The sequence below is a fragment of the Vitis riparia genome, chromosome 1, assembly GCF_004353265.1.
Source record: "Vitis riparia cultivar Riparia Gloire de Montpellier isolate 1030 chromosome 1, EGFV_Vit.rip_1.0, whole genome shotgun sequence".
In the NCBI taxonomy this organism is placed as follows: Eukaryota; Viridiplantae; Streptophyta; class Magnoliopsida; order Vitales; family Vitaceae; genus Vitis; species Vitis riparia.
Window position 1 is genome coordinate 8,110,421 of NC_048431.1, and position 68,972 is coordinate 8,179,392.

General features: G+C 36.3%; 9 protein-coding genes across 14 annotated transcripts; 6 read left to right on the forward strand and 3 right to left on the reverse strand.

The window, feature by feature from the left end:
* The first annotated feature begins 16,699 nt into the window (after positions 1-16,699).
* On the forward strand, positions 16,700-19,186 carry LOC117916479 (axial regulator YABBY 4). The gene is made up of 7 exons (XM_034832579.1): positions 16,700-16,780; positions 16,919-17,053; positions 17,243-17,369; positions 17,459-17,507; positions 17,593-17,668; positions 17,781-17,839; positions 18,988-19,186. Exons 1-7 carry the CDS (start codon positions 16,700-16,702, stop codon positions 18,995-18,997), a joined length of 537 nt encoding a protein of 178 aa, XP_034688470.1. The 3' UTR covers positions 18,998-19,186.
* A 213-nt stretch (positions 19,187-19,399) lies between these two features.
* LOC117916562 lies at positions 19,400-20,736 on the reverse strand. 3 transcript variants are annotated; one of them, XM_034832774.1, is made up of 4 exons: positions 20,548-20,736; positions 20,301-20,406; positions 20,038-20,131; positions 19,400-19,829 (listed from the first exon to the last, which is right to left on the reverse strand). In XM_034832774.1, exons 1-3 carry the CDS (start codon positions 20,620-20,622, stop codon positions 20,043-20,045), a joined length of 270 nt encoding a protein of 89 aa, XP_034688665.1. In that variant the 5' UTR covers positions 20,623-20,736; the 3' UTR covers positions 19,400-19,829; positions 20,038-20,042. The 3 variants fall into 3 exon arrangements, with proteins under 3 accessions (XP_034688665.1, XP_034688589.1, XP_034688739.1); XM_034832698.1 differs by having other exon boundaries at positions 20,054-20,131; positions 20,548-20,734; XM_034832848.1 differs by lacking the exon at positions 20,038-20,131.
* A 4,192-nt stretch (positions 20,737-24,928) lies between these two features.
* Positions 24,929-27,219, reverse strand: LOC117916758 (DNA-directed RNA polymerases I, II, and III subunit RPABC5). Its single transcript, XM_034832961.1, has 4 exons — positions 27,111-27,219; positions 26,906-26,964; positions 25,394-25,488; positions 24,929-25,306 (listed from the first exon to the last, which is right to left on the reverse strand). Exons 1-4 carry the CDS (start codon positions 27,144-27,146, stop codon positions 25,281-25,283), a joined length of 216 nt encoding a protein of 71 aa, XP_034688852.1. The 5' UTR covers positions 27,147-27,219; the 3' UTR covers positions 24,929-25,280.
* A 6,679-nt stretch (positions 27,220-33,898) lies between these two features.
* On the forward strand, positions 33,899-38,795 carry LOC117917087 (E3 ubiquitin-protein ligase BOI-like). Of its 2 annotated transcripts, XM_034833324.1 has the most exons (5): positions 33,899-34,218; positions 35,504-35,656; positions 37,462-37,868; positions 38,034-38,623; positions 38,662-38,795. In XM_034833324.1, the coding sequence occupies exons 2-4, from the start codon at positions 35,551-35,553 to the stop codon at positions 38,580-38,582; spliced, it is 1,062 nt and encodes a 353-aa protein (XP_034689215.1). In that variant the 5' UTR covers positions 33,899-34,218; positions 35,504-35,550; the 3' UTR covers positions 38,583-38,623; positions 38,662-38,795. The 2 variants fall into 2 exon arrangements, with proteins under 2 accessions (XP_034689215.1, XP_034689208.1); XM_034833317.1 differs by having other exon boundaries at positions 38,034-38,745.
* A 308-nt stretch (positions 38,796-39,103) lies between these two features.
* On the reverse strand, positions 39,104-46,880 carry LOC117917102 (RNA-binding protein 48). Of its 2 annotated transcripts, none has more exons than XR_004651624.1 (9): positions 46,558-46,879; positions 46,369-46,452; positions 46,102-46,182; positions 45,825-45,964; positions 45,590-45,704; positions 45,416-45,485; positions 39,748-39,810; positions 39,507-39,668; positions 39,104-39,396 (listed from the first exon to the last, which is right to left on the reverse strand). XR_004651624.1 is itself a non-coding variant. In XM_034833333.1 (9 exons), the coding sequence occupies exons 1-8, from the start codon at positions 46,617-46,619 to the stop codon at positions 39,591-39,593; spliced, it is 693 nt and encodes a 230-aa protein (XP_034689224.1). In that variant the 5' UTR covers positions 46,620-46,880; the 3' UTR covers positions 39,104-39,396; positions 39,575-39,590. The 2 variants fall into 2 exon arrangements, 1 of the variants encoding a protein (XP_034689224.1); XM_034833333.1 differs by having other exon boundaries at positions 39,575-39,668; positions 46,558-46,880.
* A 284-nt stretch (positions 46,881-47,164) lies between these two features.
* On the forward strand, positions 47,165-51,116 carry LOC117916417 (pyrrolidone-carboxylate peptidase). The gene is made up of 5 exons (XM_034832452.1): positions 47,165-47,268; positions 48,106-48,415; positions 50,016-50,120; positions 50,480-50,527; positions 50,688-51,116. The coding sequence occupies exons 2-5, from the start codon at positions 48,155-48,157 to the stop codon at positions 50,925-50,927; spliced, it is 654 nt and encodes a 217-aa protein (XP_034688343.1). The 5' UTR covers positions 47,165-47,268; positions 48,106-48,154; the 3' UTR covers positions 50,928-51,116.
* Positions 51,117-52,456: 1,340 nt separating this feature from the next.
* On the forward strand, positions 52,457-55,011 carry LOC117908723 (pentatricopeptide repeat-containing protein At1g74600, chloroplastic). Of its 2 annotated transcripts, XM_034822527.1 has the most exons (2): positions 52,457-54,062; positions 54,303-55,011. In XM_034822527.1, exons 1-2 carry the CDS (start codon positions 52,721-52,723, stop codon positions 54,722-54,724), a joined length of 1,764 nt encoding a protein of 587 aa, XP_034678418.1. In that variant the 5' UTR covers positions 52,457-52,720; the 3' UTR covers positions 54,725-55,011. The 2 variants fall into 2 exon arrangements, with proteins under 2 accessions (XP_034678418.1, XP_034678341.1); XM_034822450.1 differs by having other exon boundaries at positions 52,457-55,011.
* Positions 55,012-55,165: 154 nt separating this feature from the next.
* LOC117908831 (probable polygalacturonase At1g80170) lies at positions 55,166-58,654 on the forward strand. Its single transcript, XM_034822645.1, has 9 exons — positions 55,166-55,543; positions 55,860-55,988; positions 56,131-56,301; positions 56,416-56,436; positions 56,550-56,757; positions 57,080-57,161; positions 57,364-57,472; positions 57,830-57,946; positions 58,103-58,654. The coding sequence occupies exons 1-9, from the start codon at positions 55,304-55,306 to the stop codon at positions 58,412-58,414; spliced, it is 1,389 nt and encodes a 462-aa protein (XP_034678536.1). The 5' UTR covers positions 55,166-55,303; the 3' UTR covers positions 58,415-58,654.
* A 6,140-nt stretch (positions 58,655-64,794) lies between these two features.
* Positions 64,795-68,923, forward strand: LOC117925626 (polygalacturonase At1g48100). Its single transcript, XM_034844695.1, has 7 exons — positions 64,795-65,227; positions 66,138-66,269; positions 66,390-66,617; positions 66,710-66,754; positions 66,844-67,051; positions 67,679-67,869; positions 68,225-68,923. Exons 1-7 carry the CDS (start codon positions 64,907-64,909, stop codon positions 68,615-68,617), a joined length of 1,518 nt encoding a protein of 505 aa, XP_034700586.1. The 5' UTR covers positions 64,795-64,906; the 3' UTR covers positions 68,618-68,923.
* Positions 68,924-68,972: the final 49 nt, after the last annotated feature.

The window sequence follows — 68,972 nt, forward strand, 5'->3', positions numbered from 1 at the left end:
ATACAATAAAAATTATAATGCTAGAGAAATTATGAAATTTTTTTGAAACTATTTCATCAAGAAATGGCAATTTTCTAAAATATACATATAAAGGAGTGAAATATAAATTGAATTAATATTTATTTCTATAATTTGATATAAAAAATTAAGAAAAGATTAAATAATTATGTATAAAACATTTCAATAATATATTAATGATATTTCGTGATTTTCTCTCAAAAAGCAATTATTAGAAAATAATTACTTTCATATGTTTAAAATATTTTCATAATATAATAATGATCGGTTACAATTTTTCTTTCAAAATGAAGTATTAGAAAAGGACTACAAAGTGCTAGAATGTTTGATATATTACTATTAATAAAAGGCATTATGTGATATGGTATAAGATTAAAAGAAATTATGAAAATTCTAAAAATATTTTAAATTATATTTATGAACCGATATATTTATGCAAAATTAAAAGTAATTATTTTTGTAATCAAATATGTTGGTAGATATATTTATTGTTGTAGTGGTTATTGGCAAAAAGTTGTGTACTTACAATAAGAAATTTTATTTGCAACAGATTAATTATGTTAAAAGTTTTTTGGTAGGATTGGATTTAATTTCAATTGTCTAATTAGTTTTCTCTAATCTAACCTAAAGTAATTTCAAATGTGATGGAATTTCATTATTTTAGAAGTAATATAGTTTTAATTTTTAATTATGAGATTTTACTATTCTAGAAACAATATGATACTTTTAATCTAAATTTTTTACTTTACCTAAATTTTATTATTCTAGAATAATGTCATATTTTTTGCATGATAAACAATTTTTGCATTACTGCATGTTACCATTTTGTTTTTTTTAACTATATATATCTTGTGAAATTCACATTTCTTGTTACAACTTAATATGGAGCATATTGAGTTTCTTAATCCTAATAATATGTACAAATGTCTAACATGTGGTGATGAATTTCAAAACTCTAATGGCATTAAGCACCACAATTCCGACCGGCATCGGAAATGGCACCATGTTTGTTCTAAATGCTATAATGCATTTGCAAGAAAGATTAACTTGCTAGAGCATCGTTCCAAAAATATTCATGGTATCAATAATATTCATGGAATCAATGTTGCTGATGAGGAGGAGAAGGAGGAAGCGGAAGAGGAAGATGATGAGGGTGGTAATGAGGTTGAGGATGATGATGGCAATGAGGGTGGTAATGAGGTTGAGGTTGAGGATGATTCTGATGTTGATGAAGGTGGTGAAAATGCTGAGCATGGTGATGAGTGATAAGGATATACAATCAAGTTGAGAAAGTCAAGGGAGAAAATCAAGGGATTTCCACGTTTGAATATCTGCAGTTATACCATTTATTTAGATAGTTACTCAATTTGTTTTGTTTCCTATTTCTTTGTAATCAGTTTCCTATTTTCGTGTTCATGCAATCTGTATATATGCTAACCATATCAATGAGAATCATATGCAATAATTCTTCAATCTCTCTCTTCCAAAATCCTTTATGGTATCAGAGCAATGGCTACTGAGAATACTCAAATCATCATCCCTAATGCCCAGGAACCCACAAAACCACTAACCATGATTACTATCCATAATTCCATTAAACTCACACCCACCAACTATCTTTCTTGGAAAACCCAAATGGAAGCCATTCTTATCGGCTATGATCTACAACAATTCATTGATGGATCCCACCCTGCTCCTCCGACCACCATCACCACCAATAATGTTGTCTCTACTAACCCTACATACCAAACATGGCTACGTCAAGACAAACTATTATTTGGAGCCCTTGTCAGCACTCTCTCACCTACTCTAGTTCCTCTCATCACCCAATCAAAAACCTCTTATGAAGCCTGGCAAATATTGGCCAACACCTATGCTCGCCCATCTCGTGGCCATATCAAGCAACTCAAAGACCATCTTAAAAACATCACCAAAGGTTCTCAGTCCATTACAGACTACATGCAGTCCATTAAAACCCGGGCCGATGAACTTGCTGCTCTTGGTAAGCCTCTTGACCAAGAAGATCTGATTGAAAAAGTACTTGAAGGCCTTGATGAAAATTATCAGTCCATCATTGATGTTGTCAACGGTCGTGATTCCACCATCTCTTTTGATGAACTCCATGAAAAACTCATCAACAAAGAATTGTCTCTCCGCAATAAGATAAGTCCCTCACCCCTACCGGCATCTGCTCATGCCACCAATGTTCACTCCACTCCATGGTCTGTCACCAATCGCACTCCTCGGCTCCCTGGGTCCACATCCACACCCACTCAAGGTATCATAAGAAATTCTCCCACCAACACCTGCGACAACCGTTCTCCTGCTCGTCCATTCCTTGGTCGCTGCCAATGGTGCAGTACTCAAGGTCATGTAGTCTCCCGTTGTCCTCTTTTCCGACAACAGTTTCCGCAGGTGCAACCACCTCCTCGTCCCGGCAATTCATCACAATCTCGACCACCAGCTCCCTGGCAAGCTCAAGCACATGTTGCAACCACCATTCCCCCCAACACCACATGGCTACTTGATAGTGGAGCCTCACATCATGTCACCACTGACCTACACAATCTTGCTCTCCACAGTCCTTTTGATGGCACAGATGAAATTATGATCGGTGATGGCTCTGGTCTCCCCATATCTCACACTAGTTCCACCTCTCTTACCACTCCCTCTCACTCCTTTACTCTATCTAATGTTTTATGTGTTCCCACCATGAAACGTAATCTTATTTCTATTTCTCAATTTTGCAAGTCTAACAATACTTCCATTGAGTTCTTACCCTCTTCTTTTCATGTGAAGGATCTTCGCACGGGGGCAATCCTTTTGCAGGGTCGAACTAAGGATGGTGTGTATGAATGACCACTCTCCACTACCTAGTCACATCCTTTAATTGCGTTTTCTAGTGTCAATACCACTTTGTCCGAGTGGCATCATAGGCTAGGTCATCCTTCTTTGTCAATCTTCAAAAATATTATGTCTTCGTTTCATTTAGATGTCTCTCGTCCGTCCAATTTCAATTTTAATTGTAATTCGTGTCAATGCAAAAAAAGTCATAAATTACCTTTTTCTACTTCTACTCTCTCTACCTCTTCCCCTCTTGAAGTTATATTTACTGATATATGGACATCACCAGTCTACTCTACTGATAACTTCAAATACTATGTCATCTTTGTCGACCATTTTACAAAATATATCTGGTTTTATCCCCTCAAACGCAAATCCGACACGCATGATGTCTTTGTGCGCTTTAAGGCCCTAGTCGAAAAATTCTTTAACCGTCCAATTATAACTCTCTACTCTGACAATGGGGGGGAATTGATTACTACTCAAAAAGTGCTATTTGATAGCTTCTAATTAATCCTTTTTAACACTTTTGAGTAGTAGTTAGTGCCTTTTAACCCAATTAGCATGTTAAGGCCCCTTTCAATCAATTCTAATCAAAATGTGTAAGTTTTGGTGTTTTTGTTAGTATTTTGATCACCAAAGCATTAGGAGGTTGAGGAGAGTTATATGGAATCCTTGGTAAGCAATGGGAAGCTTAGAGGAATGAAGAATCAAAGCCTTGAAGCTCTTTTGCCATAAGCAAAGTGAAATGAAAAGGGGAAGCAAAGAGAAATCAGCCATGGAGCACTCTTGATGACAGTCACTGCAGCCACTTTTGGAGCACTTCCTGATGTCCAAATTATGTATACAATATGTCATTTGAAATCTTAGGAAGTCAACAATCCAATGCTTCAAACCGTGTGCAATTTGGAGCTGAAATGAGGAAGTTACAGCCTTTGGAAGATAACTGCTCCAAGCTGAAGGAAGGAAGGCTTCAGAAAAGTGCTGCGAAATCACCATTTTTGTTGCAAAGTGATTTCGCAGCCTTTTTGCACAGTGCTATGGAGTTCCCCTGAAGCTTCACGCCGCGATGGAAACCAAGCACCACAAGATGGAAGTCAACTTTGTGAAGGTGTTGAAGCAGTTGGTTGCTATGAAGAAATTTCGCAGCCCTTCTTGTGCACCTGCGAAATTTCGCAGACCTCACTTGACACCTGCGAAGTGGTCTTTAGTGCTTCCCGATATTTGTAACCGACACTTGGAGATATTTTTCATTAGATTTTTGTTGCCTAAATGCCTAAATTCTCCTTGTAAGTCACCAATGATAGATTTCCTTAGCTTTTAAGTTAGGAATTTGGCAAAATATCATAAAAGAGCTGTAATTGTATTTTTGGTTTAAAGGGAGCCCGAGGAGCCTGTTCTGAGGGTGTTCTGGTTGTTGAACCTTTTGTAAGTTTCAAAAGAAAGAAATACAGAGAGCTTTAGCTCTTTTCTACCTTACCTTCTCACTTTGTATTTTAATATTTTTACCAAGTTATGCACTCTCTGAGGAGCTTTCCCCAGAGAATGAGTAACTAAGCTTTTTAGTTCCTTGGAGTTAAGGTTGCCGGGAAAGGTTCCAAGTGCTTCAATCAGAAGCTTTGTGGTTTCAGCTATGAATGAAGAGTAAGTGTGTCCCGTGAATGGTTTCTAATGTTTTTAGTTAACTTAAAACACCTTGGAGTCACCTGGGCCAACACTTGGTAAGGCAAGTGATCTCTAACCGTGGAGATGCACTAGTTTACCCCTTGCGAGCCTCTGGTAGGTGACTTGAAGGTAGGATTTTCTAGAATAGCCAACACTTGGTAAGCTTTTGGACTCTTAGGAGACATCCATTAGTTATCTCTTGCGAGCTTTTGACGGGTAATCCAAGGTTAAAGATCACCTTGAATGGTAAAGGCTAAGTGAGAGACTTGAACCATTGCAAGTTGCATCAGTGAGAGAATTAAAGCTGAAATCCAATTGAGGGATGCATTTGTGCAGCACCTGTTAGAGAATTGACTTTAAGTTAACTCTCTAATGTGAGGAAATGAACCAACTGACCGGAGCTATGCTTTTGCATGAGGAACCTCCCCTGTATACCTGAATCTCCAAGGAATGCTTTTTCTTCTTAAGTTATTTTCATCACTTGTTGTGTTGTTAATCTAAGTCCAAACCTTTTTCAACCAAAGTTTGTGTTTTATTTCTTAAGCTAACCTTGAAATGAAACAACACCAATTCACTTTGAATTGGTATCATTTTCAACTTGAGTACCCTTCCCAGTGGAACGATCCTAGAGCCACTATGCTATAGTAGCTTTGTATTTGCTACCCTAGTTCATGGTGTTATAGGTTATAAATATTGTTGATTACTCTCGCCATCAAGGAGCACCAGCTGGACATGAACCAGCTGAGACACCAATTAGGCATGAATCAGGAATATCAAGCTCTCTCCTCATTCTTAACAATCAACGGGGTCTCACATCTTACTTCTCCACCTCACACTCCTGAACACAATGGGTACTCTGAACGTCGTCATCGTCACATTGTCGAAACAGGTCTTTCTCTACTTACCCATGCATCCATGCCTCTATCATATTGGCCTTTTGCCTTTTCTACTGCCTTCTACCTCATCAATCGTCTTCCTACACCAACTCTAAACCACCTCTCACCATATTTCAAACTCTTTGGCACATTCCCTAACTACTCCAAACTTCGAAGCTTTGGATGTCTCTGCTATCCTTGGCTTCGCCCATACACATCCCACAAACTCGAGTCTCGTTCCTCCCCTTGCATCTTTGTCGGGTACTCTCCCACTCAAAGTGCCTATCTATGTCTTGACACATCCACCGCTCGTCTATACACTTCCCATCATGTCCGCTTTGTTGAGTCAATCTTTCCCTTTGTCACTTCTCATACTTCTCTTCCTCGCGCCATTTCATCCACCATCTCTGAATGGTGCTCTATGACTTTACCAGTCGTGGCCACACCATCCGTGAATGTCAGCTCTGCTCCCCCATCAAGTCTGCCCACTCCTACCGCCCCAAGCCAATCCCAAGACCCAAGCCAAAATAATACCACCTGTGCCACACCTACACCAGAGCCCAATAGCCATTCCAGTGCGCCCGTACCAGAAACCAAGTGCGACTGTGCCAATAACCTACCCCTCCCGCCTACTCAAAATGACCCTAATCAACCACCCGACCTCTCACCCTCACCTCATGTCATAGTCACTCGCTCCAAACGCAACATCCATAAACCAATTCAAAAGCTTAACCTCACAGCCCAACTCCAACAACCTACCCTTGAACCCACCACTGTTACCCAAGCCCTCAAGGACCCTAAGTGGCGACAAGCTATGTCTGCAAAGTTTGATGCTTTACTACGTAATGGGACATGGGACCTAGTGCCATCTCATCCCACTCAAAATTTGGTTGGTTGTAAGTGGATCTTTCGCACTAAATATTTACCTAATGGCTCCATAGATGGGTACAAAGCTCGATTAGTTGCTAAAGGCTTCCACCAACGCCCTGGTGTTGACTACTCTGAAACCTTCAGTCCAACCATCAAACCTACCACTGTCCGCCTTGTTCTCAGCCTTGCGGTCAGCCAGGGTTGGTCACTAAGACAACTTGATGTCAACAATGCCTTTCTTCAGGGCACTCTCACTGAGGATGTGTTTATGTCTCAACCACCGGGCTTCATTGATCACGATCATCCTCATCATGTCTGTAAGCTACGCAAGGCTATCTATGGCCTTAAACAAGCCCCACGTGCCTGGTATCATGAGTTGCGCCAATTTCTTCTCCAATTTGGCTTCATCAATTCCATTGCCGATACCTCCTTGTTCATCTTCAATAACCGTGGCACCATTCTTTATCTTTTAGTCTATGTCGACGATATCATTATCATTGGGAATAATGTTAAAGCAGCGCAGACTTTCATTCAACAACTTTCTTAGCGCTTCTCTCTCAAGGACCTTGGCCCCTTGACATACTTCCTTGGAGTGGAAGTTACCTCCCACACCAATGGTCTTTTCCTTAGTCAACGCAAATACATTGCCGATCTACTTAACAGAACTCACATGACTGAAGCCAAGCCTGCTCCTACACCACTAGCAACTAGTCCGATTCTCACTTTACAATCAGGAACCCCACTATCTGACCCGACCGAGTATCGAACAGTGGTTGGTAGCCTCCAGTATCTCTCCCTCACTCGGCCGGACATTGCCTATACGGTGAACAAACTCTCTCAGTTTATGCATCAACCGACAAGTGACCACTGGAATGCAGTCAAGCGTCTGCTGCGGTATCTCTGTGGCACCTTAGACCACGACATCACACTTCGTCGGACCTCCCCACTAGCACTTCATGCCTTTTCTGACTCTGATTGGGCAGGTAACAAAAATGATTTCACCTCCACCAGTGCATACATAATCTATTTGGGTCACAATCCTATTTCTTGGAGCTCTAAGAAACAGTGAACTGTGGCTCACTCTTCCACTGAGGCTGAATACCGATCGGTGGCCTCTACTACTGCGGAAATTCGTTGGATTTGCTCTCTCCTCACCGAACTCGGTGTCACTCTTTCCCAACAACCAGTTATTTATTGTGATAATGTTGGTGCAACAAATCTCTGTTCCAATCCGGTCTTTCACTCACGCATGAAACATGTTGCCCTCGACTATCACTTTATCCGAGAACAAGTTCAAAATGGTTTGCTACGAGTGTCACACATTTCTGCCTCTGATCAACTCGCCGATGCTCTTACCAAACCTCTTGCTCGTCCTCAGTTTGACTCACTCAAGGCCAAGATTGGACTTGCTCCACGGCCGTCCATCTTGCGGGGGCATGATAAGGATATACAATCAAGTTGAGAAAGTCAAGGGAGAAAATCAAAGGATTTCCACGTTTGAATATCTGCAGTTATACCATTTATTTAGATAGTTACTCAATTTGTTTTGTTTCCTATTTCTTTGTAATCAGTTTCCTATTTTCGTGCTCATGCAATCTGTATATATGCTAACCATATCAATGAGAATCATATGCAATAATTCTTCAATCTCTCTCTTCCAAAATCCTTTAATAAGGAGGAGGCCGACGGTGGTGAAAATGGAGAGAATGGTGATGGCAATGAAGTTGGGTATCCTGCTTAGGTTGGGCTGCTGGTGGTTTTTTTTGTTTCCGTGTAGTGTTATCTAATCAGTGTTTTGCAGTGAGTAGTGTAATGTTTTACAGTGGTTGTGTTTGGAAACATGTGTTGGTGTGTTGATGCATCGCATGCTCCTATAGGCATGTATTTGGTGTTTTAGTCATAGTCATATATTTTGCGTTTAATTATTAATAATTTCTAGAAAAAATATAATATAATATATATAATTATTTAATTAAAGAGTTAAGTCCAATCCGAATTCAATTTGTTAATTGCTTTTTCCCCAAATCCAACCCAAATTGCAAAAAGGAATGTTCAAGTCTATCCAGAATGGGGTTGGACTGAAATTTTGCCCAAATTGAACACTAATGGTACTCATCAAAGTATGGGACATTTCCTTTATTTCCTTTCATCATTAAACTTTTATCCAAATTTATACAATACGAATACAATTATACAAGGAATCAATTAGTCAAATAAATTTGCATTTCTTACCCCTAAACTTCACCATTTCTTAATTAATCATCTTCCAGACTCTACGGTACACTTGTTATGGTAATAATGAGGAACAAGAGATCCCAAGCCAACCGCACCACATCTTTCTCTTCACCTTCATTCCTCACCAAACTGCTTAGCTAACAGATCAACAGGTAAGGAACTCAGTGGAACTGGTGATTCCATCTCTTCCAATGACTCATTCACCAAGTATTCATCATCATCATCATCATTGTACATCTCATCTTCACTATAATCCTCACTATTATAACCTTCATACTCTGCATTTGTACCACCAGTTCCATCTTCACTTGACATCACTAAAGCTGGATAGGAGTGCTCGGTGGCCTGTGAAATGCCTTCGAATTCCTCTACTACCTTCAAGCTGTGGCTTCCCCTATTCTCCACATTTGTTCCCTCAAATTAATTGATTAGGCCTGATCACCTGGATAATCCCAAAAAAAATATTGCCCACTTCCTTTATTTTGGGAAAAAATGTGGTTTGTCCCACTGTTGCTTCCAATATCTCCTCTCTAGCCTTGTGTCTTAATGGAGAACAATCCTTCCAAAATGGCCTTTGAAACAGGATAAACTCTTGGGCTTTCTGTTTGGAACTTTGAAAGAACAATCAATAGGGAAGATTCTTTGTTCATCTTGTGACAATCAACAGGGAAGATTTTTTGTTCATCGTGTCCTTCCTGCTATCCAAGTGGAGCCTTTAAGTTGTGGATGTCCATCTTTTTTACCATCTTGTTGATTTTGGCTGTATCCACTATGGATGTAGGAATAATAGACTTGGAACCCACAATGGTCCTCTACTCCAGTATCTTCTTGTAAAGGTAGCTTTCCTGCTAAGGAGCTCTTCTTCTGTTTAAAGAGTTTCTTCTCTTGTTACCCCCAAGTATTAAGGAAGATTGCCAAAATCAAGATCAAGTCAAACCTTCATGATTTCAGCCTACAATCAAGCCATTTGAATAAAGTCTTTGATTTGTTTCTATTTATGTGATTATTAGCCGAGATTGGTTGTAGTTAATCTGTCATAGTAATTGCTGTAAATATTTCCTAAAAGAGTTCTCTGTGATGTTGTATATATTTACGTACAGATCAATTGAATAGAATATGAGGAAATAGTTTATTTAATCTAGCAGTATATTTCTCTATATGGTATCAGAGCAGCCCTTCTCCAACGAGTCGATCCCTCCCATTTCCCCAATGTCTTCCTCACCCGAACAACCTCAAATTCATCTCAACACCCACCCCATTTCCTCCACTGAAACCACTCTTGTTGCTCTCAATATCACTGCCCAGATTAATGAAAAATTGACTCCTTCTACTTTTCCTCAATGGCGTGCTCAATTTGAAGCCTTACTCATAGGATATGATTTGCTTGATTATGTCACCGGCATCTCTCAATGTCCCTCTCCGAGTGATCTCTCTGTTTCTGCCCTACACAAAACTCATTGGGTTCGGCAAGACAAACTTATACTCAGTGCCCTTCTTGCTTCCACTTCCCCTACCATCACCCCACTCCTTGCCACAGCAAAAACGTCCCATGAGGCTTGGCAAAAATTGAACACCCTCTATGCTAGCAAATCACGAACTCGGGCTATGCAATTAAAAGAGGAACTCACCTTAATACAGCGTGGAAATCGGCCTATCTCTGATTATCTACATGCTGTGAAGTCTCTGGCAGATGCAATTGCCATTATTGACCACCCCATTTCTGATGATGACCTAACCCTCTATGTGCTTAATGGCTTAGGTTCTGATTTCAGGGAAATTGCAGCACCAATCCGAGCTCGCGAAAAGTCTCTTGCCTTTGAGGAGCTCCACGATCTTTTGGTCGGCCACGAACATTATTTACGCCGCCTTGAAACTGCTACTCAGCAACTGGTAGCCGCTGCAAACTATACAACCAGGAAGTCTGGTTCTTCGGGAGGTCAACAACGCAGCTATAGCAAGCCGAATGGGCCTCAGCGTCAGTCTGGGCAAGCTCCAGCCCGAAGTGGAAATCGTGATGGTCGACGTCCCAATGGTTCCAATCGGCCCAGCAACAACCAGCGGCCTTATAGGCCCAAATGCCAATTCTGTGATGAGTTGGGCCATACGGCCAAAAATTGTCTTCAACTGAAGCCCAGTGAAATTACTGCAAACAGTGCAACAACTTCTACCATGAAAGAGCAAAAATGGCTCCTTGATTCCGCTGCCTCCCACAACATCACTGGTGATCTTCAGAATTTATCTATTCACTCCGAATATGACGGCACCGATGAAGTGGTTCTGGGTGATGGTTCAGGTTTGGCTATTTCACATGTTGGTTCTTTAGCTATACACTCACCCAATCGAACTTTTATCTTGCGTGATACACTCTGTGTTCTGAATCTTAAAAAAAAATTGATTTCTGTTCATCATTTTACCTCACAAAATAATGTATATGTTGAGTTTCACCCATCTTATTTTCTTGTGAAGGAACCGATCACGGGGGCGATCCTACTAAGAGGTTCATGTGAGAACGGCATTTACATTTTTCCGGAATCACTTGTGGGAAATTTTTCACAAAAGGTTGCTAATGTGCATGAACGGACGTCGCTTGATGGGTGGCACAAGCGTCTTGGTCATCCTTCCTATCCCATTGTTAAAAATCTTGTTTCTACTTTTTCTCTTCCTACCACTACAAATAAAATGTCCATGTTATGTCGTTCTTGTTCTATTAATAAATCTCATCAACAACCTTTTCGCACAACTAGTCTTTCGAGTACTGGTCCACTTGAAATTATTTATACGGATGTTTGGGGTCCCGCACACTCAACGGGTCTTGATGGTTCTCGTTATTATCTTCTTTTTGTGGACCACTACACGAAATACATGTGGTTTTATCCCATGGCTACCAAATCGAGTGTGTCAACTATTTTTCCACAATTTAAAATTTTTGTTGAAACTCGGTTTCAAGCCAAAATTAAAACCCTTTACTCCGATAATGGTGGTGAATTTATTTCTCTCAAACCTTTTTTAAATCTTCACGGCATTAGTCACTATACTACTGCTCCTTACACCCCGCAACAAAATGGAGTCTCTGAACGCCGTCATCGACATTTTGTTGAAACTGGCCTCACCTTACTTTCGGATGCTTCCTTGCCTCTTTCATATTGGCCTCATGCTTTTCGAACTGCCACCTATCTCATAAATAGGCAACCGACTCCTCTTCTCACCAACAAGTCCCCCTTTGAGGCTCTTTTTGGACAGAAACCAAATTATCTTAAATTAAAAAAATTTGGTTCGCTTTGCTATCCTCTTACACGTCCATATAATAATCACAAGATGCAACCTAAGTCCATTCCATGTCTTTTTTTGGGCTATTCTCAAACTCAAAATGCCTATATTTGTTTGGATCTTAAGACCCACAAAACTTATGTGTCTCGGCATGTGTTGTTTGATGAGACCCAACTGCCTTTTCAATCCGAGCAAGCCCAGAGCCCAGCCCAACCCGAGTCTTCTTTTCATCTATGCCCTACTTCCTTTATTCCATTTTCTTCTCAGCCCGTGCGAGTTCCTCCTCAAGTGATTCCGTCCGTGCACTCCTCTGATTCGGCACCACCACATGTGCTTCCGGCCGATGTTTCTGCTGCATCTCCATCACCTCCAGGTAACCCCCCTCTCTCTTCTCCTAATTTTCCTTTGACTGATGTTCTTAGAAATTCCGGTTCTCATTCGGATGTTCCCATCTCGCATGACCCTGTTCTTCCTTCCTCCCTTCATCCGACTCACACACACACGGTTACTGATCTTACTTTATCTCAGTCCCATTCCATTCCCCCTTCGTGTGTTCAAACTGGGAACCCTCGTTTTCACAAAATGACAACCCGTTCCATGAACAACATCTTTAAACCCAAGCAACTTCATTTGGTTTCCAAACATCCCATTCCTCTAGCAATTGAGCCAACTTGTGTGACTCAAGCCGTGAACCATCCTCAGTGGCGTGATGCTATGTCCATTGAGCTCACTGCCTTGATGAAACATGGAACCTGGGATTTGGTTCCACCCCCCCTAAACTGTACACCCGTGGGTTGTAAATGGGTGTTTAGAGTAAAACGCAAAGCTGATGGCTCGGTGGACAAATTTAAGGCCAGGCTTGTGGCCAAAGGCTATACTCAAAGACCGGGCCTAGATTACAAGGAAACCTTCAGTCCTGTTGTTAGGCCAGCCACTATTCGATGTGTTTTGACTATAGCCGTGATGAATGGGTGGCCTTTACGACAAATGGACATCAACAATGCTTTTTTACATGGAACCCTCACAGAAACTGTTTATATGATGCAATCTCCAGGGTTTAAAGATACCAGTAAGCCTGATCATGTGTGTCGATTGAGAAAAGCCATTTATGGGCTTCGACAGGCTCCTCGAGCTTGGTACACAGCTCTGAGAACTGCTCTTTTTCAGCTTGGGTTCACAAATTCCAAAGCTGATTCTTCTCTGTTTATTTATACACATGGTTCTATCATTTGCTATTTTTTGGTTTACGTTGATGATCTTGTAATTACTGGCAATGATATTCAGTTTGTGGATCACATAATTCAGAAATTGGGTGAAAAGTTTTCCCTAAAAGATATGGGAAACCTTAGCTTCTTTCTGGGAGTAGAGGTTATTCCTACTCGTGCTGGTCTGTTCTTGTCACAGCATCAATACATTCGTGACTTATTGTCCACAACGAATATGCTTGGTGCTAAGGATGTGTCCACTCCTTTATCCACAACTGCTTCTCTGAAATTGTTTGATGGCACAACACCTGTTGACAGCACTGACTTTCGGCGTGTCATTGGTAGTCTTCAGTATCTTTCACTGACCCGACCGGACATTTCGTTTGCTGTGAATAAGCTCTCTCAATTCATGCATAAGCCAACTACAGCCCACTGGACAGCCACGAAGAGACTGCTTCGTTACTTGAAACAAACCATTTTTCATGGTATTCAGCTTACTAGAAACACAACTTCAGTTTTAACCACGTTCTCTGATGCTGACTGGGCAGGGAATGTGGATGACAGAACCTCTACTTCGGCTTATATTAGTTTTCTTGGCACAAATCCCATTTCTTGGAGCTCCAAGAAACAACGAGCTGTTGCTCGCTCATCGACGGAAGCTGAATACCGTGCTCTTGCCAATGCTGCGTCTGAAACTGTGTGGCTGAACTCCTTACTTCATGAACTCGGTTTTCCACTCAAGGTGCCTCCCTTGTTGCTATGTGACAATCTTGGCGCCACACATCTGAGTTTTAATCCAGTTAATCATTCTCGCATGAAGCATATTCAGATTGATTTACACTTTGTCCGAGAGCTTGTTCAAAATGGGACCCTTCATGTTCGTCATGTTCACACGCAAGATCAACTTGCTGATCTCTTGACAAAACCCTTGTCACGGCAACGGACTGAATTGTTACGTACCAAGATTGGTCTTGCCGATGGAAGCTCAATCTTGCGGGGGCGTATTAAGGAAGATTGCCAAAATCAAGATCAAGTCAAACCTTCATGATTTCAGCCTACAATCAAGCCATTTGAATAAAGTCTTTGATTTGTTTCTATTTATGTGATTATTAGCCGAGATTGGTTGTAGTTATTCTGTCATAGTAATTGCTGTAAATATTTCCTAAAAGAGTTCTCTGTGATGTTGTATATATTTACGTACAGATCAATTGAATAGAATATGAGGAAATAGTTTATTTAATCTAGCAGTATATTTCTCTATACCAAGGACCCTTACTCCTGATCCAGAAGGGTTCATAATCGCTGGAAAATATTCAACAGCTTGCTTGGGATAACAAGTTCATAATTTATTTGATCAATATCATATTCTTTAAGATATCTGCTACACTTCTCCCAACCTGATCCCTCCAGTCATGTCCATGGAAAATATTCCTAATTTAGGCTCATAATGATTTGCTTCTTTTGGAAGTTATGTTTTACAGCTATTGTTTCTGCTTTTGTTAATAGCTCATGTTATTCGATTTCACCTTTGGAAGATTCCTTTCTGGAGGGAGGCCCATGGAGTTTCATTGCGTCCAAGGACAATTATTGTCTGGTGAATAAGCCCTGGCTTGGGCTTCCTACAGATAAAAGTATTGGAGTACAAATTGAAAGAATCGGGTGCAAAGTTTTGCAGTGTTTTATTCTGGAGGCTTCAAAATTCCTCGTGTCCAACAATTTGACTTGTTATGTTCGATACAATTCCTTTGCAGTGAAGATGTTTAGAAAAATAGCTTATCTGGTGGGGAATCTGCCAAATTATTTTTATTCAGAGTAGTCTTTGTTTTAAATTGGTACAACTTCCTGGTAGTAAGAATTTTTTCCACTTAGATGTCGGTGGAAGACAACGCGGGGTTTGTTTTTTTAATTTTTTATTAAAAGTAATTTGTTTTAGATAATTTTATAAATATAATAATTTTTATTATTTTGAGATTTTTAGAAATTTATTAAATTACTTTTTGGTCAAATAAAAATTAATATGAAAATTATTTTTCTTAATGCATGAAGAAGTTAATATTTACCATGTAAAATATAAATAATTTAATACTTAATAAAAATAAAATAATAGAACATCAAACTTAATACTTAAGAGTATGAAATATAAGTCCTATTTGGAATCAAGTCAAAAACACTATTAAGCACCACCTTAGATTTTCAATTTCCCTCAAGATTGTTCCCAACTCTAGCTTGGTTGCGCTGGGTCCACTTCTAAAAATTTGGTTATTTCATTCCCTAGCTGTGTTCTTAATCCTGTTACCTCCTCTAGTCTAGCCCTGTTCTGAAAATGAGCTTGTAGTATTCTCTACCAATTTTAATGAAAACAACCTATCATACAAAGTTCAATTTCATATCTAAATGGAGGGAGGGACTAATTGGCAGGTGTTTCTGGGGTTTATCTCAAGGTTTCAGGTCTCCTTAGTTTTAAGGTCTAATATCATCTAGATATCATTCATACGTGATGGTTGGCAAAAAGTGGTGCAGTGTCCATTTATGCAGCTCAAAAGTAAGAAAAACACATCTTCCTTTTCACCCTTCCCTATTCGATCTGCACATTCTTTTGTGTTTTTTTTCTTTTTCACATCAATATTACCAATTCAAAACCTGTCTGCAAGAGACTCATGATCATCACAGGCATGGTAAGAACTTGTTAAAGCTATATATAGTTGATTGACATGTCGAATCAACAATCTTTCATCGATGACCACATGGTACAATTTGAGCCAAAGAGCTGGTGGAAAATGTTGATCCCATGAAAATTCATTTTTCATTTGTGCAATACCCCAGACAAACAAGCCCTTCTATCCCAGATTCATGGCTCAAAATTCTCTTAAGAGACACCCCCAAAAATCGGAGGCCCCGGTCCCATATATAGCACGAGTAATCTGGAATCCAATTTCCATATATGGAAGAGGGTGGGTGAGGAGTGAGGAGTGAGGAGTAAAGAGGAGCACAAGAGCTTCAACTCACGTGGAAGCACATGGTGGGGTGTGAATGAAGGTGGTAGTGGTGGTGGTAAGTAGTTGTTAGCATTAAGAAGCTTAAAAGCAAAAGGGGGATGGGAAGTAACGTAAACAAGAGAGCACAGAAAGTAGAGTGAAGGGCTTCTCATTGTCAATTATACTTACTCTCTTTCAGGAAAGACAAATCCTAAGATGCCTCCTTTCCTTCTCTATATACCTTTCTAGAAACTTCCCCTTCCTTCTAATATGGAAACTTTACTGCACTTTCACTTTCATGTTTCAGCACTGGGAGAGTTGAGTTAATAAGGAGAAAACAACACATGAAACAAACAAGCACTAGTCCTTTTACTCCCATAGAACTTTGAACCTCTGCACCTCTACAATTTCAGCATTTAAATACAGTTTGACCCCAAAACACAAAGAGAAAAAAATAAATTACATATATATATATATATATTCAAACTATGTTGGAAATGAATTCGGGGATGTGATTGGAATTTGGCTATACGATTAAAGCATTCTGAAATACTTGCACATTTACTCCTCCCAGGAGGAAGACATGTCTCTCTTTGGATGAGACATTAATTCGTTGTTAGTGTCCTCCAACATCTATAAATCTCCCCTTATTACATCAGAAAACTCCAATTCTCAGGAGCTCTTCTTCCTCTTCTTCTTCTACTACTACTACTATTACTACTATTGCTTTTCTCTCCTGAAGAACATGTCAACACTGAACCATCTCTTTGATCTTCAAGAACAGATTTGCTATGTACAATGCGGTTTCTGCACCACCATCTTGCTGGTTAGCCATTGCCTTTATCTATGCCCTATAGTAATAATTGAGCTCTTAGGTAATTAGTGCACCTCTTATGGCTTCTGCACTTCATATTCCCATTGTCTTTTTTTTTTTCTTTTTTTTTTCTTCTTTGAAAAAATGCAGGTCAGTGTCCCATATAGCAGCTTGTCAATGGTGGTTACAGTCCGATGTGGACATTGCGCAAGCCTCCTCTCTGTAAACATGATGAAAGCCTCATTTGTTCCTCTACATCTCTTAGCTTCTCTTAGCCAGGATGAGGTAGGGGTACATTTTTTTTTTTTAATCCTAGAATATTTTTCATCAGTTGATCAAGTTCTAAAGACTAATATAACTAGTTAGGTAGTACTGTACCATGAAATATAGAATTCAGTGACTGTATGCAGCCTTTGCTGCCCACTTAGTCCTCTCTAATAAATTCTAGGCCACCTCTTTCTCTCTCCCCTTCAGCCAAAAGAAGGTTGTCCTAATGAAGAGGGGGCTCAAAAAGCCTCAGACAAGCGAAGTCCATCCATGGTGGCCTCTTCTGACAATGAAGAAGATGATATAGTTCCTGTCCACCATGTCGTTAATAAACGTATGTGAGACTCTTGAAATTTTCACTGTACAATGAATCCTTACTCTAAATTTATTAACAATGTTCTCTTGGTCTGATTCTAATTACAGCTCCAGAGAAGAGACAGCGAGCTCCATCAGCTTATAACCGCTTCATCAAGTAACTAACAAAATTATTTTGGTTATATATGTGCCAACTAATATTATCTAAGAGGATTAGTTCTAATGTAAATAGTTAATAGCAGAGAAGAGATCAGAAGGCTTAAGGCTGAAAACCCCAAGATGACTCACAAGGAAGCCTTCAGTACAGCTGCAAAAAATGTAAGTTTCAGCAAAGACCTAATTTTGAGGTTTATTGGCTCAAGGAATTGCAAACCTTTCTGTTTCATGGGGAACCCAAATTGAATCCTTTGACATGTTTGACTTTTTTCAGTGGGCCCACTTCCCAGCAATTCAATTGAAAGGAGCTGGAGAGAGCTGTAGCCAGGAAAGGTAGTGATGACCATTTTCTTATATGGAGTGAATAATATTTGTTGCAATGAACTATATGGTTTTATTTTTAAAGAAAAACAATAGAAACAATACCATGGGATACCCGGAATGTTGCATACTTGGTTGGATCATAAGTAGGATTTGCGAAACAATAATGTACAAAAGTGTATTTGATCAAATCTTAAAATTCTCGATACTATGATTTTTGCAGCATCATCAATTAGAGTGTATTTAATAGTGATTTTAGAAAGTGTTTCTAGTATTTTTAATACTTAAAAAATAAAAAAAAATTTAAGTGTTAAAAAGACTAAAAACACTTCATAAAATTACTATCAAACGCATTCTTAAAATTACGTTTGACAATTATTTTAGTTTTTTTAACACATGAAAATTTTTATTTTTTAAGTATTAAAAATATTAAAAATGTTTTTCAAAATTATTACTAAACGCACTTAACGTAAAATAAACATATCCATCAACTCCCCAACTTTCTATTTTCATTTCTAGAATCACTTGGAGGGCTTGCTCATCTTGACTAGCTCAGTTACTGTTGCTTGATTACCTAGCTATCAACTCAAAACTGAGAGTGATTATTGTGTGGTTTCTCATATATTCATGGTCTAGCCTGCAACCATCTGGTGTCTGAAATAAATGGGAGCACCTAACTGGGTTTAATGGATTGCCTATATTTATCAAAGTTCATCATTATACTGGTTAGATGCTCAGATATATGCATGCCATCTGATTAGTTGACTTGTAGTTGATACTTGACCATGACCAAACTTTCGTACTGGTCATGAATGGGAATGTGCACTTGGTTGTGTATACCCTTGTCCTTACAACATGAGCGCTCAGCCCCAGCAGTTGGTGTACTATTAGCCAATCTTGCCGTGGACAGAAAAATATGGGAAATCAATTGGCAAAACCACTGGATAGAAAGGTTATTATGGTAATACTGATGTCGTTTGGCATGGTCTTGGATTCCAAAGCTTGTCCTTTTCATGGTGTTCAACCACTAGATAACAAAATTAATGAGAGAACCATTTCGGGTATTTGAGCACACTGTTGAAACTTCTTTCACTTTACTGTCTTCCTAGCAATTTATGCCACTGAATATGGGTGCATGACTTTGTTGCAAAATTTTTCAGGTCCATGTAGAAGGCAATGGTTTCTGTGAAAGAAAGAACTCAAGGCATTCCATATGAGCAAAGACACCCTTTTTGGGTAACAGGTCTATTATAAGCTACCAATTAAAGAATCCCACTTTTGGGGTTAGTACATGGGTTCCAATCACTTGCCCCCTTTTGTGGTAGATGCTCTAGGGAAAGAGGTTTTCTCACTGCAGGTTGTAAGGGACTCACTGACTCAAAGAAACTTTAGTTTCAAAAACTGCTTCAAGATCAATATAGTTCCCTTTCTGCAGAGCTCTCTAGGGTTAGGGCTATTATTACGTTTAGGGTCTCCATGCAATTTGTATTTTGATGTGTTCATAGGCGCTTGATTTCATGCTGCAAGTTCTCAAGGATCCTAATAATTAATTACTTCACAGAGGAGACAATATTGTTTTTAAGGAGACTAATATCTTGTAGATCATTTTGAAACCATGATCCAAGGTCTTGGGTATTGTTCACTCATTTTCGAATGACATGGGTAATTAGAGATAAATTTGCTGTAGTTTCCATTAGGAACTAATACACTTGCTGGAAGAAGTTCTTGATGTCCTGGAATATTACAGAAACAGCAAGATTATGAAGAAAAATTATCATACCTAGCTGCTAATGTACATAAAAAAGATCCATAAACTATCACATCTAATTTTCATGAACTATAACCTATAGCATACTGTCTCAATGCCGGCCTAGCTAATTTATATGTCACTAATATTTGGGATCCATGATAGATTTGTACTTCACATAGGGTAAGATTCTTCTGGTTTACTTCCAATACTGTTTCCTTCTTGCAAACCTCGGTGCCTTGTAATATTGTCTCCCTGAAAAATAAGATACCAATTCATAAATCAGCTACCATTAATCCCATCTTTGGATTCATTGAATGACATAATTGTGCTATATAATGTATACGACTGGGCCGACATGAGCACAGTTACGACAGGTTCCAAAACATGCATATGTATGTGAACGAGCGAGCCTTTCCTTCTCAAGGACAAAAGAAAGTAACTTGGCTAATTAATTAAGTACCAAGTTTAGGGCTTACTCATGCAAGGCCTGGGAGATATAGCATGGAAATAGGCTTGAAAGAATTCCCGATTCTCTTTTAGTAGCTCTCTCCACACTGCAAGGTGCCAATTACTCATAATATTTAAACCAATGAATCAACACATGAATCTGTGCAGCCCAGCTGCAGCTTTAAGTAGAGGATTCAGGGAAAGCACAGATAAACATGTCCCAGAACACACACACACACATAGAGGGAGAGAGAAGGAGAGGAAGAGAGAGATGACCAGTAAGTGTGACAAGGGGCCATATTCTGGCATGCTCAGCTAGTGCCTTTATGCATTGGTCTCTGCTCATGCGAAGGAGCAAGCACCTCTCTATCAGATGCTGAACCTGTATTTCCATGCAAACAGTATAGTGTTTTCATGAATTCAAGAATAAAGAAAACCAAGGATTCTGCAACAAATGATCAGCCGTGCGTGCGTGTGTGTGTGTTTGAGATTGAGAAAGAAATATTAGAGATATTTCACTTACAGTTCTGATATAGCTATGAGGGTGGCAATGCAAACAAGGAAGCTGGTGATGGTTATGCATGCTAATGCTATGCATCTTTCCAGAATAGAAATGGACAAAAGAGAGAATTAAAGAAAGGGGGGGGAAAGGAAGAAAGAGGGAAAGGAATTGAGAAAGCAAACAAATGAGATGAAAAAGTGCATGGGAGAAACGAGAGATATTTGGAGGAGTATATAACACAAGAAATAAATGAGAAGCGTAAGAGAGAGTGATGGTTATCCACAGATATCCGAGTGAAGGGCCAAAAGAGCACAGGAAATCCAATTGATGGATTCACCTCATCCTTAGGAGATAAGAGAAGGGATGGTTTTTAGGGATTGAAGATGATGTATGTGTTCTGATGATGACTTCTCCGTCGTGGCCAAGCTTATTGCCACTTGAGCCAGCACCTTGCTGCTGCCTATTTCTCCTCTCCTTTTTGCCTTTTTTTTTTTTTGGGTCCCAGGTTCTTCATGTGCCCTGAATATGCATTGGTCCCCTCCTCCTCAATCCTGGGCCCCTCTTAAATGAATCGAAACCCTTGAATCCTTGGGACAATTTAAGTGTGTTTCAGAACCTGCAAGGACTAGCCCAGCTTCTCCATTAATGGGATTCAATATTGCGGAAATTTGAATTAATCCAGTGACACCAACCAAGACCAAGAAGACTAATAGCCTTGCCACCACATATTCCTTGTCTTATCATTTCCTGTCATTACTTTTAAATACATTGTATGGAAATTCCAATGATTGTTGAGGAATTAGGCACACACATTCATGACTATGAGAGAACTCCAAAAGGTTCACATCCAGAAAATACAGAAAAACCAATTTTCCTAAAAATGTTGAGTGCGCCAATTTTCTAGGCACAATTCAACGGTTAAACTACCAATTTCCCAAAATTTTAAAGTTCCAAGATTTAGGTTAGTTTTACACCCTCCCTCAACGTGCAGCTTCATGCCCGCATATGAAGAGATATGCAGGCTTATTGGCAAATAATCACAAATAACTCTTTTAGACTTACAAATATGCAAATCAGGAAACAAATATGAAAATTGTGAAATAACTATCAATTTTCCTTAAAAACTTAAACTTGTAGGATTTGAGTTCACAATGCATATATTTTTAACACCAATTTATTTCAGACACTTCCCTATAATTTACATATTTATAAGTCTAAAATGGTTATTTTCAATTGTTTGCCTACAATCCATACTTCCGTCCATGTGTGGGTATGAGGTCTTACATGAGAGAGGAGTGTTAAAAAAACACGATATACGTTGTAAAATCAAATCTTATAAGTTTAATCTTTTAGGAAAATTAATAATTTAACGTGATATCACTTTATTTGGTAAGAGGTCATGCATGTGACCTATAGTATGCATACTCTTTTAACACCCCTCTCTCACGTGCACTATTTAAACTACTTATTTCTTTATTCATATACAATGACTCGAGAGAATCCTTCTAGGCTTCACTAGGTTAATTAACTCTTATTTGTGGACGATTTGGAGATTTTTTACGGCCAAGAATCCTGCATCCTATTATTTCTTGACCTCCTCTTTGATTTTCAACAGGAATTGGCAACATTGACAGAAAGGGGAATTAAAGGGGGTAGGAATCCACTTTTTTAGGTGTAGCTATACTAAAGTAAGTGATTAAATACAACGTTCTTATGATAACCCAGCCTAATTGGTGTGAGGAACTTTATCTTCTCGTCTAACCATCGAGGGGGCATGAGAATGAGAGCCCAAACTTGATACTATAGCTATTTATAATGAAAAAAATATATATATTCAAAATTAATAAATTATTTTTATATAATTTTTTAAACTCATTTCACTTATTTTTTTCTATTATATAAAAATTAAATATTTTTAAAATACATACATTTTTAACTAATTTTAATTATATTCGATTTCCTTTTACTATTTTTATAGTGAAATCCAACATGAAAAAATAATTTTTTTTTTAATATTTTGTTTACTTTTCAATAACCAAATATTACATTTATGTTTTTATTTTATTTTCTTTCCCATACTTTTCCTTCGGATTTTCCAAAAACCAAACGCAGCGTTGAGGCATTGTCCAGATTCACAAAGCAAATAATTTGCATCCCTGGAAAAAGAAGAGCCCCAAAACAATAGGGCTGTTTAGAGGTCCACAAACAGTGTAAAAGTGCAAATAATTTGATCAATGGGCAACCTGCCCCTTGATGTGATATGTTTGTAATTGCATATCCGTCAAACTCTGATACCGATTGACCCATTCCAGCTACATATTCATTATTGAAAGCTTGCAAAAGACGGTGGGAGGGTTTGCCCATAAGGTAATATGAATCGTTAGTCGTTACCCAATGTAGCATAATTTGATGGAACATCATGAACCGTTCAACTAAAGGACCAATAGATTATATAATCTGTTCAAACTTGAAACGCCCATCCACAGCACCTCCTTTATCTTTCTTTCTTGTTTGTTGGGTCTGGGTGCGGTGGACACCTGCATGTGACCTACACCTGATTCACTGAATAGGGTAAATAAATAAGACCAACGGAACCGGTCATATCATTCTATCGGCAGTGAAGCAGCGTACCCATTACCGTACTAACTTGAATTTGACTGTAAAGCTGAATGTTTACCGAAGTGGAATAAGTCATGTCGTTTAGTCAGACAAACCCAAAGCTTGGCCTTGATTCCAGGTCTGCAATCATTAGTGGCTTGGAAACTTGAATCCATTTTTTCTACAAATTAATTAGATAAAATTACTTCTTACCGGTTAAACATTTCATTTTGTGATTTTTTTTATATTTTTTTTGGTTAATAATTTCCAATGAAATGCCATTGGCTGCGAATGGCACCTTTAAGAGGCAAAGTAATAGTCCTAAGCTCATTTTACAGGTTGCGTTGATCCTGTAGGGGAAATTTGAAGCAAAGGCATTTTGGTAGTTGAGAGCTTCCCTGAGTAAGACAGGGTGTAAGAAGTTAAAGGTTCGAATTAGGATAACAAGATGTTTGTTTTTTTTACTTTTTATTGAAATCAATTTATTTTTATAATTTAAGTTATTTATTTTTTTATTTTTTTATGACTTATTATAAATTTTTTATTAAAAAAAATTAAATAATTTTTTCTAAATAGAAAAAATAAGAAGTTGATTTTTTTTTAATATTTAATAAAAATAAATAACATAATATTTAACACTATTAAACATTAAAATTCTATTTAGAATTAAGTAAAAAAACAAACACTACTAAGTCTCTTATGTGCATAAAGGGAACAAGTATCATCATTTTAAAACAAAAAAAAACCATCCCAAATTGGAGAATCAAATGAGCCAGTTTTGAGACAACTTCAAACTCAAAAGAGGCAGGCCATGGTTAAGTTGATGACTGGATGGTTGACGGATGGAAAGGGAAAGAAATATGGAGGTATTTGACGTCAATATCACAAGACAAACACATTTACATGTGGCTTTGGAACCTAGCAGATGCCTCCCAAAGGACCATAATCTACAGGCTTATGAGAAGGTTTCCAACTCTAGAAACATATATGAATGCAACAGAACGTTACACAAATCATTAAACCCAGATATAGACAAGGCTAACCCTCTCGTTTTACTCATCTCGATCAAGTTATTATGGTTATCAAGAAACATTCGGTGGGATAAAGAATTAGACACACAAAGGATTAAGAAGATTCAGGAATAATTTCTTCCAAATAACTGTCATAGATGAGGACCATGAAAAGCCTTCCTAGCACTACATACTATTTTACTGTTGGAAATTTCAGTACATATAGAAATGAACCTCTTTTCAGCACCAACTAAGCATTCAGGGAGTCTCCATCCCATCCAAATTACTGTCATATTCTTCTGTAATAGTTTACCTTTTCCCACGGCTGATGCTATGTAATAATTCACCTTCTACCAGTTCACTCTCTCGCCAATTTACTAACATCTCTTACTATCTCCTAAAGACAAGTATAGATGAGAGTTTCCTGCCATAACAGCTTGTCAATAAATTCAAAGTTCTTAACAATCATTTTTTTTCTTTTCTAATCTCCCTGTTAGGAACATGTCTAACCGACCCTGACATCTACAGAAGTCCAACTTAAGTAAAAGGATTTCCTCCTGAAAATATCTCCCAAACTAGATTTAAGCAAACAAAATGAGCTCCCAGCAAAGAAGAGTGACTTTGGACTCTGCATATGGTATCATACCCACACTACCTTTGTTCCAATCCTATTACCTGTACTTAGCATCCCATTATGTAGTTAGTTCAATATTGCATCTCTCCAAGCACAATATTCTAACACTCATAAAAGACAGATAGTAATGCACTCATTGCACCATTACGAGTTCACCATATTGCTGGATAAGTTCACCACATTCTTTACCAAGCTTAATTGACTTCATCAAGAACCAAACTTATTTCTGGACAAGTTGACCTACTTCTTGAGCATATAGAATTTGAAAGGACTGGATTAGCCACACGCATGTAACCATTCCATCACACAAACTAAAATGATGTTATATTTACCTTACATGCACAACCTTAAATGTATCTGCAGTCTGGCTTCATCATATTTCTAAACCAAATACCATGAACTCTATTACATAATACTAAAAAAACAGGGCCACACAGACAAATTTTCCAGTCCATATGCAATGGAATTATGCCATAAGCAATTCCACCTCCCTTTTAACTCCATAAGCACCTTCAACTGGTCTCTGATTTCTCCAGTGCTGCAAGAAAGTGTTGTTTTAATGCATTTTATTATAAATGTCATGCATATAAACATGAGGACAAAGAGTGAGTGAGAGAGAGATTACTATTGTAGTTCAGAAGCTTCTCAATGAGATCAACATGAGTCATGAGCATTCGTCTACAGCAATATCGAACCAACCCCAGTGCATCAAGAGCATCTCTGCATACCAAGAAGTTTTACATTACTACCAAAGAGCATATGCTGATATTTAAGGTTCCATCTATATCTGATAGTTGATACTTCACATGTCTATTATCAGTTTACACACAAACCATTCATTTTGGCTATGTTTGGTTCTTGGAAAGTAATAAGGAAAAAAATGCTAAGGAAAATGGTTTCCTCATATTTGGTTTCACTATGGGAAATGCAAAAGAAAATAAAAAATAATTAAAATTAGTTAAAAATTTATGTGTTTTAAAATTATTTAATCTTTATATAATGGAGGAAAATAATTGAAATGAGTTTGAAGAAACAAATAAAAATAATTTATTGATTATGAATCTACTTTTTATTTTCCTTTATTTTTCCTTTCCTTCCACTTTTCCTCTTTATTTTCTTTCTTTCACATTTTCCTTCAATTTTTTTGGGAACCAAACATGACTTTCATAAAATAAAAATAATACTTCAGAAGGACGAGTCATCTTTCAAAGAGGTAGATAGCATCAAAAGAACAAGAGAGAAGAAAAGGGTAAATACAGATAAAAGAACAACTCAGGCTGACAAAAGGCAAAAAAAATCCCCCCACAAAGGACACTAACTGAGAAGCCCTTTGTGGCTAAACAATCCACACAGTAATTGGCAGTTCAAGGCATCAAAGAAAAAGAATAACCCACAGCTCAAGCAATGTTAATGGATTTGAACCACCCTTTAGTCTAATTTCAGCCAGTTTGGGAGTGATTCCGGCAAAACTGATTTTGCAGTATAGCACTTTTGTCATAGTGCTTAAATCAGAAACACAATTAGGTGGTGTTTGTTTTTTTACTTGATTCTAAATAGAACTTTAATGCATAATAGTATTAAGTATTAGATTGTTTATTTTTTTAATATTTTATTTCTATTAAACATTAAAAAGTAAAGAAAAACCATGTTACTTTTTCTATTAAAATGCCAAATATTTTGGCCTTTTCTATTCAATAAAAAGTTAAAAAACAAGTGTTCAGAAATTTAACCAAAAGAGCAATTTTAATAGTGTTTTTGGTATTAGGAAGCACTTCTAATGGCCACAAAATCAATCGACTCATACATGAGCTCATCCATTGATGATCTTTACACATACCCTGACATCATGCTTCGATCCTCTAGCATAATAGTTTGCATATTATATCCCAAATATCCACCAATATAATCACTTCTCAACTATGCAGCCAAAAATAAAATAAAAGTGGGGAAAAACCCTCTTCCAGAAACTCTGTATAAGTCCATATAACAGTAAGCAAAAAAATAGGTAATTTAACAAATGGGAACAAAAAGCATACTTGCTTGCAACTAATAATCAATCACATTCACGACTTATAGAACGGTAAACCCCAAGTTAATAAGCGCAACAGAAAACATGGTGGGATCTCAGTTATCTTACCCCTCGGTGTAGTCGGCCTGGAGAAGATCCAGATAGGTATCCCATTTATTCCCAATCACCTAAAACGACATCCAATCTCCACAAATCAGTGCCCTAACGAGGCATAGAAAACCAAAAACAGATATGTATTGAAATGACTTTTGTTCCCTGTTGAAAAGAAAAAGAAACCCTAGCGGAGATGAGAACAAGGAGAAAGCCCAAGTACCTTCCCGCAGGTAAAACAACGAACTGGAATGATCATCCTTCGCTTTTGGTAGCCCTAACTTTGGGCGTCTCTACTCCTCCGTTGTGCTTATGTTCCCCCTGGCTTTGACGGTGCCCTTATCTAATGGAGAGTGGCGGCCAAGGGTTTCCTTTAATTACAATAACCCATGAGAAATTAATTATTATGAGATATTTTTAAGGTAAAATTAAATCATATTTATGGATATATCCATATTCAATTTGTTTAGAATTTATAATTAAACTAGCGGATTATGCATATATGAGAGTGCAATTGGATGATGCTGTTATTCTAATTTAATCTATTTTCTTAATTTAATTTCCATTTTATGTATAGGCATTTTCAAAAATTTCACTTCTAAATAATAGATTTATTATATGAAAATTGAAATTGACATATGTATTTGCCTTTTATTTTATATTTTTTTCAACTAAATTGTTTCGATTTATCCATTAAATTGTTTAAATCAAAATAATAATTAAAATTAATTTTTAAATATTCAATAATGACATAATTTAAATAATTTATAAAATGACATAATATACCCCTTAAGAATATGATATTAATTAAAATATTTATAATAAATATATCAAATACATTATCTAATAATATTATATTATATTAATAGATAAATTGAAATTTATTTGGTAATTTTAGATGTGTTAAATATTGATATTTTAATGTTTAAAATTAATTTTAATTATTTAAGTTGTGTTTGTTTGAAAAATATTTTTTAGTTTTTATTTTCTTTTTCATTTTAGTTTTCAATTTATAACTTTTTACCTTTCTTGAAAACGTGTTTGACTAAGAAAAGTAAAAACTGATTTCTAAGACAATAAATTTGTAAAATGTGTTTGATTTTCAACTTTCCTTAATATAAAAATTCTTAAATTCTATATAATTATATATAATGTTATGACATCTATTATTATAATGGATAATATTATATATTTTATGGCATACATAATAATAATAATAATAATTGTTAGTTTAAAAATTCCTTTTAAATGCATTTTGATGATAACAAATCATAATTAATGGGCTAATATTATTAAAGTCAAGATTAGCTTCAAGTAGTAATAAAAAAAAAAATCAAGAGAGTAATCAAGTCAATTATCAAATAATCCAAGAAGTGTAACATCAAGATAACATGAAAACCATTCAAGCATAGGACTTAATGTAAGGTGATCACTTGGTGCACTTACGATTTTTAACTCATTCATGTATCATATTTATACTCTCTTTTTTTAAGCTTTAAAAATTCATATATTTTTATACTCAAGTGTTAATTCAAAATCTTAGGCAAAAACTAAAGTTTGTTTTATGAAAGTGCCTAAAGATATTGTCTAAGGTGATATTTGTTTTTTTAACTTTTTGATGAAAGCAATTTAGTTTTAGAATTTAAGTTGTTTGTTTTTCTACTTTTTCATGACTTATTATAAACTTTTTATTAAATAGAAAAAGCCAAAATATATAACTTTTTCTAAATAGAAAAAATAACATGTTGATTTTTTTTACTTTTTAATACTTAATAGAAATAAAATACTATAAAAACAAACAACTTAATATTTAATACTATTAAGTATTAAGGTCCTATTTAAAATTAAGTAAAAAAACAAACATCACCTAAGTGTTAGAAAGAATTTGAATTGAAAAATATAGGTTTTTGAATCAAAATTGTGCAACTGGTTGAAAGTAGATATAACCGACTTAACCAATTGGAAATCGGTCAAATCAGTTACCCTTTCCCGATCTAAAGTTTGACAAGGGGTGCACTAAACATTCTCTTTCATCCAATAGGCTTGTCTTCCTGGTCGAGAAGAAGTCTTTCTCAATCGAAGGTACCCTTCCCCTGGTATAGGTTTAATTGAATCCTATCAAACATTAAATGTGTAATAGCTAATCAATTGGTCAAATCAAATTTTGACCAAAAAATGCTTGTTGGTGCACCTTTTGGTGTCTGAGATCATAAATTCATTAATAAAGAATTCTCATTCATTTATTGACAAGAACACTTTTTAACTTTCCAACTACTTATTTTTCACTTTTAAAACTCTCTCTTGACGCATTAAATTCATCTCTTGCAAATCACCTAGTATACCTTTATTGTTCATCCTAACTTCCTTTTACTTGTTCATTAACTGAGTTAGTTGAGTGATCTTCAACTTACATCTATTGAAGTAAGGATTGAGTGTTAGTGTTTGAAGTTGAAGATATACTTGAAAAGAGGTTATAATGTCTATTCGAGTCTAGAAATCCAATTGAAAAGATTTGGAAGGTTGGTTGAAATTTCAAACCCATAGAACCCTCACTTGAAAGGTGTTTGAGGAGAGTGAAGATAGACAGGAATTATCAAACCATTATAAACTCTATGTTTATATTCTCTTTTTATATATATATATATATATATATATTTGTTACTCTATTAATTGTTTAACTAAGTGTGCTTTTAAAAAGATTTTTAGAACCCTATTCACCCCCCTCTTTCGTGTTTTTATTAGTTTCACAATAACAATAATAATAATTTTCTATGTTATATAGTTATATATTATTATATTTTATAGACCCGACTATTATACTGCATTTGTTCATTATTTTTTAAAAATTGTTTACTTTATTTTTATTTTAAAACATATATATTTACACTGAATCAAATAAATTACTTTAATACGAAAATATATTCATTTATAATAACCTAATCTAATAAATAAATAGAATAGATATATAATATTTACTTTCAATATATATAAAATAATATTTTATTTAATTGATATTTCTTTCATATCAATAACATTTCCGTTTCTTGTTATAGTCTAATTATTACCTTATTGTTTTTAACTTTTAAAAAATGGTTGTTTGTTTAAAGGTTTATTTAAATAGTTTTCTTACATTTTAAATTAATTAAAATGATATATCTATACTACCTATACGAATTGTTTTTTCACTTTTTAATTTTCAAAACTACACTTATCAATACTATAATCATTTTAAATGAGAATTTAATCTTTTCATTTAGTAGGGGTTTAATCATGTGAAAGTCACTCTTAAAATTATCATTACAAACCTAAAAGATAATTCAAAATTTAATATTTTCAATACTAATAATCAACTTAATTAGGAATTTAATTTTTTCATCAAAACTAAAAGATAATTTAAAATTTATTTTTTTTCATACTCATAATCAACTTAAATGGGAACTTAATCTCATAATCAACTTAAATGAGAATTTAATCTTTTTTTCGTTAGGATTAATGGAAGTCATTCTTGAAATTGCCATCGTAAACCTAAAAGGTAATGGAAATTTTAATATTTTTATTTGTCTTCAATTTCTATTTCATCAATTGTTTAAATATGGATTTAATTTAAGGCTTTAATTATTTGATTTAACAAAATCTAAATGTTCATAATTTCGTTTTGATTTTATATTCAAATTTAATACTTCATTTTAATTTTATATTCAAATTCAATCCTAAAATCGCCATCATGAAACTATAAAGGAAAAAATTAATGTTTGTGGGAAACCTTTTAAAATTAGACATTCATCTTCGGCACAACAATCCGACATCCTCTTTGGCACAACTACTTTATTCTTCATCCTATTTGATGAAGTGCTCTATGATCCACTGATATGTTATCAGTCTCAACCATTGATTTTGATTTATTTATAATATGTATAGATAGAAGTCTGGTTATGGTAAGAGATCATCGAAAGTGTTTTTCCGATTTCGGATTTAAAATTGGGATGAAGAACAATTAGAATTTGTTTGGAATTCTCTCACAAATCAGGTTTTTTTTTCTTAGTAACAAATTTGAAGTATTTTAAATCATATCTGAGTGTGTTTTGAGAAAATAAATAAAATGTATTTAATATTCAAATTTATAATTAATCTTTTCTTCTTATTCTAACTTATCTTTCATTTTTTCAATGAAATAAATTAATTTTTTTTCAAAAATTACATGAAACCTTTTACTTTTTGTAACCGTAATATTAATTTTCATTCATTTTGAGATATTTGAAATATTTTAAACTTTTATATTTAATTAAATAATAGTGAATTAATAATAATACTTATTATATTATAAATAATTATTGAATAAAAAGTTTCATCACTCATTTACATTATTTATTTAAATAAATTTAAATTTTATTAAGAAATTTACAACATTATTTTAAAAATATTAAGATTTTGATATAAAATTTACCAAATTGATAAAAAAAATTATATTGAAATTTTAATTCTTTTGATTTTTTTTTAAATACTTTTAGAACAAAACTTATTTTTTCCTTTATATTTTTTTTTGTTGATTGAATAATTTGATATATTATACATTTTTCTTTGATATGAAATTGTTTAATTTAATCTGGATTCTAATTTTTATCTTTAGAAATAAAAAATAATAATAAGTTTTACAAAATATATAATGGTTTTTAAAAATGAATTAAAAATATAATTTTTAAAAATAATTTTGACCAACATAACAAAAGTCAATAATTTTTCCATAAGAATTTTAAAATTTAATAAAAAAATTTATTTTATTTTATTTGAAAAGTAAGTGTATAAAAACCAATCATTAATTTTTTATTAATCTTCTATTTTTTCACTCCAAAAATGTCTTAAAGTTATAAATTTCATTATCTTTAAAACCACACTATTAATATAATTAATGTTATAAAAATTTATCATTAAAAGTTTGAAAACTTTTAAAATTTTTCATCTATTATAAATTTTATTCTCTTTAAAGTTTGAAAATTTTTCTCTTTCTTTTGTCATTATGTATTCTTTTCAATTTTTTCACTTCAACTCTAATGGGTTATGTTATGTTTGACATTGCTATCGGTTTGAGATTTTTCTTTAAATTCATAAATTTCTTACTCAAATTAATTCATTTTTGTTTTTATTTTTATTGAAAAACTCTTATATAAAAGGAAAAAACTAAAAAGTATTTAAACATATATAAGATAATTAACACAAACTTTTTTACAAATTTAGTGTAAAAGAAATAAACCCTATGTTTAAACTAACATTGGTAAATGTTATGGTAAATGACCAAGATGGTATTTATTTTTTTTAATGTAAAAAAATTGATTAAAAAATATTTTTATTATCATAAAATTTGGTGCCATGTAATATTATTTATATCTAATCCCAATTTTTTTTTTTTTTTAATTTGGCTTCATATTTAATTCAATTATTTGATTTCGAATTTCTACTTGATTTCTATATAAGTCTTGAAAGAATAAATTTACATACTAATTTTTTTATTGGATTTTTTCATATTCTCTCACATGCTTTTAAAAACAAAAAAATTTATTTTCTAGTAAATATATAAAATAACATAAATAACACTCAATATAATTATCTCTATATTAAAAAAAATTTAAAGATATTTTTGTCTTATAGGTATTCGTTTGACTCCCTCCTGAGAAATTTTAAGATTTTAATATCTATATGCAGTTGATCAATTTGAACAATGACAATGATAGTAGAAAACGAATGGGGAAATTTTGAAAAATCCACTTAGAATAATGATAATTATGATAGAAAAAAAAAAGGTATGAATTGAAAAGGTATAAATCCAAAAGCGGCTTTGTTTATTTGATTTAAAAGATAATTATTTTTTTTTCAAAGGTTTTTTAGATAGAAATTTTTTATTGATAAGGTGTTTTTGGGTAGGTATGAATTAAACTAAATAATAACAATTAGTTAGAAATTGGATTGAAAAAGGTATGAATTAAAAATTCGTTCTAATTGTTTGATTTAAAAAGGGAATTAATTTTTTTAAGGGTTCTTTCGTTAGAAATTTTTTTATTGATAAGGTGTTTTTGGGTAAAAAAGTTTTATCATGTAGCCGTAGTTTTGATATAGTATAGATATAGATATAGATTATGTTAATTAAAATGAAAAATATATTAATAAAAGTGATGGATTTATGGAATGTATAATAAATCTCTTTTAAATTTAAAATTAAGCTTATTTTAAAATAAAGTTTTTAAATTAAAATTATAAATAAAAAATTTAGCTTCAATTTGGATACAATTTTTTATAACATTAAAAATATGATGATTTTTAAAAACTAATTAAAAACATGAGATATTAAAATAAAAAATTATTATCTCAAATTTTAAGATTTTTGAAAGTAATTTTGATGGGTATAATAAGAGTTTCTACCCCATCCAATCAATTCTTTCGTAATAAATAAATAAATAAATCCAATAGTAAAGCAGTCAACTTGTCTAAATGCCGTGCGTGTTGGTAATTTTACAAGGTCAATTACTTGAATCGTCTAAGCGACATGAGAGCTGAGAAAACAGCCAGCCCAGTCCATAAGCCTCCCTTTTTCTTTTAATTTACAGTGTGAAACGCATTATTCCATATTCCATATTGTGATAATTACAAAGGATGATTTAATAGAATCAAACCAGTTCCATTGCCGTGAAGGGTGGCTTCCAGCAAGAACCGCCAAATTTTACCCGCCAAGTGGCGCGCAACTACCGAGTGGACCCATTTTGAAGCGGTCAGTAGTCAGCCACCCCAAACTTTTTCCCGCTTTTTTTAATTTTATGTGGCCTCGTACATCGATCATGATTCAATAAAAGGGAGAGTTTTACCCAAACACCCTTGGACCATGGCAGGTGAGGTTTGAATGCGAGGACAGTGAAATAAAATACCAGAAAGGAAATGTTGGGTGAAGAGTGTGGGGGCCGCTCTGATCAGAATTTGAACGTTTCTAACAAATTTCCACGAAGGCAGAGAAGCCCATTCTCACCAACGAAAGGACATCTTTTTCCGTAACGATGCACCGTTTCATTCAATTCAATTTCCTTCAAATTTGACCGTGCTTAATAAATAATAATAATAATAATAGTTCCTGACCGCACGCACCCACTCTCTGATTCCAACCAAACGGACGTTTTCTTCTCTTTTAATTCAACCTCTGGTTGATTCATGGTGATGGTGATGCATTTTTGAATGCTCGAATCAATTCTCGGTGGATGATTTAGAGGATTGGTTTTCCGTTTCTGCTTTATCTGACGATTTTGTTGCTCTTCGTTTTATCGTGAATCTGGACTGAAGTATCGGCGATTCAGGTAAGGTGATATTGATTGCATATTGCTTGATAGAATTTGGTGCGGATCATGGTTTTGGTTTGACTGTAGAATTAATCAAAATGTTAAAGGAGATCTGGATCTTTTATAATTTATAATTAAATTTCTCACTGTATTAGATTTCTTTGGTTCTAATCGCTTAAATTCTTAAAAATTTTCTCTATGATTAATAGAATCTCTCATCCTTTAGTTTCATGGCTGAGAAACCACAGTATTTTTTTTTTTTTTTGCTTTATTTTATTTTATTTTTTATTTTGTAATTGAGAGATACATATAGTTGTGAAACTAGCATTGGATCTTAAATGATGCCGTTATTTCTTTTATTTGGGAATCTGATCGGTTGTTTGCTTTGATTTTCCTATTTTTTGTGCCTTTATTACATATAGAGGTGCTTGCATTCTGCGATCACTGATCAGTGCCTCTTCGTCCTCTTAACATTAATGGGGAAGTTGTGATCCAAATTTTATTTTATTTCTTAATGTGTAAATGCAAATGCATATTAATGAGAACTGATCTATAGTCAGTCATCTCTTCAACACTTTTTTCTTTTTTTTTTCATGCTCCATATAGAGCTAATGTTGATGGTTGTTGAATCTTCATGATGGGAAACTCTCTTTCCATGGTGAATCTTCGTTTTCCATTTTGGAAGACTTTCCAAAGGGATCTCTAAAGCAGATTGAAACAGATATTTCTTTAATGGTGAGGCAAAATCTCTGAGGCGTGGTTATATGTTCCATAACCATTGCTTCATAATTTTTTTCCAATGATAGATTTTCTTTGTTCTTCTTTCTTCTTTCTTTTTTTTTTAAACATGTTAAGATGCAGTCTATCTCTTTTAATTTCCTGGAGTTTACAAGTTGTGCATGCTTCCCAAACTAGTAACTATTTTTTTTTATAGCCCCTTTGGTTTCTATTGATGATCTTCCTCAAGGTTGAATGAAAACTCCAAATGAAAAGTGAAAGAAGTGCAAAGGATTATAAGTTTTTTATTGTAATGTGAGAGCACTCTGTGGTCTGAAAATGCATTAGGGATGCAATGATGAATATTTTATCTTTTTGGCATCGACCACACCATGAATTTGAATTTCCAACTTTGAGTGGCTAAGTACGCCTTAGGGGTGGCTGAGCATTAGATGCCTATTGAAATTATATGGTTTTGAAACAGAGGAAATTGTTGTTGTTGTTTGATTGTGCAGGCAATTCTTTAGATGGTCTTAGGTGTTGTCAGAGTTCAGATTTGAACTTTCTTTCCCTTATTCTTTTACAGGTAGATTCTCATTAACTATTAAAATTCTTCACAAGAAATCTGGGATAATGTTGGGAGGCAGCAATAGCAATCATATGCTTCCTGTTTTCCTGGGCGAGAGTGGTTTCCAGTGTCACACAAATGCATCAAATCAGTTGCAGTTATTTGGGAATTGTAAGTTTTCAGCCCTTATTGTATTTGGGAATTGTAAGTTCTCAGCCCTTATTGTTGGGAAAACAAGTTTTTCTAAAATTTTGAGTGTTTGTTACATTATCCTTGCAATGAATTGCATGCAGATGAGTATTTATTACTCCTTTAATTCTATCCTTCTGCTTTATTGACTGATTTTTTTTTCCTCTGTTTCCTTTTTCTTTTGGTACTTCTGGATGTGGTTAACATGTTGATAAATTTATAGCTATTTGCTTGCTTGCACTTACCATTCCAGCTACCTCTGGAGATAAATAACATAGCGGTAATAAATAACATGTATATATCTGGCCCATTCAAATAATAGTCCAGTTTTATTTAAACCTTCTGTGGGACATTTATCTTGGGAGACATGGAACTTTTGTTTGATTTTCATTCATTAGTTCCTGCATAAAAGATAAGGAAATACATTGAATTTAATTGTTGGATTGCATTTGCTGGGCTCTTATATCTGCCTTATGCCAACAAGGTGTGCATGAAGCTTGTTTAGGAAATTAGTCGAGCCTTTGGCCCTTGTTGTTGACACCAGCAAAACTAGGACATGCAGTTTTTATCATGGGCCTGCCTAAACTGAAATGATCTTTGGTTATCATCCTGTTGTTAGGTTGTAGACATATTGCAGTGCACTATTGCTAGTTGCATTGAATCCTGTATCAGTTTGATGATAATTGAGAGTTATAGCTTCAGCAGTCACCTCTTCACAGAAAAGTTTAAAGAACATAGCTGAGATGGAAAGCATTAATTTATTATCTTATTGGGATGTAACAAATAATAAGATGAAAATTACAGTGAAGAGTTAGTGCCTTTGCATTTTTAGAGATTATGGCCCCGTTGCATAGTTATTAATCACATTGTGAAACAAAGAAAACAACTTCATAATTATGAAATCATTCTACTGGCTAGTTACAGTTATTTATGGTCATTTAGTTTTTAACGATCAGCATGAACTTGTAAATGTCTTGTATATCATTTCCTATTTTTCTATACCACATACCATTCTTTTTCCATGTTGGGAAGGTAGAAAGTACTATGTATAGATATATGAAATAAAATGATACACACAAAATGGGGCAAAATGCAATATACTTCATGAAAGAGAGCATGGTTGCCATATATAACAAATTTCATGGAAGATACCAAGGCTAAATGTAAACTTGTGGATCGCCTAGTCTATTGTTTTTTATTCTTCTATGTTACCTGTTATTTTTTTTACATTGGAAAAGGTACAAAATAATGTATAGACATGAAACACATATAATACTGAATATAGAAAATAGAAAATAGAAAAATGCAACTTACTTCATGAAAGATGGTATGGTTTAAAAGTTTCATTGAAGATACCAGGCTAAAGGTAAACATAGACATGTAAATATGTTTTGATGGAATCCACAAAAGAAAAAGAAAAACTAATTTGTTAAAGAAACATCCTTGAGGTCAATATTCAAATCATCTATATAACATATACTTCATTCAAATGACACATTTGTAATGTATTTTTGGACCATAATCCATTTAAATTTCAGTGTTTCTCGTCTCTTTAGCAATATATATTTAGTCTTTCCACTGGGACCGTTGCCTCACTTTTATTTTTGCTACATGTATATATATATTACCAAAAATGCATGGTATCATATTATATATGATAAGTCATCGAGAACCGTGGTTCTAATGCCTCCATAATTCTGGTCATATGCTGCATTTACTTTCATGATTTTCTTGACATTTGTTGGTCTGGTGTCTTAGAAATGATTAATCTGCTCTGCATGTTACAGTACCAGCTGGGTGTGGTGTTGATCCTGTAAATTACTTTGGAAATGAGCTTAACACTTCCATGCTTCAGCCCAACAAACGAGGTAGGGAAGCAGAAGATTTCACAAGGCGGCAAAAACTTCATATTTCTTTGAATGAAGCAGAAGAAATCTCGAGGCGGCAAAAGCATCAAATTTCCTTGAAGTATAACATTTCTCAAGATGAAGCTGACCGATCTGCAAGTTTTCTCATCCAGAATCCTGTGTCAACTGGGCTAAAGCTATCATATGATGATGATGAGCACAATTCCTCTGTTACATCAAGTGGAAGCATGACAGCGGCACCATCAGTCATCCTGTCACTTGGTGACAGTATTAGGGCTGAGCTCGACAGACAGAAAGAAGAATTTGATCAGTACATCAAAATTCAGGTACCAGTATGATAAATTTCTGAATTATAGCAAGTAATTAATCATCTATTGAAATACATTGCACCGATTGATTAAAAAGTCGATTTGTTTCAAATGAAAACTCTCCAAAATACTTTTCCAACTATTCTTTGCACCTCTCACGAAGTTTTGATTGGTGTCATGCAGGAAGAACACTTGGTGAAGGGGGTAAGGAACATGAGGCAGAGACACATGACTTCCTTCCTGGCTCCCATAGAGAAAGTTGTCAGAAAGAAGTTACGTGAGAAAGATCTTGAGTTAGAAAACATGAACCGCAAGAATCGGGAACTGGTTGAGAAAATAAAGCAGGCAGCGGTTGAAGCCCAGAATTGGCACTACAAAGCAAAGTACAATGAGTCTGTGGTTAATCTCTTGAAGAACAACCTCCAGCATGCAATTTCACAGGGGGCTGACCAAGGGAAGGAAGGATTTGGAGACAGTGAAGTTGATGATGCTGCTTCTTATATTGACCCACACAATATGGCCATACCAGGTGGCCCTGGGAGGGCAAATTCCCAGAATAAAGAAGGCTTGAAGGACCAAATGATTTGCCGAGCATGCAAGAGTAAGGAAGTTTCCATCTTGTTGATTCCTTGTAGGCACCTGTGTATATGTAAGGAATGCGAGGGGTTAATTAGTGTTTGTCCCGTCTGCCAGTCTATGAAAACTACCGGCGTGCAGGTGTACTTGTCCTAAGTAATCAATCAAATTGCTTACAGGTGGAAAATTACCGACACAAGCCTCCTTAATGTTGTCTAAAATTGCCTTTAAAATAACCTGAAATTGTGAAATTATGACATGTATTTGGATTAACCATACTTTTCATAAGATGGAAAATTGGAGTGGTGATTTTTAATGATTGGCGGCTCTGCGGGTTGTTTCAGCCTTCCAAGCAGGGTGCTTTTGCTCTAAGCAGCAATCCAACTGGGGAGGAAACGTCTTAGGCGAAGGCAAGCATTTTGTGGAGCTCCTAGGGATCCTCAGCTGTTGGTGTGTTTATGTACAGACCCTGTAGCCAAACAAGTAGCCCTAAACACTGGGTGTTACTAACTGGCTTTTGATTCTCGCATTCAAGCAATTCTCTCTGGTGCTTGGCTCAGGCACAATCATCCCCAATTAGTTCTTAGCACACCTTCTACGCTCCTTCCCTCGGGGGGTAAAGGGCAAACCACCAAAGTTATGAACATTTGGACTTAAGACCAATTAACACACGGGAATTGGAGCATTTGGCAACTCATCCTCATCTTATATATTGAGAACAAATTGAGGAATCGGGCATTTGGCAATTTATCCTCATCTCATATATTGAGAACAAATTGATTTCAACGAGCTAAACAACAATACCTACATGATTTCTATTTCCTTGACTTCCCATTGAAATATTGCAATTACATCAGCAGTTATACAAAACTGCAACACTGTTTTGTTTTTGTTCTTTGGATGTTTCGTTGTCTACATCCCATGCCTGGGTTCCCTCCTCTTTGCCACCTTTTATAAATTCAGATTTTACCTATTAGGACAAAAAGAAAAAAAGAGTGAGGAGAAAATTTAACATGCAAGGTAAGTACTAACAAGACTAGAAATTAGCATTTCCAGCATTAAAGATGGAGTGAAATTTACATGAGCACAATATGTAGATCAATTGATGTGATAAAAATAGCATGAACCAATGTGAAAGGATCCAGAACTCAGGCTAAAAAATCATTAGATTCTTCTTCTGTTGTCCACTCGAGTTTTCTTGAATGCAGGCTCAGCTTCTAAGTGCTGGCTGCTTGATTGTATCTGCAACAGATTTTAATAAAATCAATGTTGAACTTTTTAAAAACTTTCAAAAGGTAATTGTGCTGTAGAGGTTTATCACCTTATCAAGCTTCTCCCTTACCAACCGAACTGTCTGATTCATTGATGGGGACCCGAAATAATCCTGAGACAAATACGAGAGAGAAGTGTTTGTTGGCATAAGGTCCAGTTTTAGAACAAAGCAATTACCAAAATTTTTATATGAAATTCTCTTATCAAAAAAAAAAAAAAAAAATTTACCCTACATGTATAAAAATGTAAATGAACTTTAAATTGTCCTAAAAATTCAGGCAAGGCTTGTCTATTGGTTAGGTTTAGCTAGTTTCGACTTGCTTAAGTTGCTGTCCTAATTGAAAATTTTGTTGGGACGTTGTTAAACCAGAGATTTTGGGTCTCTTTAGAGAGTTCTACCTCCATGGGACTTTCCAAAGAAGCTTAAACTCCACGTTCCTCTTGCTCATTCCTAAGAAGGAGGGGACCGAAGACCTAAGAGATTTCAGACCAATCAGCCTAGTAGGGAGTGTGTACAAATTGCTTGCCAAAGTCCTTGCCAATAGACTAAAATCAGTGATGGGGGAGGTGATTTCTGATTCTCAGCATGCTTTCGTTCATGGGAGACAGATTTTGGATGCTGTTCTTATCGCTAATGAAGCCCTTGATTCTAGATTGAAAGGCAACAACCCGGGCCTCCTTCTCAAGATGGACATTGAGAAGGCTTTTGACCATGTCAAGTGGGACTTTCTCATGGATGTGATGTCTAAGATGGGATTTGGGCATAGATGGATTAAGTGGATGAATTGGTGCTGCTCTACGGCTACCTTCTCAATCCTCATCAATGGAAGCCCCTTGGGGTTCTTTCGTAGCTCTAGGGGATTGAGACAGGGCGACCCTCTATCCCCCTATCTATTCCTTTTTGCCATGGAAGCCCTTAGCCAATTGCTGTCTTGTGCAAGAAATGGGGGCTTTATTTCTGGTTTCAGAGTGGGAGGAAGAGGAAGAGAGGGGCTGCTCGTGTCCCATCTCTTGTTTGCCGATGACACCTTAATCTTCTGTGACGCCGAAGCAGATCAGTTGCAATATCTTAGCTGGACCTTCATGTGGTTTGAGGCGATTTCAAGATTAAAAGTCAATCTAAGCAAAACGGAGGCCATCCCAGTGGGGGAAGGCATTCCTATGGAGACTCTTGCGTCGGTCTTGGGATGTAAGATAGGGAGTTTACCTACCTCCTACTTGGGTCTTCCCCTTGGAGACCCTTACAAATCTACTAGGGTGTGGGATGCAGTGGAAGAAAGATTCAGGAAAAGGTTGTCTCTCTAGAAAAGGCAATACCTCTCCAAAGGTGGCCCTCTTACCTTGCTAAAAAGCACTCTCTCTAGTCTCCCAACCTATTTCCTTTCTCTCTTTGTGATCCCCAAGAAAGTGTGCGCAAGACTTGAAAAGATCCAAAGGGATTTCTTATGGGGCGGTGGTGCCTTAGAGAATAAACCCCACTTGGTGAGTTGGAAGGCTATTTGTGCTGCTAAAAAGGAAGGAGGCCTGGGCATTCGCAATCTATCTACTTTTAACAAGGCCCTTCTTGGGAAGTGGTTGTGGAGATTAGCTAATGAGAATGAGTCCCTTTGGAAGCAAATTATCTCTAGTAAGTATGACCTCCAAGAGGGGGGATGGTGCTCCAAAGGAGTAAGAGACCGTTATGGGGTGGGGGTTTGGAAGGCTATCAGAAATGGTTGGGAGAACTTTCGTTCTCATTCCCGCTTCATCATAGAGGATGGCACTAGAGTGAAATTTTGGAAGGACTTGTGGTGTGGAAATCAAGCTCTGGAAGAAGCTTTCCCCATCTTGTTTAATCTTTCCGTCAACAAAGAAGGCTGGGTCGCTGAGGCTTGGGAGGAAGACGAAGTTGGGGGAAGCTGGGGACTTCGTTTTAATAGGCACCTTAATGATTGGGAGGTGGGAGAAGTAGAAAGCTTATTATGTAAGCTTCATCCTTTGACCATTAGAAGAGGTGTGGAGGACTTGTTCCGGTGGAAAGAGAACAAGAATGGGACCTTTTTTGTCAAGTCTTTTTATAGTTCACTTTCAAGGGACACCAAGCCCCCCTTCCCGGCTAGAACTATTTGGACACCTTGGGTTCCAATTAGGGTCACACCCTCGATTTTGGCCTAAATTTTTCACCTTGGATGTGCGGTGCTAAGGACCGTTCCTTAGCCAACCTTCCTTCCCAGCACACTTTGAAAACCAAAGCAACACTAAGCAAACAAATAAGGAACTAGGCAACAGCAAAGAAACCAAAACAGGGACAACAGAGATACGGGAACCTTCCCAACTTGTATTAACTCTCAACTACAAGATTACAAAATCGTTCTCCCTGAGTCAGAGAGCAAGCTTACACCCCTAAGCTTTCAGAGAACCCTAACTCACAATTCTCTCCCCCTCTCCGCCCGTCTCAAGGATGCAGGTGCCCTTTTAAAAGATACACTGCTGCAGTTACAATTTGAATTTCAAAAATTCAAGCTTGGAGCCAATTTGGGTGGTTATGCAACTGGCTGGAACCGCCCTGAACCGCCTTGCATAACCACCCACCCTCCAAGTCGTGGCCTGCTCGTGGACCACCTCCATGCATCAAGCCTTCAGCACCTCAGCCAACTGCTGCTTGTTGACCTGGTCCTCTGCTGCTCCAGCTAGCTGCCACTGACTAGCTGACCAGCTACCTTGTCTTGAGCCCATCTCCTCAGCTGCTGGTGAGTCCTCCTAACAAGCTGCTGCCTTCCCCCAAAGGTGCCGCTTGTGACCGAGTGCTTCACCAACGTGTCTTGATCAAGGCTCTTTGAACTAGGCAGCATGCGCGAACCAGCTTGACCAGGTCTGGTGCTTCAATGTGCCACCCCACACTGATGGCTGGGCCCTTCTTGGTGCACAGGGCATTGCGCCCCTGTGCTGTGAGTAGGCATGTCATGATGCGAGTCAGCTGCTGCTCCACTAGACCATGGCGTTACGCCCATGGCTTGCTCAGCTGGCTCACCGCACAAGGATTAGGCGCCCTCGTGCCTGCGCGGGGAGGAGGTAGGCTGCACCTGGCCCCGTGCCGTTGCGGCCACGGGGTGCACCCTCACATGTCGTTGAGCCCATGTGGGTGTGCGCTCGAGTGCCTTCCGTGTGTCCTAGGCATGCCCAAGGCCGTGCCATGGTGCCCCCTTGGTGCGCTCAAGATCCCCCTCGGCGCCCCCTTGAGTCACCTACCCCCCCTTAAAGAGCAATACGGGCCGTTTCCAAAGTTTCTCCAGGAGACATCAAAATGTCTGAGGAGACATAATGGAATTATTTAATAAATAAAATAATTTCCAATATTAACCCTCGACCCCCATCTGCACCCACTTCGTAGCCCACAAGTGTCTGGTGCGCGCGCGGTGCGAGTCTGGCTCGCCCGCGGTGCGCGCGCGGTGCGCGTCTGGCTCGCCCGCGGTGCGCGCGCGGTGCGTGTCTGGCTCGCCCGTGGTGCGCACGCGGTGCTTGTCAGACTTGACTTCTGCCTTCTCACTTATCTTCTGGGGTTTGAACCACCAAACCTCCAGACCCTCCTTGCTTCCCTGTCTACATTCTCATGGGTGCAAGGCCTACCCATGATCCTTTCCCTCCCTATTCGGGTCAAGTGGCTAAGGGGCTGACAGCTAGCTTCTTTGGGTGGGAGGCGGCTTGGAACAGGCTACTCACCACTGACCGCCTGAAGAGATTTGGTTGGAGCATTCCCAACAAATGTTTTTTGTGTAAACAAGAGGAGGAAACCACAGATCACCTTCTTCTGTTCTGCGAGAAAGCTAGAATGTTATGGCTTCTGATCTTCTCCCTTTTTGGGGTGCAATGGGTGATGCACTCCTCTGTGAAAAGAAACCTCCTGGGTTGGCATGGTTCTTTTGTGGGCAAGAAAAGGGAGAAAGCTTGGAGAGCTGCCCCCCTCTGCCCGATGTGGACCATTTGGAAAGAAAGGAATAGAAGGGCTTTCGACGATATTGAGAGGAACGATCAAGATATTAAATCCATTTTTTTGTACACTTTTGTGAATTGGGTTAGGGTATACATAGAGGAACACACTTTGTCTTTGATAGATTTCGTTGACTGGCCAGCCACCAAGTAAGGGTCAGGCTTGTTTGTTCATTTGTTTTTTGCTGCTTTGTATTTGGTATACTCCGTCTATACCCTTTCTCTAGCCTTTTGGCTCTTAATGAATTTTCTTTACCTATAAAAAAATATATATAAAGAGACGCCAAAAAAGCGACTCAAGGTATACAAACCTATACACCCACCACCAAAAGGGCCACAAAAAAAGAAGAAGGAGAATAACATCCAGCTAGCCCAAAAAACAACCTTAATAGGATCCCAACTAATCAATAAAATTAACCATAGTTAAAGGGCATTCAACTATAAACAACTTAGCCTCAGACCAAAGAGAATAAACAAAAGAGTATTTTAATCTCTGGTTGACAACACATCATCCTTGAAGGTCAATCTATTTATACATGTAGGGTAAAATGCTGATCATTCATTTTTGTTTGACTGTTGGTGCATATTGTATATATCGTGTGTACTTTGATGCACTTTTTTTCATGTGCTTTTAATATATTTTCTCATTTTTCATATATATATATATATATATATATATATATATATATATATATATATATATATATACATATATTAATTATAATATTGATCATGTTAGTATATTTTTTATAGGTACTAACATGGATTTTTTTTTTTTAAATATTATTAAAAAACGGTTGTTTAAAAAATAAATACAAAAAATATGACACTTTTGATTACTTGTTTTATTTTTGCATGGAACTCGTTTTTTCAAATGATGAATTCACTTTTTGCATTGAATTCGTCTTTTGAAAAGATGAATTTACCTTTTTATCTTGAAAATTTTTGTACTCAATTGGTCTTTTCAAAAGACGAGTTCACTTTTTTCATATTGAACTAGTCTACTTGAAATCCAAAAGTGTGGTAGTTTTATAATTATTTTTAGTGGAATGCATTTTTAAAAAAATTATTGTGCCCGGGCAAAAAGCCCCACTAACATGCTTATATATGTTATTATATATTATGGTCATTGGAGACAAAGTAGAAGGAAACTCTTTGATAAACTATGTTTTGAATGCCACATGATTCTTCATAACTGTAATGAATATAAAATTCATAACTCCAATTATTTTTCTTTAATACACACGACTTTATCTCATTAGAGATTTCCTTTAATTTAACTTGATTTTCAAACACATTTCCTCTTTTGGCCCATATATCGTGGAAATTGTTTCAAGCATTCTTCCACAGATATCTTATTCTTTAAACTTAAAATATCCTCCATGGTATGTTTGCTCAAGAGAAATTGTGAGAGGCATTAAAAAGTAGTCAAGGTAAGCAATTAAGTTAACTTTTCCATTCCAAGCTAACAAACTATCTCAATTTAACCAGAGCTTGCTAGCCTTGGCTAGGGCGACAAGCACTCATCAAAACATTAATTTTGGGCTAGAGTTGTTTTACAATCGTATCCACCATCTTGAGTTGCAACTCTAAGTGCAACCACCAGTGGGCAACAACACTAGCTACCTCAATTGCCATCGACGGTCACCAGCTATTGTCATGCCTAAAGCATTTTTCATTTCAATTCATGTAATCCAAACCAGTGGGAGAAGAAAAGCTTTCAAGATGCCAATATGTAAAGAGTGCAGAACCTGGTTAGAGGAAACTGTTGTGATTGAAGAATCTTTAATGCAAGAAACATGATCTGATTCTCCAGATATCCTGCAGCAAGGAAAGTTCCATCTTATGCATCACAGAGCAAACAACCTCCAAAAGGCTTTATGACAGGAATAGAACTCCAAAATTCAAATAAAAATATATATCACCTCTGGTTAAAGCTCATCTGCTTTGAAATGCAATTGGTCTGTGAGGGATTTTTAACCAATAAAGGCTCATCCAAAGCATCTGGATTATGAACTGTTGGCATTTTGGATCTTCCAGCTGATATCATGACATAAACATGCATGAACATAAATCCTCAGTAACACATCATTTCAAATACCCCTCATCTGTGTTGCAAGTATTTTAAGTTTCGATCATGCCCACAACATAGAAACTTACGGTTCAGTCGTGATAAAACTTCCTTTCTCCTCCCTTCTAACTTCTCCTTTGTGTCAGAAAGGCTCTCAAAATGAGGAGCATATTCAACCTTCAGTCGATTCCCGAGAAAAACAAATTCGTCCAATTTCCTTTTTGCAAATCTATAAAAGTTAAGTGGTTCAAACTCTGTTTATTGACAAGTATAAGCACATAACCTATAACTGCTAAGTGAATATCATTCATAAATCATAAATGCATAACATGGAGCGAAAAAATAAATTCAATTTTATTGAATCACCTGGCATTACTGACCAGACGAAATTTGATCCAATAAACATCAGTGAAAGGCTCACAGTCTTCTGCATCCATTGGTTTGCACCTTAAGACACACAAATCAAGTGTCAACAAAAATCAACCTTACAAAAAAAAAAGTACCCAGAAAGAACCAAACAGAATGCAATGCATCAATCAATGGTAACAGTTTTCACTCTGGCACCAGATTTTTTTAAAGCAAACAATAAGAAAAATGCGAAAACAAAGAACACACAACAAAGAAGATGCTTACTCTTCAATGTCTCCATATGAGGCGAATAAATTCAACAAATCGTCGCCACATCCCAACGCTGGAACGTTCCTCACGATCAGATATCTGTAAAGAGAAGAGGTATTAAAGGAATTGAGATGGTTAGGGTTAAAATACTCATAAGAATTCGATTCATCTCAACTGCAGTCTTAAATGATGATGCACACTAACCTTGATTCGTCGCAGATGGTATATACTCGAACCGCAGGAGGTTCGTCCCTATTTTGCGTCATGTTTTTGGCTTTCACCGAAATTCACTGTCCAACTCAACTTTCATATAATCCAGAAAATCAAAGGCTTGATTCAGACCAACAAAAAAACACATAAAAGCCACAACAGTTTCAATTAAAAAGAAAAGAAAATCCCAAATAAATGGAATCAAATTCAATGAAACTGAAAGTTAAAGAGCTAGGGTTCATCTGAGGAGGGAAGTGGAGGGGGGAGGGATGAAGGACATGGGCCGGGCTGATTCCCCTGAGGCGCCATCTGGATTTGGGCCATCCTACATGAATAGCTTGACGCCCACTTATATTTCGGCTCATTGGAGCCAAATTTTGTGAAAATTAAAAATAAATAAAATAATCATATGTAAATTAAATATGTTTAATTTATATATATATATATATGAATAGAAAAAGAAATTAATATTTTTATTAAATAATAATAAGATGACTAACAACTGATGGATGGAGCCCTTCAGTAACGCGAGTAGATCAGACAAGGTAATGGCATTTCCGTAATAAACGGAGCAACGGAGGGTGTTTGAACAGACTACCTTAGAGCAGCCCGTAAAGGGCCAAAAAGCCCAAAGAAGCTTCTTCGTGTTCATCTCTCTCTCCAAGACGGCATCTCTCGAACACTGAGCCGGCTCCGTGCCCCAAGGTAAGGCTCAACCTCTGTTTTCTTCCGCTTCTATGCTTTCCCTTTCTCTGATTTCGATATGGTTTCTCTTCTATTCAAGTATTCAACTACTCTATGATCCGACGGTGATGTATTTCAACTTTGTCTCAGCATTTTGTTCATACCATTCGTTTTTTATGTTTGGTTTCTGAGAAAATTGGGGAGAGGAAAAGAAAGGAAATGATTATTTTTCACATGTTTTAGGGTTAGTTGAATAAGGTGCTGGTTTTGTCTAACATTTGTGCTTTTACTTCTTTGTTTCACTTCGATTCTGAGCTATCAAACGGAAGATCAATTCTTTGTGGGCTCATTGGTGATTGTTATTGGTTTTGTTTGTTGATTTTGTAGAAATGAACATTTTATTGCGGTTGTATTTATGACCTTTGAGATTGGCATGTCCATTTTTAGATTTTCCTTTTAAGTGTTTGATTTGTATTGCCCTTTGAGATGGGCTTGGTTATTGTTGAATAGATTTAATAGTTTGATTGTGTTTGTTTAGGCTCACTTGGCTTTGGGTGGAAGACTTTTAGATTACGGGTTCTAATTTCTCTTTACATTAGCTACATGTACTTACTTTTATTTTATTTTTCAGTGAAGACATTAGCGGGAAACAAAAGGAAAATGATTAACAAAAGCCAAGGATATCATATTCTTTACTGATTTACTTTCTTAAGGATATTCTTTGCTTTCCGTGAATCATATGAAGTATTATGTTTGAATTTATGTAGTTCGAATTTCTCTTATTGATGCAAATTCTGCTTTAGTAATTTTTGTGATTTTTGTTGAGGAGGTGAGTAATCTTGGTTGGTGTTGACACAGGATTTAGAGGCAGCATTCACCAAGAATTGGGAATTGCATCAGTGAGGTGATGGGGTCTGAAGGGCCAAAACCTGTTGTCATTCATGTAACTGGATTCAAGAAATTTCAAGGGGTTGCTGAGAATCCAACAGAGACTATAGTTAGCAATCTGAGGGATTTCATTCAAAAGAGGGGATTGCCCAATGGAGTCACCCTTGGGAGCTGCATTGTTCTTGAAACCGCAGGAGATGGTGCACTGCCCATGCTTTACAAGATCATGGAATCAGGCATCTCAGGAGCTGATGCTTTGAGCAATGAACAAGTTGTATGGGTCAGTTGTCTTCCTGCAGCTAATTGTACTATTGAAAATCAATTATATCTCTGCATTGCATTTTGTTTCCTCATTGATTTTCAGAAGCCATTTGCTTTTCTTGGATTAATCATCGTGGGGCATGTTAACCAGATGGACTAGTTCAGTCAGACTGAAGTTGGGATTGTGAATTCTTTTAGTTTGCAAAAGGATTTAGAATGTTTAGGATGCCTCAGCCATAACTAGTACCGAGTCAGACCAGAAATCCCAACAGAAATGGATGTGTGATGAGTATTTTGGAAAATGCCTTTTCCTCTTGGTATTTACTTTAGCAAGATCTAGTTCATGGGAAATTTTTTTTTTCTAGAAATGAAAATTAATTATCTTCATTGGTTTTTTTTTTTTTTTTTTTTTGATGGATAAATTATTTGTCATTGATGATCATCATAATAACGGAAACTGATCCTTCCTCTGCAATGTCTCAGTTGGTGATGTTTCTTAGTTTCTGATGAGAGTAACATTTGGTCTCTTAGTAAAAGACTACAGTGAAAAAATGTGCTTGTACATTAAACAAGTGGTTTTCAAGAAAGATTTTGGTTTTAGAGCATCTTTCATATTTAAGCTGCTAAAAAAACACTCATTAATCATTATTTTTGGATGAAATAAGTTCAAAAGGTCTTCCTTATCCACTGTAGTTGTTTGAGATTCTAGTGATCATCTACTTATTACATGTTTATAGCTCCATATTCCATGATATTCTCTTGAAATTTTTTGCATTTTAGGCTCTATTTTACACTATTTTTACAGCTTTTTTCCAAGATATCATGTAGTTAGCTATTATGGTCCTACTGATTTCTGTTCAGTCTATTCCACTGCCTAAGCGCTTTATTAGTTCTTTTATTTTTACTTAACCTTAATCTGGTTCCCCCATGTCCTTAATAGTAAACTCCATTCCTGTCTGCTTTATGTTTAACACATGATTTTTCTATTTGGTTGATGCTTTTCTAAGAGGAAAAATACTTATGCTTACATTCAAGGCATTGCTGATTTATGCATTTAGGGATAGTAGCAAATGGAGTATCCTAACCTATAGGAATGATTGCTCTATTACAAGTGGAAGGGAATCTTTATAAGCAATAGCAACTGTTCAATCTGATGCTACGAGGATGAGAAAATTTTACCCAGAGTCTAAAAAACTTGGGGATTGATGTAGTTTGTTTGATTTTCTTAAATCCTTTGAATTATCTTACCCATTTTTTAATTCATTGTGGTAATTGTCACATCATTATCCATACACTCTACTACATTGGAGTTGCACAATAGAACTTTGTTGGCAGAAAATATAAGATTAATATGTTGATATCTAACTCACTTGGTAGGGAGGTATTTGTCAACTAAAATTGCTGGGTTTTACTGTCCTATGGGATAGTTTTTAAACCAGTCATAGACCCATAGGTTATAGCCCAAAATCCATGGCATTATGTAAATCATTCGCCAATGGTAGTTGAAGGAGACTCATTCTGTAGAAGGTTGCTTTTATTAACAATATCTATTGTTTTCTGAATTTAGCTTTTAATGACTTCAAATTCCTTTTTCTTTTTTTGCTTTGTTTCATCTTCAGCTTCACTTGGGGGTGAATGGTGGGGCACACAAATTTGCTATCGAGCGACAGGCAGTGAATGAGGCCTCTTTCCGTTGTCCAGATGAGCTTGGATGGCAACCTCAGGTGATCATGCATCTTGTACTCTGAGAGCTATTTCTATATGTTGTTTGCAGCTGGAGTCAACTCTGAGGAGGACGAGAGAGTCTCTTTTCTTTTCACAAGGGCTTCAAAATTTTTGACAAATTATAAATTAGCATTGTCATCTCAATTCAACTTACTAATTCCAACTGAGGATCTACACTATTGTACATATTTCATAGCAGTTCAGAGATATTCTTTACAAGACCTTTACATATGATTTTTTTTTTCAGTCTTTTAATATACATATCTTCCCGAAAGTCGATCAATCCTTAATCTCCTTCACATTTCATATTACATTACCTTCATTTGTTACTATACTGATTTTTTTTTGTTGGCTCCAGCAACTCCCAATAGTCCTCGAGGATGGAGGAACTACCCAGACAAGACAGGTGAATTCATGATCTGATTTCAGTTTGTGTAAATGTGTACTAAAAATTTTAAACATCTCAAAGAACTTTTGGTTTCCAGTAGAATTCAATAATACATACATACATATTATGCTTCTCACCACGAAAATGCTTTAACTTTTTCGGCTTTTGTTTCTTGAAGACTTCTTGCTCTGTTGAAGCAATCCTGAAGTTCTTGAAGAAGAAGGGCTATGATGTGACAACATCTGATGATGCTGGCCGTTTTGTGTGCAATTATGTCTATTATCACTCTCTCCGGTTTGCAGAACAGAAAGGCCACAAGTCTCTCTTTGTCCACGTTCCTCTCTTTTCTAAGATCGACAAAGAGACCCAGATGCAATTTGCTGCCTCCCTTCTGGAGGCCATTGCAGCTACATGCTGATAGATGTTGATGGGAGTGTGAAACTCAATATTGATAGATGATGGGAGTGTGAAACTCATCTTTGGGGTTACAAATACCGGATGTAAATGTACTCTACTTGTGTTATTATAAAATACTAAAACCTTTGGACTTTGAGTTGTTGCCAATATTAAGAGGAAAATGGACATTCAGCCTATATTAAGTCGAAAATGGACATCCAACTTTTCATATGCTCTATGAGTCTAATTGGAGCCATCTTCACACTCAATACTGATAGATCTTGATGGGAGTGTGAAACTCATCTTTGGGGTTACAAATACAGGATGTAAATGTACTCGTGTTATTATAAAAATACTAAAACCATTGGACTTTGACACGGCTGTTGCCTATATTAGAAGGAAAATGGGCATCCAGCCTATATTAAGAGAAAAATGGACACCCAACTGTTCATATGCTATGAGTATGAAAGAATTATAATTGCAGCCATCTTCTCAAATTTTTATTATTTTTTTTTTTTCTGTGTGAGATAGATTGATAAATTAATAGTTATTCAAAATTTGGGAATAAATGTGAGCAATAAGGAAGCATGCAATTTGTCATAACTTGCTCAAAATAACCTTCCCTTGAGTTTATATTGGGTAGGAAGTTTCTAGAACCATTTGGAGTCGCTTACACTAGTGGAAAGTGTAGAAAGTTTTAGAGAAAGTTTGCATTAGTGGAAGAGTGTACAAAGTTTAAGAGAAGCTTGGAGGTCTTACATATCTACATAGGGATGGAAGATAAAGGGAAAGATATAAGTTTCATATATGTACAAAACTTTAGAGAAATCTTTAGGTCTCCACTCATCTCTATACAATGATAAAGGATAAGAGAAAAATAAGTAGAATTTTAGAAAGGTCCAAAAATTTCTTCTACATGTCTTGTATAGAATATTTGTATAAGAATTTTAGAGAGTTTCTAAAAACTTAAGAAATCTTGTAGTGTTACAAAAAGTTTTATAAGTGTCTATAAATAAGGAATGATTTTCATTTGACCAATGTACTAAGTATTCAAGTCTTCCTATTCTTGTAAAATATTTTCATGCAATATAAGTCTCATTTTTCTACAAAGTGTTGCTTCCTTCGCTATTCTTTACTTTCGAATGGAAAAAATAAAATAAATAATACAAAAAAAGCTTTATGCATTGCAACAAGTTGATGGGAAAAAATTACAAAATAAAGCAAAGTGTTGTATGTGAAAAACTAAAATACAAAATAAAACAAAGGGTAATAAAATAAAATAAAATAAAAATACAAAATATAGCAGAGTGCCCAATGAGAAAAAATAAAATAAAAAATATAGAATAAGGTAAAGTGCCGGAAAAAATAAAATATAAAAATACAAATATAAAATAAAGTAAAGTAAAGTTTCCTGTGTGAAAAAATAAAATACAAAAAATAAAAAAATAAAAAAAATAAAGCAAAGTGCAATAAAATAAAATACAAAATAAAGCAACTATGAATTGGCGGATTGGACATTTTAGGTTTATGTTCCCCAGCTATATGCTTAAACTGAATTTAGATAGCAGAGAATTCATTGTCTGAAACAGATATTGGTAGGATCTGCATCTATTTTCAACAACCCTGATTCAAATTTCAATCGGGATAATAGAGGAGAAGCATTGAATCAATAAACTTGCTTGTTAGAAGATAAAATTTCAGGTCTAATAGTTGGGAACTGTAAATTAAATAGCAGAGACGTGCTTGTGTTCTAGCATTTTTTATGATGTGGGACAAAGTGAATTGATGGAGTCAGTGTTCAGTAGCTCCTAAACCATGCTAAGAAGGAATCTACTATTCTTTCCCAGAAGCATAACAAACACTTCACTGAATTTCACATCCACAGCTTCATCTCCATCCGCTTCTCTGCTATTGGACTCGTACTGTGAAACCAATCCGCATGTGGATCTCTACTCCAACAACCGAGCAATTGATTCATTGATCAAATCTGGGTCCCTAGCCTCTGCCCTTCACTTGTTCGAAAAAATGCCCATCCGTGACGTAGTTACTTGGAATTTGCTAATTAATGGGTATCGTCAGCATGAACTTACCAAACAGGCTTTTCAGTACTACAGTGAAATGGTTTTCCAGGGCATTAGAGAAAGTTCCTCCACTTTTTCTTCTGTTTTGAGCGTTTGCAGCAATGCAGGTTTGCACCAGGAGGCAATTCAAGTTCATAGCAGGGTGATTTTTCTCGGGTTCAGTTCGAACTTGTATGTGGCAGGTTCGCTTGTTGATCTTTATATGCAGATGGGAGACTGTGATACTGCCTTAAGATTGTTCAGTAACTTGCCTAGAAGAAATTTGGCTATATACAATTTGGTTTTACGTGAGTTTTGTGAACTTAGTCGATCGGAATGGTTATTCACCATGTACTCTGCAATGAAAGAAGAATGTGTTAAGCCGAATGGCCTTACTTTCTGTTATTTAATTCGCGGATGTGGTAACGGTAGGTTTTGTGACGAGGGGAAGCAGCTGCATTGTCATGCAATTAAGGTTGGATGGGTAGAAGCTAATTTATTTGCTGCTAATGCTTTGGTGGATTTTTACTCTGTTTGTGGGAATTTGATTGGCGCTAAGAAATCATTTGAAGCTATTCGAGATGAGGATGTCATATCATGGAATTCAATTGTTTCTGTGTTTGCTGCTAGTGGTTTGCTTTCTGATGCTCTTGAACTATTTGCTAGGATGCAGTCATGGGGGAAGAAGCCGTCCATCCGTTCATTTGTGGGATTCCTAAATGCAGCTATTGGATGTGACAATATTATTTTTGGGAAGCAAATTCAGAGTCATGTTGTGAAATTGGGTTTTGCTCCTGGGAGTGTCCATGTCGAATCTGCCTTGATCAATATGTATGGGAAATTTGGCGACATCAAAAGCTCAGTATCTGTGTTTGAGAGTGTGCCTGAGAGAACTCTGGAGATTTGCAACTCACTGATGTCATCTTTGTTGCACTGTGGTATTGTTGAAGATGTGCTGGAGATGTTTGGTTTAATGGTTGATGAGGGAATTGGAGTTGATGAAATCACTTTGTCCACAACACTAAAGGCATCGTTAGTATCTGCTTTTGGAAGTTTGGCATGCTGTAGATTGCTGCATTGTTGTGCAATAAAATCAGGTTTTGAATTCGATACTGCAGTTTCATGTTCTTTAATTGATGCATATTCAAAATATGGTCATGTCGAACTTTCACATCAGATTTTTGAACAACTTCATTCACCAAATGCAATCTGTTTCACTTCAATCATTAATGGGTATGCACGGAATGGAATGGGCAGAGAAGGCCTTGAAATGCTTGAAATCATGACTAAACAGGGCCTGAAACCAGATAGAGTGACACTTCTGTGTGCATTGACAGGGTGCAGTCATTCAGGGTTGGTTGAAGAAGGAAGATCGGTGTTTAACTCAATGAAGAGTATTCATGGCATTCACCCAGATCAGCAGCATTATTCATGTATGGTAGATCTTCTGGGTCGTGCAGGTCTGTTAGATGAAGCTGAAGGACTGTTAAAACATGCCCCAGCAAAGAGCGATTCTGTGATGTGGAGCTCACTGCTGCAAAGTTGTAGGATCCATGGTGATACTATAGTAGGAAGAAGAGCAGCAAAAGTCTTGATGGAGCTGGAACCTGAGGACCCTGCAACTTATTTGCAAGCTTCAAGCTTTTACTCTGAAATTGGGGAGCTTGAGATCTCAATGCAAATCAGAGAGATTGCAATTGCAAGAAGAATGAAGAGAGAGATGGGTCACAGTTTAATTGCGGTGAACAGTCACAGTTAACATTAGAATTACCTTGTACTGAGAGAAGAAGGAAATCAGCCAACCGATGGGAACAGCTGACAACCTCCTAACAACATGGTGGTTTCATCTATATTTTCATGCTGCTGAATCCTTGGACTTTCTAGTTATGAATTAACAGGGTCAGGTTTCAATTGCTTTGTTGGTCTGACTAATCAGTTGACTTCTTTTTCTATTCATTGTTTATTACTATTTTTTTTTTGTACAATACTTTTATACAATTGAAGTTGTCACGGAAAATAAATATGGCTTTTCAGATTCATTTTAATATACCCACTTGAGAGAATGACAATGACAAGACTCATGAACACTTTTTACTTTGAAATTTCAGTATACTGGTTGAAGAGTAAAGCAAAGAACTCCAAAACAAAATCCCTTATACTTCAAGTGTGGGCATGTAGAAATGTAGCACCTTCATGTGCTTTTAAGTTAAGCCATATAGCCTACAAAACCCTTCATTTCCAAAACTAATCCACACATATAAATCAAAACCCATTGTCTTCACTTGATTTATACAAATCAATCAATCTTGCAAAACGACAAGAACCCAAAAAAAAAAAAATGTTTAAATTTTTCTTGGTTTCCTTTCTTGGCTTGCTGATAGCAGCTCATGGAGTTGCAGAAAACAGGGTATATGATGACATTGCTATGATTGAAGAGCTCGAAAGCTTTGACATTGAAGAAGGAAATGACGTTGAGTTTTCTGAGAGCCCATTGTGGACAAGAGAACATGTCAGCAAAATTCTTGTGAATGTGGATGCCTTTGGTGCAGCTGGGGATGGGGTTGCAGATGATACCCAGGTGAATGTTTCATATTGTTTTCAAATTTATTTGGTTCAAATTCATGTTATTATTGATCTTCTAATGATGTTAAGCTTTTGTCTATATGTCAATGTCTGACCAACTGTTAAGACTATGCCTGGCATCATCCATCAAAATACCATTAACCATATAGGATATTAACTGCTTCAGTCATCAACCAATTGATTTATTGTAAAAGATGCAGGGAGAGGGCCAGTTTTTCCAATTTGGAATTATCAAATATTTACTGTTCTATTAAATTACTTCTATTGCCATTTAATTTTTCCTGTATCTTGTGCAATGTAATTTTCATCAGGCCTTCCTAAGTGCATGGGATAAAGCCTGCTCAACACCAAAATCAGTTTTATTGGTTCCTCAAGGAAGGTCTTATCTGGTTAATGCAACAAGATTTAAAGGGCCATGTGCTGATAAGTTACTTATTCAGGTAATTTACAATTAGGCATTCACATTAAACATCCAGTAAGATTGACAAATCCTCTTATGTTGTGAGGTACAGTTGTGTTCATGTCTAGTACATATTCATCATAATTTTACTTGATGTCTTTTTTTTTGGGGGGGCTTTACAGATTGATGGAACAATTGTAGCACCAGACGAGCCCAAGAACTGGGATCCAAAGAACCCACGAAATTGGCTTGATTTTTCCAAATTGAAGGGTGTTCTTTTCCAAGGGGGTGGAATTATTGATGGCTCAGGCAGCAAATGGTGGGCATCATCTTGCAAAAGGAACAAGTCTAATGTAAGGCTTCTAAACCAGCTCTATAATTTCTTTCATGACCTATGAAATTGAACTCGACAAACAGAATTTAATGTATTCTTCCTTTTTCCCCTGTTTTCTCATCTTTTGCAACAGCCTTGCCGAGGCGCACCAACAGTAAGGATCTTTTCCCTTTACATGCTTTAAAAAAGGTCATGTTAACCATGTGAGTGGAGCTAGACCATCTGAATGCACTTCAAAAATGAAAGTTTAACATGATTTTGTTGCAGGCATTAACTATAGATTCTAGTTCATCTGTATGGGTGAAAGGCCTTACTATCCAAAACAGTCAACAGATGCATTTTACCATTTCCCGGTCTCAATCTGTACGCATAATTGATGTACAAGTCTCAGCTCCAGAAGACAGTCCCAACACTGATGGAATCCATATTACTGATTCAACTAATGTCCTCCTCCAAAACTGCAAAATCGGAACAGGTTCTCATTCCATACTTCCTATTTATTTCATTCATTTGTTTTTATTATAAAAGATAAGGGCTTGATATTAATGAACATGGGACAAATGATTCTGAGCTTATATGAATTAGCCTCTGAAGGAACAAAGACAGGACAAAGGACTTAGAAGCCATTCAGAGGAAAAGGAAAAAGGGAAAAAAAAAAAATTATCTGGGAAGATAGGTTTTTGTGCAAATCAATGCACCATGTCTGTTGCAAGACTAATACAAAACCTGCATTGATCTCCAAAGAAGCTTACTGACCAGGGTTGGTATTTGATGGCAATTCTGCATGTGATCTTCAGGTGATGATTGCATCTCAATTGTCAGTGGCAGCTCTAATATTAAGATGAAGACAATATATTGTGGACCAGGGCATGGAATCAGGTATCATCATATTATTAAATATGAAAATATATTCCTTTGTAAACTAACAGTTGATGGTCCCATATCCTACTTGAGAGTGATATGCAATATGCATAATTTGATTGTTATCCTATTTTCTATTTCCTATTTCCCATTTTCTATTGGTATACAATAATTGAAACTGAATGATTGTTCCTCCTTGTGAACAATTATGATATGACAGCATTGGAAGTCTTGGGAAGGACAATTCCTCAGGAATAGTTACCAAGGTGGTGCTGGATTCAGCATTCCTCAGAGGGACAACCAATGGCCTCAGGATTAAGACTTGGCAGGTAATAATTTTATTCCATGTGGAAAAATCAAGTATATGATAAACTGATGAAAATTCTTATTCAGTTAGTCTTGGAGTTCTAAAAAAGATTTTGAAAATGGGTTTTCAATTTTCCATACACCCAAAAAGTCGAACAACTTCTACACCCATTGTCAGTGCATGGTCATGTGAGTGCTGTCAACAATACATGTGCACGGGACATGGAACATACATAATTTTTTCTAGATTTTCTGCCAAAAATGTGTTTTTGTTTTTTTTCATGGACTCATGTTCTTAGGATAACTTGTTAAAAAACAATGGACATCAAACGCCCGATGCTTCCTTCATGTGTTCACAAATTCCTTTGTTTCTGGTATAGGGAGGATCTGGCTTTGTTCGTGCAGTGCGTTATCAAAATGTAAGGATGGAAGATGTTGCAAACCCCATCCTTATCGATCAATTCTACTGTGATTCCCCAAATGAATGTAAAAACCAGGTACTAAATCTCCACTATGCAACAAGTGAACATACACATACAGTTCTAAATCTCACATAAACCATAACCAAGAAAAATGGATAAAACAGACATTCTTAGTCATCCAGTCAGTACCATGAAAATTCTGAACTCTAGTTCCTCTTCTTCATTTTTTAGACATCAGCTGTGCAAATTAGCCAGATCATGTACCGCAACATTAGTGGGACTACAAAAAGCGCCAAGGCCATGAAATTTGCATGCAGTGACTCATTCCCATGCAACAACATAGTGGTGAGCAATATCAACTTGGAGAAGAAGGATGGCACAGTTGAGACCTACTGCAACTCTGCCACAGGCTTTGGATATGGGACAGTACACCCTGCAGCAGATTGCTTGAGTTCCTCTGACAAGGAATGCATTATCAATAACACTGAAAATGAAGAGCTTGCAGAAGCCATCCCAGAGGACCTTGTCCACACTGAGCTTTGAGTCTTTGACTAGGCTCCTTACAGTTATAGTCATCTAAATACTATGTAATAGCATTTTAAATTGGGGAGATGGACTCTAGGTTGTACCATCAGAGGTTCACTGGAGGAGGTTTGAGGTGCCCAGGTCAAATTTTAAGGGAGGTTACATAAGTCATATACACTAGTGAGAAGATAGAAACAAAATATGTGTGATGCATTCATAACTCTAATGAGAATGATAATTATCTGATCTTATCCATTCCACTGCTCTATGGACTGGCAGAAATCCCAAAATCTCAGAATATTTCCTTTTATGTACAGAAATCCATTATTGCATCTAATGGTCTGGCTTTCAAAAGCTAGCTATCATGAAATTAAAGACTGTGCAACAACTTCCTCACTAATTACTTACTAATGGGCCCTCCAATCCAGCCACAGATAGGCTATTAATATCATACAAAACTGATTAAGTTCTCTCTGTGGGCAGCCAGTGGAACTGTTCAACTATTCTCTTTTAACACAAACAGGAACATTTTCTTGGTGGCCAGTCACATCTTCAATGCTTGAAGTTAGAATACAACATATAAGTTGTCCCTTCATTAGATTTTTAGACACACTTTTGATTCCCCCAGACAAAATCACTCTCAATAATCCCTTAATTTTCTGAAGAAAAGTGCAATTAACTATACATGAATGATAAAAAACTTCATTAGGCTGTGGCGTCTTCACTTCAGATGGGATTGGCGTGGAAGGATTGAGCAAGACAAAAAACAAAAAATTCCAAATGGGAATGCCATAGGCCAGCACGGAATCTAACATCAATCTGTAAAGATTGTTGTTTCTATGTTAAGAAAATTTTGATCCTCCTTTACTTCTTTTGTCCTTCATAATAGGGTTTCTCAGCATATGGTAAGTGTACCAAATGATTTAGAGGATCAGTCTTTGTCATTTTATTTGGATGGACTCAACATTATATAAACAGAGGCTACCTATAGTAAGGACAGAACAAATATAGGACATTATACCATTTTAAGGGCAGCAACCTCCACTTGGAGCCATAGGGTGGCATAGTCTTGTGGTTCCATGAGGATCATTTTTTAGTGGTTGTGATGCCCTTTGGCTACCAAACAAAACTGTAACTTAAAATAAAGTTTAATTAAATTAAAACAAACTAACTAATGTTAAACATTAATGTCCAAGCTTACATGTCATTAATTTATCAACAATTTTTTCTTTGATGAATTCCCACAAGTATAGTATCTAGGGTTAGGAACTTTTTCCAATGTAAGATTTCATAATCTTCCCTCCTTATTGTATCTTATAGGATTATAGGGTTAAAACCATAAACACCTTGATGGAGTAGACAAAGTCTTGTACTAAGATGTGAAATCAATTTTGATATTATTTATAACCTTTCAATCTCTTTTGTGCGGACATTGTCCACTTTAAGTTCGATGAATCCTCACAACTTGAAAATGTGTTTATCCTATTGAAGAGAAACTCTCCATATTTATGATGTTGATTCATAAAGATGGAGAAATTGTTTTAAATTTTGTTTTACGTGTCAATGGGACCATGAAAAAGAAAAACAAAAAGGAAAAAGTTAGTAGATGTTGACTAAAATGGATAAAAAAAAACACACACACTCACATAATGGGTTGGCAAGTGCATACATAGGTTGGAATGGATATAGGGCAAGTGATGGAGGAAGAAGGAAGAAGGAAGAAGAGAGCAACAGAAAAAATAAAAATAAAAAGAGGATAGGAAGGGTGTGAGATGATGGCCTCAGAAACTTACAACATAGTGGCCTACCTTAAGGGGCCCTCCCAAAAAAGGCAGATCCGTGAACGCCAGAATTTGAGCTTCTCCCAAATAAAAACAAAGTGGTGGGGAATCACTAGAATTCACCTTCTCCATCAAAGAAGATTGAGGCTTTCCACCCCCAACCCCCCACTTCCCCAACTGAAAATTCACATGCTCAACCATAACTGCTGTGAAAATCTACCAATGCAGCATTGTTTTTGGTGAAAGCTCTGAATTCTATTTATTTATTATTTATTAATTAATTATTATTATTATTTGCCTTCCAAGCTTCAACTTCTAGAGTGATCCGTGACCCCCACTTTTTTGCCTTCAGTGAAAGATGTGGCTGCTTTAAAGACTCGCTGCCTCCTACACCCCAGTGACATGCAATAAATATAGATGGTGATGCTTTCATTCTTCTTTTTTTTTCATTCATTCTATCAAAATGATTTGGGATTTGACAGTTTTTTACAACATAAAAAATTCATTGAATCCTTTTCATTCTTTCTTTCCAAATATTTAAAAACAAAGACAAAAGACAAACAAATGAATGTTGAAGTTGCAAATGAATTGGGTTACAGACATTTGATAATGAAATAAATGATCTACAATTGTTTTTTCTTTCTTTCTTTGGGAATTTGGGTTTTCAATTCCCAATTTTAATAACTTAAATAGCATAAATTTTACCTTAACATTTGTATAAAGAACCAGGTCTCTAGCCCCTTCATCACACACACACCACTGACAAATCAGTGGTATAAGCTGGTGTGGTCCTTTTGTCAGCCATTGTTGCCAATATTCAGAGCATCCATGTGCTTTTTCTACAGAAAAAAAAAAAAAAAAATGTTTCTTAGCCTGAACAAGATCTAAATCCGTTCAACCCATTTTCCAAGTTCCTTTTTTTTTTCCATCTTTCCAAAAATTTTGAGATCTCACTGTCCAATCTTCTTGACCGATGATCTGCAGCCTAGTGGACATAATTTAATTTATTTGATTTTCTGACTTCATCCTTTTGTTTATTATTATTATTATTTCTCAATGTTTGATCACTTTTATGTAATTAACATAACTACACATATTAGGATATTTATATTCATATCACGCCCCGTGAGAGAGCCAGTGGAAATTTAAAAATAAAATAAAATCATCAGCATTTATTTAAGCTCCACTAGCATTTAAGCATTAAATTATAGGGTTTATTTTATAATTATTTTTCAAAACAATTTTCTGTTTTCTAGAATAAAAAAATTAGAAAATAATTTTAAAAATCAGAAATTCGTTTTCTATTTTCTTTCTATTATCAAGAATAGGAAATATGTTGTTTTTAAATAATATATTTGAATTATTTTTAAAAATAATTATATAAATGCATATTAATTAAAAATAAGGTTTTAGACATAAAAATTATTTTAAAATCATATTTAAAAATATTAAAAACAGTTATAGTTATTTTCAATTATTTTTAAAAAAAATAATTATACAAACATGTATATTGATTAAAAATAAGGTTTTAGACATAAAAATTATTTTAAAATCATATTTAAAAATATTAAAAACAGTTATAGTTATTTTCAATTATTTTTAAAAAAAATAATTATACAAACATGTATATTGATTAAAAATAAGGTTTTAGACATAAAAATTATTTTAAAATCATATTTAAAAATATTAAAAACAAGTTAAAAACTTTTCAAAATTTTAAAATAAACTTTTGTTTTATAAAACATTAAAGAACTCGATTTTTAAAAACTATTTTTAAAAATAATTACCAAAGAGACTTATAATCTTTATATTTAATTTTTTTATTTCTGTAAAGTGATTTTTCAGCCCACAAGACTCTTGTCTCACATACCATTAAAGAAGAGAACAACTTGGTACCTTAAAAATTAGAAAGAAAAAAAAAAATCATGTAACACTCTCTTACATTTTTAAGAATCATGGATCAAGTACACAGTCCGTTGCTTTATTCTCTGGGCACAAAAAGTAAAATTCTTGATTTATACTATAATATAGTGGTTAATAAAGACATTGAAAATGAAATTAAAAAAAGAAAAGAGAAGAAAAAGGGAATATAAGACAAAGACATGAACCATACATATTTAAAAAAAGGCAAGTGCATGACTTTGTCATACCTTCAATTATTACATGCAGTAGTTGGCAACTGCATGAATTTTTCATGCAACACGAAAATTGTACAACGGCTGTACACAAAAATTATAACTTTGCTGAATTCCCTCTTAGGTTATTTAATTGAAATATTGGTGCATGCTTTGGGTGGTGAGGGAAGCACTCCTCCATATATTTTCTTTGTTTTTTTTAATAATAATAATTAAAAAAAAGGGGTAATGATCAGAACGTATGGAGTTCACGAGAGGATTGTAAAGTTCACGAGCAAGAGATACACAACACAAAAAGACGGCTGAGAAGGTCCTACTCCATCCCTTCTCTCCACATGTCTATGTCATATTATTCATTCATTAATTTAATTTAACCCACCAAGTAAATAATCCCTACTGAGATTAATAAATAAATATATTAATGTAAGTGGGTTTTACGTCCTCAGGTATTGGAGTGTGAAATTGAAGGAAACCTTAACCCTTGAGTCATCATGTGGTCCTCATTCTACAGGATCCACTCAAATATTATGGTTTACTTTATTATGAGTAAATTTGTTGTTCTATTTGGTTGTAGTGGTTGGTTTTTGAGTTGATGATGGGATTCAGTTGGAGTATTGTTTGTTTTGTATGATAACAGAGAAATGGTATGAGACAGCAATCTTGTGAATGCCGAAACCCATGGCTCCAAGTGTGGGATGCTTTCCTTTTAACTGTTTTCCCTCCCATCTATGCTACTGATGTCAATGCGGCAGCCTGTGGCTTGGCTTTGTCACTCTTTGGATGAGGGAGAGAGAAAGAGAGATAGAGAGAATTGATTTGTGTGTGAGTAAGAGGGAAAGGGATCGATGGATGGAAGAGAGGTCAGAGGTCAAAGACAGAAAGATGTGTTGCTGGGCGATGAAAATGAGGTGAGCTTTCCAACAGTGGCTTGTCGCTAACTTCACGCCAGACACCTACAACCACGCCCACGTACGTGGCGTTCTACAAGCACTAACTTACAGCCATTCCCCACTTTTTTATATTCGCAACTCACAAGTTTCCAACCTCTTTATTTTTTTTTCATATGTATTTTTTATCAAATGACAATGGAAATGAAATTCATGGTAATTGACTAATAGTTTAGCAGATGCCAAATGTTAAAGAGATAAGCGTCTATGGCCTGGCATTGGTCCTATCACAAGGTATACCAGGAAGGATTCTGCTGCTCTAGGCAGTGAAAAGTTCAAAGATCTTCCTTCCTTGTTCCTAACTTTGGCCCGTTTCATGAAATTTCAGGAATTGAAAGTCACAAGCAGCTTGGGAGGTCAAGCCAAAGCTTGTGCCTCACGTCTTTTGAGGATTTGGAGGAGATTTTTTTCTTAGTTTTCCATTTCATTCATCCTCACTCACAGGTCTCACCACCTACCTTCACTGCTTTTCCCCTCTTCTTCTTTCCTTTGTTTTAATTTTTATTCTGTGTGTTTAAAGCCTACTAAACTAAACGCACAGGGTTTTAACATGTGACATAAAAAAGTATGGTTTTTGGTTTTCTACAGTAGTGTGTTAGTTGGAGAGTGGACACTTGGGCACTTGGACACTTGGACACTAGTGGGGCTTTTTAAAAAAGAAAAAAAACGAAAAAGAAAAAAAAGTGCAAAACCATGGGCGTCTAGATTCTAGAGATTTCTCTGAAATCATATTTTTGAAAGTATAGATGCAGCTGTGCTTGGAATTATTCATCAACTGAAGAAAATTTCAAAAACCTTGGAACACATTTCCCATGGGTTGTGAGGTGAGACTAACTTTTTACTCACTGTTCTCTCTCTCTCAATTTGAATTATTGAGGAAAGAAAAGAGAAAGGAAGAAAACCTAAGGGGGAAGCTGGGTGAGCTAAGGGTTTCTTCTCTGGCCAATGTTGCTGCTTAAGAAGACAAAGTACAAAAGTATAGCCCGTGAACGTTGCATGTGACCATAAAGAGCTGTTATAATCAGTGCCCTTGACAACTTATAGACCCACTCACGTGTGTCCCTTCCCCTTTTTCCATCCATTTTTCTATCACATATAATTATAATATACGAATAAACTGTTCAATTATTCCCAATGCGTACATGGACCAAAATTCAGGTGCAATCTACATCTACACATTTTGGATAGGCATGAAAATTTTCTAAGACTACCTTTCTAATGAGTAATAAGAATTTGTTGCATGCAGAATTTCTTTTATTCCATGTTACATGCAGATTGTTGAAGATGTTAAGAGACAAGCAAATGGTTGATTATCAGGGAATTTGCTTGAACAATTGGATGAGTGGCTTGGGATAACATATTGACATGGGGCGAAAATGGGGGAGGTTGGTGAGGTCAATATAAATCCTAACCAAAATTCACAACAAAGAAAAGAAAGTAATTAATGAAGGATAAAAGGAAGGAGAGAGAATAAAAATAAATGCTCAGCATTATCGATTTCTATTTTTGCATTTGTCTGCATAGTCTCATGGAGTTTGGAGGGTCTCTTCCTATATATACCCCAACCCAATTCTTCTTTTGTCTATCTAAGGGAGCTCCTTCTCTCTCTCTCTCTCTCTTTGTTTGTCATCGATATACACCTAAAAGATGAGTGGATTAAGCTTCAGAAGGCTCGCATTTATGCTTTTGTTTGCCTTCCTTGTATGGTCCTCTAGTACTGGGACCTGCCATGCTAGAAGAGGCAAGCACTGGAGGCATAGCAGAGCTGCCTCTGCTTCTCTGTCTAAGAAGAAAGCAAAGAGTCATGGCAGCGGCAGCCACCACCATGGTGGTAGTAAATCAAAATCCAAAGCTCCATCGCCTCCAAAACAGGAGGTCACTCCACCACCCCCAGAAAAGAAAGGACCAGAAACCTTTAATGTGTTAGATTTTGGTGCCAAGGGCGACGGAGATACTGATGACACAAAGGTGAATTTTCAACTCATGCTTGTACATTCTCACAATTCTGTTTGATTTTTTCTTGAGAATCCATTGCCACATTACAATGCTGCAATTCAAATTCTATCAAATTACACTTCTATGCCCATTTCAATTCAAGTTTATAAAATGCATAAGGTAAGCCATTTTAATACATCCCAAGGCAATTTTTATCATTTTGATGATATTGCTTCCATTCTCTGGTTCACCTGTAATGGTGACACCAGCATTACAATCCATAACCTTGAAGTTCTGAGGCAGAGGCCTCAGGCTGCCATGAACAGAGCAACAGCAGAGTTGATGCTCTTTCTTTTTCCTTTTATCACACAAATGTGAAATACTTAGCATTTACAAGGGCCAAGAAGTTTGAAACCTGCTCATTCATGACCTCATATGCTGAATATTAGATAAAAGTATCAGTAAGCTGCTTCACAAAAACATCATATCTCTGCTATGCTGTAGTATGACGTAATAATGCCTTTATTTTCAGCAAAATTTTAAGGCTGGCGATATTATTCTCGAGTTTGTGAACAAAAGTCATTCTATCCACAAACAATGACATGCAACATAACTTGGTAGAACAAGAAAGGCAACTTTGAGCCTGTGATGTCAAGTTATTTGAGCTTTTGGATTTTAGAATACGAGTCATTTTCTTATTGCCACAGAAAAAGAAAAGAGTTTTTGCAAAGGAAATGCCAGCAGTACATCTCTAATGTAAGACAAGTGAAATTGAGTTGGCCCCACTAAAATTGATTCTCGTTAGGGCAGTTTGGTCAAGATTCCAACAATAATTGTATACAGTTCTGTACAAAACTACCAACAACCACATCAAACCATGAATGTGAATATTGTTACTGTGACTATTACCACTCAATACTAACATTGCTATGGTGCGACGCAGGCCTTCCAATCTGCATGGGCCTCCGCTTGTAAAGTAGAGGCATCCACCATTGTGGTTCCATCTGAATACGTGTTCCTTGTGGGACCAATTTCATTCTCTGGCCCTTACTGTGAAGCAAACATTGTATTTCAGGTAAATGTCAAATACATTGAATACAGAGTACAAGGCTTACGCCTTTCCACCCTCCATTACCATCTGATCATCTTGCATAGAAATGTAGTCTGAAGCACTGATGAATTGAGCCTTTTGCAGCTGGATGGCACGATTATCGCTCCAACAAATGCCAAAGCTTGGGGCTCTGGTCTGCTATGGTGGATCGAGTTCACAAAGCTGAAAGGAATCACGATTCGAGGGAACGGTGTCATTGATGGGAAGGGTTCAGTCTGGTGGCAGGATTCCCCATTTGATGATCCAGTAGATGATGAAGCAAAACTCATCATTCCATTAAACAGGACCGCAGAAGAAAACTCACCATTCCCAGTAATTATCTTCCCTTTCACACCTCCACAGTGTTTAGTTCTTGGATTATCTGAAACTAATTCTGAATTATTTTGATGGGAATGATGTGGTAGATAAACAGCAAGCTGGGTAGCAAAATGCCAAGCACCAAGCCAACAGTAAGGACCACCAGAAAACTGCTGGAATTCCCAAAGAGTAAATTATGACCATGCAATGTGTGTAAGTTGATTCTATTTTTGTTGCACAGGCACTGAGGTTCTATGGAAGCTCTAACGTGACAGTCACGGGCATAACAATTCAAAACAGTCCCCAATGCCACCTCAAGTTTGACAACTGCATGGAAGTCTCAGTCTATGAAATGAGTGTCTCATCTCCTGGTGATAGCGTCAATACGGATGGGATACACCTACAGAACTCCAAGGACGTCCTAATTCACTCCACCAATCTCGCTTGTGGTAAATACATTGCTTGTATACTAGTAGTATTGTGTATTCCATGCTCAATCAGACACTAGGTGGCCCATAGTCAAGCTCAAGCCTTGACAAGCTGCAGAGTCAGAGATTTGAGGATATGGGCTCAACCACCCTAATCTGCTAAAAACAAAACAACCCCATGGTATTGGCAAGTTATACCAATGGGGTAAAATCCTAAACAGAAAAAGAACATGCCACTGCCACAATCTTACCCTGCTCATTACCCTACACCAATCACATCATCAAAGTACAACCACTAACATCTTGACACCTATCAACCATCCATCCCCACAGTCATTTGACACGTGTGAAACATCAATGGACCATTTGGAATAGGGTTAGGGTCACAGCCAACAAAAAACGCTTTTCCTGTTTGTTTCTTTGTTAGGTAGTTTTATTGGTTCAACTTTTTCCTTGTCTTCTCATCAACCATACTTTTATTTTCTTTTCCTCCTTTTTTCTCCCCTTGTTTTGGTTTTTGCTTGGTAGTCCAAGCCGGCCCTTGGGCTTAACACATAAGCATAGCTAATTGCCCAGACAATTAACATCTAACAGGCCCATATGTAGATATATTCTAACACGGGCTCTAAATCTTAATGCTCACTGCAGGAGATGACTGTGTTTCTATACAAACTGGATGCTCAAATGTATACATACACAATGTGAACTGTGGGCCAGGACATGGGATCAGTATAGGAGGACTTGGAAGGGATGGCACCAAAGCCTGTGTCTCCAACATTACCGTCCGAGACATCATTATGCACAACACAATGAACGGTGTCAGGATCAAGACATGGCAGGTAAGCCTACTATTATTACTCAAGAAACAGGATCGTGTACTAGCTGAATTTTAAGTAGACACAAGCCACAGCATTTTAAATATTAAAATAGTTTTGACATTTCTTTTCAATTTCATGCCATTCCTAATAATTTTTTCTAATCAGACCAATTAATATTCAATCTATATAAATCCTCTTTCCTCACAAAGGGTTCAAGGATTTCAGCAAAATTCAGAGTACATCGATAGTTTAATGATATCTTGCAATCACAATTTAGAACCTTTAACTCGAACTGACTTTTACTTCCAACACCTTCATCTTATTACTCATGCTAGACTAATGCATATTTACATGTTACCAAATTTTGCATCTGCAGGGTGGCTCTGGGTCAGTGCAGGGAGTACTGTTCTCCAACATTCAAGTTTCTGAAGTGGAACTCCCAATTGTTATTGATCAATTCTATTGTGACAAGGGGAAATGCAAGAACCAAACATCAGCAGTGGCTCTATCTGGAATCACCTATGAGAAAATAAAAGGGACATACACAGTAAAACCTGTACACTTTGCCTGTAGTGACAACCTACCATGCATGGATGTAACTCTTACCGGCATTGAGCTAAAGCCATTGCAGGAGCGCTACCACATGTATGATCCCTTCTGCTGGCAAACTTTTGGGGAGCTGACCACTCCTACCGTCCCTCCAATTGATTGCTTACAGATTGGGAAGCCATCAAGCAACCGGATTCAATCTGATCATGATTCCTGTTGAACTTAGCCTAGGTATTTCATGGTGTATTCAGTTGTGAGGTTGGCAAGATTTGCCAACCCCTTTCACACCATTAGCTAATGTGGTAAAGAGTGTATATTTAGATAGTACTACTTGATAGGAATTCTTTACTATGGTTGCATTGATTTCCGTTGTGCGTGAGTATACATGCTTGTTACTAGCAAGAGGCCAACAGTAGAGTGTAAGGCAGCTTTGGTTGCTATGGTGGACTGTCTCACTGTGAGATATTATACAAGTGCCTGATTGCCATATGAATAAATACATAAATAATTGATATATTTGATTTTAGTGATTACTTATCTTGTTTCAGTTTGTGAAGCTTCTTTTGATGAGCAAG

Bases quoted from the DNA above. Each gene is read 5' to 3' on its own strand.
- LOC117916479 (XM_034832579.1), top strand. From the start codon at position 16,700: ATGTCAACACTGAACCATCTCTTTGATCTTCAAGAACAGATTTGCTAT. The intron at 16,781-16,918 runs GTTAGCCATTGC...GAAAAAATGCAG, and splicing joins TCTGCACCACCATCTTGCTG to GTCAGTGTCCCATATAGCAG. The intron at 17,370-17,458 runs GTATGTGAGACT...TTCTAATTACAG, and splicing joins CCACCATGTCGTTAATAAAC to CTCCAGAGAAGAGACAGCGA.
- LOC117916562 (XM_034832698.1), bottom strand. From the start codon at position 20,622: ATGCATAGCATTAGCATGCATAACCATCACCAGCTTCCTTGTTTGCAT. The intron at 20,132-20,300 runs GTCATCTCTCTC...GGCACCTTGCAG, and splicing joins GCCCCTTGTCACACTTACTG to TGTGGAGAGAGCTACTAAAA. The intron at 19,830-20,053 runs GTAAGCCCTAAA...CTTATTTTTCAG, and splicing joins ATCTCCCAGGCCTTGCATGA to GGAGACAATATTACAAGGCA.
- LOC117916758 (XM_034832961.1), bottom strand. From the start codon at position 27,146: ATGATCATTCCAGTTCGTTGTTTTACCTGCGGGAAG. The intron at 26,965-27,110 runs GTACTTGGGCTT...ATGTCGTTTTAG, and splicing joins GTTGTTTTACCTGCGGGAAG to GTGATTGGGAATAAATGGGA. The intron at 25,489-26,905 runs GTAAGATAACTG...CTTGGTATGCAG, and splicing joins CAGGCCGACTACACCGAGGG to AGATGCTCTTGATGCACTGG.
- LOC117917087 (XM_034833324.1), top strand. From the start codon at position 35,551: ATGTTGGGAGGCAGCAATAGCAATCATATGCTTCCTGTTTTCCTGGGC. The intron at 35,657-37,461 runs GTAAGTTTTCAG...TGCATGTTACAG, and splicing joins GTTGCAGTTATTTGGGAATT to TACCAGCTGGGTGTGGTGTT. The intron at 37,869-38,033 runs GTACCAGTATGA...GGTGTCATGCAG, and splicing joins ATCAGTACATCAAAATTCAG to GAAGAACACTTGGTGAAGGG.
- LOC117917102 (XM_034833333.1), bottom strand. From the start codon at position 46,619: ATGACGCAAAATAGGGACGAACCTCCTGCGGTTCGAGTATATACCATC. The intron at 45,705-45,824 runs GTAAGTTTCTAT...TCATGATATCAG, and splicing joins AGTTTTATCACGACTGAACC to CTGGAAGATCCAAAATGCCA. The intron at 45,486-45,589 runs GTGATATATATT...TCCTTGCTGCAG, and splicing joins CAGATGAGCTTTAACCAGAG to GATATCTGGAGAATCAGATC.
- LOC117916417 (XM_034832452.1), top strand. From the start codon at position 48,155: ATGGGGTCTGAAGGGCCAAAACCTGTTGTCATTCATGTAACTGGATTC. The intron at 48,416-50,015 runs GTCAGTTGTCTT...TTTCATCTTCAG, and splicing joins GCAATGAACAAGTTGTATGG to CTTCACTTGGGGGTGAATGG. The intron at 50,528-50,687 runs GTGAATTCATGA...TGTTTCTTGAAG, and splicing joins GAACTACCCAGACAAGACAG to ACTTCTTGCTCTGTTGAAGC.
- LOC117908723 (XM_034822450.1), top strand. From the start codon at position 52,721: ATGCTAAGAAGGAATCTACTATTCTTTCCCAGAAGCATAACAAACACT.
- LOC117908831 (XM_034822645.1), top strand. From the start codon at position 55,304: ATGTTTAAATTTTTCTTGGTTTCCTTTCTTGGCTTGCTGATAGCAGCT. The intron at 55,544-55,859 runs GTGAATGTTTCA...AATTTTCATCAG, and splicing joins GGGTTGCAGATGATACCCAG to GCCTTCCTAAGTGCATGGGA. The intron at 57,162-57,363 runs GTATCATCATAT...ATGATATGACAG, and splicing joins GGACCAGGGCATGGAATCAG to CATTGGAAGTCTTGGGAAGG.
- LOC117925626 (XM_034844695.1), top strand. From the start codon at position 64,907: ATGAGTGGATTAAGCTTCAGAAGGCTCGCATTTATGCTTTTGTTTGCC. The intron at 66,618-66,709 runs GTAATTATCTTC...ATGATGTGGTAG, and splicing joins AAGAAAACTCACCATTCCCA to ATAAACAGCAAGCTGGGTAG. The intron at 66,755-66,843 runs GTAAGGACCACC...TTTGTTGCACAG, and splicing joins TGCCAAGCACCAAGCCAACA to GCACTGAGGTTCTATGGAAG.